The following is a 72,089-nucleotide window of genomic DNA, read 5'->3' on the forward strand; positions in this document are numbered from 1 at the left end:
CTTGGTGAATACCAGTTGATCTTCTTCTTTCAGAAATCTTAGAGGGCCATTGATTTTCATCTTTAGATAACTCATCTAGAATTGTGACTATCTCCTCTGGAGTCTTCTTCATCAACGGGCCTCCAGCTGCATTGCTCAATGTTCTGCATGAGGCCGGTGTCAATCCATGCCAAAAGTCCTGGAGTTGCATCCAGAGTTCAATCCCACTATGTTGATACTTTCGCACTATCTCCTTAAACCTCTCCCACGCTTCAAACACAGTTTCAGTCTCGTTCTGGCAAAAGTTATGGATTTCTCTTCTAAACTTACCCGTCTTAGCTGATGAGAAATATTTATCAAGAAATTTTCTGGTCATCTCATCCCATGTTCTAATCGATTTATTAGGAAAGCTTCGAAGCCAGTGCTTTGCATCATCCTTGAGTATGAAGGGGAATGCCCTTAAGTAGACTGCATCTTGTGACACACCATTGTATTGAAAGGTGTTCATAATCTCCTCGAAGTCTATCAGATGATTGTTTGGATCTTCGTTCATCTTTCCTCTAAAGACACAACTGTTTTGCAGAGTTTGAAGCAACCCCTGCTTCAACTCAAAATTGTTAGTTGCAACTGGAGGTGGTCTCACACTTGATAGCCTTCGTTGTTGACCGGTCTAGCATAATCGCCAAGTGGTCTCCCAGCACCGGGAGCTATATTTCCGAATTGGTCTACAACCAAAGGTTAATTCTGAGCCATTCTTCGAGATCTCTCTTCTTCATAGACAATTTGTGCATTTCTAAGAGCCGTTTCCTCAGCATCCCTTGCAGCTTTCTCTCGTTGTTGGGCCGCCTCTATTGTAGAAAAATCTACATTATCATCATCTCCAGCCATTATTTCTTTGGTTGAGGATTGCCTAACCTTTTTAATATCCTCGGGGTGATTTCTTTCCTTCCTCAGCTGTCGTAGTTGTTTCTCAATTTCTAGTTTGTATGGTGGCACTTCCCTTCCAGAAGATCGAGTCATGCACCAATCTAACCTGTAGCCTGCGCACAATCAAGGAACACCAAACGTAAAAAGAGAAAAATAAAATAGAAAGAAAAATTTCTGAATTAACACTACAAACTATTTCCAACACTATTGATTTCCAATCCCCGGCAACGACACCAAAATTTGACGAGCGCAAAACACACACTTAAATATGCTCGCTAGTCGAATATAGTATAATATAATATCGTATCCACATAGATTAGAGTTAAACAATATTTTCATAGTTTATAGCTTGATTGCTATCTAAGATAATCAACAATTGGGATTTATGTGATTAAAACTAAAATTAACTAAGAGTCTAACTTATTGACGAATGACACTCGAACAAAAGTAAGCAAGGAAGATATCAATGGGAGAAAATAAGGATTGATTGGATAGGTGCAAGAAAAATGTCTGGGATTTAACTCTAGTTAATTCTCTTTAAATGTTCAAGTGAGTCTCTCGAATTCACTCAATTATTAGTTCAAATGTTTAGTAGAAACTCCTCTCTCGATTAAGTCTCAACCTCACAATATGAACCAATTTGAGCTCAGTGAAGATATGCAAGAATTTGTAGTGGATTGGTCTTTTGGAGAACCTTTCTCGATTATCCTCCTAACTAGGGTTAAACAATAAATCAACAAGCCTCTTTCTATTACTAAGAAGAATTAATGAACTCAACCAACAAGATAATGCAACGATATCACAAGTTATGCCTCTCTCGATTACATGAACATGTGAATATGGATGCAATAATTAAATCATCCAAAATGATTCAATAAATAAAAACTAGAGTTATAATCCACAAACAAATATCAACACATCAAATCCATCAAACCCTACAGAGAATTACTCCATAGATATGGCGCAATTCATCACAAGTATGTTTAAAGTAAAGGAAAACATAAAACGATCCAAACTCTTGTCTTGAATGAGGATTGAATGATAAATTCCTTGTGCTTTCTCTTCTCCAACTCCTCCTTAGCCTCCTTAGGTCTTAGATGTGTCAAAAGTCCAGAAAATACCATTTTCCATGTTTATATACCAATTAGGGTCGGGCCCAAATGAATACACCTTTTCCTACGCGAAATAGGACAATTCATAGATTGGACGTGCGCGGCTGCGCACCTGGAGGTGTGCTCGCGCATATGGTTGCGCACTTTGGATAGTGTTCTGCCTGACTTGTGTGCCAAGTGCACGTCCTGTGCGCGCTCGCGCACCTGGTGGCGTCCTGCTCAATTCTTCATTTCTCTCGTTAAGTGCACTATTATCCGTTGATCCCCGAACACGATCCCAACTTAATCCTTGGGCTTTTACTCAGACTTCAAAGCTCCAGAATAGCTTGAATTCCAAAACATCTACATAGCTAGAAATCACTCGTACAAGGCATAAAATATACAATTAGTGCAAAACACTAGCGATTAAAGTTCAACTCAATCAAAGTGCAGTAAATTAGAGTGTAATAAGCGACTAAAACACAAGATTATAGCCTACCTTCACATATTTCCTGTGCGGTCGCACATCACCCTTTTCTCTGACATGCTAAACTTCAGAGAGTGGTTATTTTCAACCTTTCATTTGTGCGGTCCGCAAGATAATTGTGCGGCCGCATTGCACTTTTTCTACAACAACCATAATTGTGCGGTCTGCACAAATCAACTGCGGTCCGCAATTCTTAGAGAACTTAGCCAAATTTTTGGTCCACAATTCCTGTATGTCACACTTAGCCCTGTAGCACACTTTAAATCAAGTTAGAACAAAAATAACACCTAACGACAAAAAGAAAAAGGAAAAGAAACATGGGTTGCCTCCTAAGAAGCACCTGATTTAATGTCGCGGCACGACGGAAAATACCCTCAATTGAAATGAATGACCGCCACGATGTGGCTATCTCCAACCTTTCCCAAATAGTACTTCACCCGGTGACCATTGACTCATAATACTTCATTATTTTTGTGCTTCAAGTCTAATGCACCAAAAGGTGCCACACCCACAATTTCAAAAGGACCACTCCATTTAGACTTTATCTTCCCGGGAAACATCGTCAACCTTGAATTAAACAACAATACGAAATTGCCCACCTTGAATTCTTTTTTTCAAATGTATTTGTCATGAAGATATTTCATCTTTTCTTTGTACAAGGATGAACTTGCATAAGCATGGTACCATAACTCATCCAATTCATTTAAGTGTACAACCCTCAAGTTAGCGGCTATATCCCAATCAAGATTTAACTTCTTTAGAGACCACATGGCCTTGTGCCTTAGTTCCACCAGAAGATGACAAGCTTTTCCAAATACCAACCGGTATGGCGACATTCCGATAGGTGTTTTGTAAGCAGTTCGATAAGCCCATAATGCATCATAAACTTCTTGGACCAATCCGTCCAATTAGCATTCATTGTTTTGGACAAGATACTCTTTATCTCCTGATTGGAGACTTCCACTTGCCCACTAGCTTGTAGGTGATAACGAGTTCTGACTTTGTGAGTAACACCATACTTGCTAAGAAAAGTGTCGAAAGCCTTGTTGCAAAAATGTGACCCCCCATCACTTATAATAGCACATGGAGTATCAAACCGTGTGAAAATATTCTTCTTCAAGAAAGCCACCACACTTCTCGCCTCATTCTTGGGTAAAGCAAAGTATTCAACCCATTTGAACACATAATCAACCGCGAACAAGATGTAGGTATTTCCACAAGAACTCACAAAAGGGCCCATGAAGTCAATACCCAACACATCGAAAATGTCAATCTCCAAAATGGTTGTGAGAGGCATTTCATTCTTCTTTGAGATTCCACCGGCCCGTTGACATTCATCACATCTTTTCACTAGCTCACTTGTATCCTTGTAAAGAGTGGGCCAATAGAAGCTGCAACTAAGCACTTTGTCCACTGTTCTTACGCTACCATGATGACCACCATATGGCGACAAATGACAAGCCCCAAGAATTTCACCTTGCTCTTCTTCTGGTACACATCTTCTAATCACCCCATCCGTACAAATCCGAAAAAGGTATGGTTCATCCCAATAATAATCTTGACAATCCCGTTTGAGCTTTTTCCTTTAGTTTGAAGAGAACTCATCCAGAATGATTCCACACACAAGAAAATTTGCTAGATCCGCGAACCATGGCACCTCTTTTATTGAAATAGCCAAGAGTTACTCATCGGGAAAGAAGTCATTGATTTCAAGGCCATCATGCGGCCTCCCCTCCTCCTCCAAACAAGACAACTGGTCTGCCACTTGGTTTTCACTCCCTTTTCTATCTTGGATGTCAATATCAAACTCTTGCAACAAAAGCACCCATTGTTGATACCCAATTTTGCCCTTATATTTTTATAAATGTCATGTATACTTTCAAAATATTATTTCTTGCATTATTACCTAATTTAAAGGATTCATATAAGAATTTTCAATAATTTTCTATAATTTGTTAAGCTTACAATTGATTTTCTCGCATTTAATTATTTAAATATTTATTAAATATCCCTTCAAATTATTTTGGGATGATTTAATCATCCAAATTTATTATTTATACCCACATGCATATTTTATAACATATTACGTCATTTCATATAATTACATTTTTGCATTTTTGAGCTATTTACACTTTTTTGCAAAAATAGCCTATACTTTAGAATTAATTGCATTTTGTCATTTTATTCAAGGTCAAAATAATTTTTTATATTTTTATAACCTTCATCTATTATTTTAACATATTAAGTTGCATAAATAATATTTTTATATTTATTTAGCTATTTTATTAAAAATAATTAATTTATTATATTTAAAATCCAGCCCGATACAAGGCTAATTTCGGACCAAAGCTTAGCCCAATTCTCCCTGGCCCAAAACCAAACGACTCTTTAATAAATTCGATCGGTACCCCGCTTTAAATGACCTGCCCCGTTCATCTTTTAAATCATGCCCGTTGATCTCTCAAGATCAACGACCCTCGCTCACCCAAGCCCTTTTAATTAACCAAACCCGGAAACCCTACCTCATCTCCCACCTAACAGCCACCCCAAATCCCCTCAACCCTCCTCTTCTCTCTTCTGAAGAACCCTAGCCGCCTCTCCCTTAATTTCCTATCTTGATCCCATTAATAATGGGATTCCACCATTATTTGCTTACCATATCTATGTTTCTCCGCTACTGGTCATACATTTATGGTATTTTACTTAGGTATTTGCCCAATTTTGGCAAATACCATCCCTATATCGGACTGGAATCAACTTCAATCTTGGAGATTTGGAAATATTTCGTCCATATACATGAAGAAAGACTTGATTCTTCATACCAGTTGGCCGATTTTTTAGTATTAAAATCAAACTAGGGTTTGGAGTTTGATTTCTTTCATTTCCGATTATTTTACTAATTGCATGCGATATTTTACTCCTTTTGTTCGTGTTTACTTGATTTCTTTCCTTGTTTACTTGCTTGACTCAACACTATATAAACCCCCTCCCAATTTTCCCTGGGGACGGACTTTGAATAACTGAAAAATTACTACTACTCTCTTATTCTTATTCATCTTATACTACTTTAAAGCTCAATTTCTTGGCCTGCTGAAAGCCAAGGCCACCAGAATTCAATTATCGAACCTTTCTCAGTGTGATCACTGCCCGGGGTTCATTCGAAACCCTTGGGAACTTTGACACACTAAGATTCTTGGGTTCTACTATTCGTTCCCCTATTTAACATTGGAGTGTTGCTAAAATTATTCTTCGTATTTACTTGTTCCTTAATCTGTAACTGGTAAGTACCTATGGCCTTTGCAATTCCATTCTCTTTCATTCGAGTTCATGTTCTGCATATCTATGTCTCTGAGATTTTGTGAATCAACACGCTATTGTATACTCTGAAGTTCTTCTTGAGGCTTTATGCTTTCTAGTAATCGAATTTGCCCGTTTGTTACCCTGATTTTGTTTTCTTAAGTCTGTTTGCTCTAATGTGTATGTTTAATGGCTATTATTATTGCTTATTCTGAGTTTAGCTTCTTACTTTGTTCTGTAATCTTGTGATGAGACTAGTCATGTTCTAATTCTTGTTGAGTCATTCATGTATAACTAAATGTTTCACTATAGTTAACTCTTGATCATGTTACTAGCCTAAACCTGCTTTCCCTACTACTTGTAAACCAATGCATGGTCCCTGCTCTGTCTTATATCTTTGTAATAATCAATACATATTTGCCAAACCTTGTTAAGTCATTCCTGCCCAACCTGTTGAGTTCCTAATATTGTACTAGTTAGCTAAGGCATGTTTCCATGCTATTTAAGTTATAATGTATGCTTGGACTTATGCAATCATGTGCTCTTCAACACTGTTTCAGACCTTAGGAAACCTCATAACTAGTCTCTCCTCTCACATATGGCCGACTAGTATCAGGTTCAATACTACCTTATCTTGCTTATGAGAATCGACATGTTTCTTATATTATGATTAATGTTTAGCATGCTAGGGTCTTTCCCATGTTCCATTAAGCAATTGCTTGAACGTGAGCTTGTTCTGTTACTATGTTCCTTGGGGTTTTCATGATGAACATTTTCATGTGTTTACTGTGCTTTGTTTGCCTCTTGCTTGAATCAGTTAGACCTTCATCTAAGGTTCCCTAGGTTGACTCTGAATCATGCTTCATTATTGAAACTCTTTGGAATGGTTTACTATCCTACGTAGTCAGTTAGGTCACTCTTAAACTCTGTCGCTAGAACTACGAGCATAAACTTGCCTTGTGTGCTTCCCAATCTAGCCTGATCATGTTTATATGTCTTGGCTAGAGCTGTTGTTAGCCACAACTCTAAGAACTAAGTGTTTAAGTTGTTTAGTTAATTCTATGAAAGTTTTGTCGCATGTATGGCTGATTTGAGTAAGTAAGGTTATTCGTTAGGCCTATTGTTGGGCCATACATGTTGGGTTTGAGTATGGAACTCAGGTTGCTATGGTAAGCGGTGTATGGGTTTGCTGTTGCGCGAAGATTAAGCCCATTGAAGGCCTGGGACATCCCTGGGTTGTTAAGCATTGGGACTGTGTTTGTTCTATTGGGTTTTTGGTTGTTTCATTCTGTAATGGGGAGATTAATGAAAGGGGGCTGGGGTATTCTAATATTCGCATGAAAGGGTAGAAAACATGTCTATAGGGTTTACATGCTTTATGTGCTACTTTGTATAAACTTGCTTTATTTCTGCATATCAATAGAAATCATGGATATAGGAATCACGCACATCTCACTTGCACACTGTCCAAACACGTTAGTTCAAGTATTTACCATACTCGATTCTATGTTACTAGTGTGCATTCAGACAGCATGCCTATAGGATGTATGACATATGCTTTTTGTCAACCTAGATACCATGCCTATAGGATTTCAAATAATCAATTGGTCGATTGCTTCTATTACTTTTAGTCTATTGCCCATCTAGATGCCATGACTATAGGACACCAATCTTTTAATCAACTACTCCTATTTGTTTTCATTACACTGCCTCGCCTAGATGACATGCCTATAAGAGTACAACGTTATAAAATCAAGTCTGATTTTCAATGGTTAGAAATACTGCCTATAGGATGTTGTCACTCGCTTAAAAGATTGTTTATGATATCAACGTTGTTAATACTAGACTTTCGAGGCTGTTTCATTGCCTAAGTTGTCAACTATTAGAAATCCTGCCTACCAAAATTTGATCACGCCCAACTCTAGTCCTAAAAAGGATAAGCGGTGCCTGCAAATATAATCCGGTCTAAAAGTCCAGAGTCGAATCCCACAGAGAACTAAGGCTTAGCTACAACTGTTTACTATCACTAAGAAGACAAGTTCGAACAATTCCTAAGTTATAAATATTAAGATTCTTATATCTAATTAACTAATAAATTAAAGTAGTAGATTAACAACTACAGATAGTAAGGGTTGTAGAAAAGATTAAGGAGGTCTAGAGTTATGATTTCCCCAATTGTCGGAATCGTTCCTGCTATGTCTTCTATAATTTCGCTTAAGTTTTCTCTACCGATCATGAGTACTTTGGGTGTCATAGTTCTCTCTCGATCAACTACCATAATTTACTAGACATATTCTCTCGAACTATGCTAGCTGGCACTAATTCACCGCTCACTATGATCGCACCAAGGTTTCGTTAGCTCTAATCCCGCCTTTAAACCCTCCGTATTGATCTCTCACATACGTTAGGAGTGATGTTGTTCAACAACTACCTAAATATATACCATCTCTCAAGCAATACACACTAAATAGGCACAGTCAATTGATGTGCCATTCAACCAACAATAATAAACACATAGTTGAACAAGTAGAGAAATCTAACGGCTCAATTATATAAAAACATAACAAGAATTTATCCTACAAAAGGTTCCATCAAAACCCTAGTTAACAAATTATCTATTCATAGTCATGCTAACAATCATGATAATAATTGAAAGCATTAAAATACAGATTAAAGAAGAATGGAAGAGAAAACTCTTGTGATTCATTGCTTCCAAGTGTTCTCGTAGCCTTCTTGCCTCTCCAATAATGTCTCCCTCGTAAGAAATAGGTTTAGAACCCCTTTTATACATGTTGGGGGTGTGTAGGGTCGAAACTACCAAGTCCTAGCCGAATTAGGACGAAATTCTCCCTTAGCCGTCTCGCTTGGAACCTGGCGCAAACCTGGACACCAGATTTTTTCCACTCCTTTGCTATTCTGCCATTGGCGTTTTGGTTGGTGCCTAGCGCCAACCTGGGCACCAAAATCATACTCCCTCCAAATTCTTCTGTTTTTACTTCACTTTGCATGTAAGCTTGCCAAATCACTTCAAATTGACTCCTACACATATAAACACCACTATTAAGCTCGAGTCACAAATATTTACACCAAAGTTAACAAGATTGAGGTATAATGCAGGGCAATTTACTTGTAACCTAACTTAAGCTCTTGCTCGTCCTCGAGCAACCTAAAACCTTGCTAACCAAACAGTGCACGCAAGACATCATATAACAGAGGAACCTTTCGCAATTCAACACACTACACTTGTGACCATGGTTGATACCAACAATTAAGCCCTTGCATACGCATTCATACCTTTACCAACTTTCACATGCCGGAATATTAGTGACCAATTTAAAATACTCAAACAACCTGCCCATAACCACCCAACCTGAAAGACCGACTCGTCGCCAATAAGCACTCTTAACTCGTGCACTCACCTAACAAGAGATGTTTAATAACGTCACCTATCCATCATGGACTCATGTGCCTCTCCAAACAATAAGAGGGTATTTCGTCCATACATTCAAATATGCATTCGAATATAATTTAAGGACATCACACATATATATATATGAACAAAGAACCAGTCACTCTCACAAAGAAATTCATGTGCACTCTGTGGTTGTACCATAGGTTTGCCCGTAGTGTATATCTCCACTAATCTAAGCTCGCAAAGTCTAAGATCAACTAGGTCTTTACGGGTTGTAACGTAGGCTAAGGGACGTATAGGATATATTTTGGGTATAGTGACTAACCCTCCTAAGCACTTTAATACACTACACTTAACTTTCCAATACAAACTTTTCATGACCAATTCAAGCAATGCCACGGAACTGTATACAACTTGGCCCTTTTTCTTTAAGCACAACTCTGCATTCACTAGCCCGGATCACCATGAATAGGAGGCATATTTTCTCTATACTTTTTCTTTTCTTTTTGTATTTTCCTTTCTTGTTTTGCTTTTCTTTTTTTCTTCTCCAACACTCTCCCTAAATTTATGTTACCCGACTAATGATCTTTCAAACATACGTGTACCTTTTTGGCCTTTTCTATGGTTCCACTCAAAAGCTTCCCCAACTCTCACCTTACTCTTCTAGCGACTTACGTGCTTTCGGAGGTAAATTTTTAACAAAACTTTACTTAAAGAACAAAGTGGGACTCGGCTTGTAATGTGGGTGCCAAAGAAAAAGCTTATAGGCTCAAATGGGCTATCTAAGGATAATTTTTATTTATGGTGGCATAATAGCTCAATGGACAATCAAAGAAATGCCTAAATCATCTCCTAGACTCACAAATCTTACTTATTTCGCTTCGACTAACACACAGGGAAAGTTCTAGACAAACACATGGTAGCACCGAACATATTCAACATCTCACATCACACAATGAACATGACCCCAATCGGTACGGTTCCATTCCAACTCTCAAGTTTAGGCAAGTAATCACAAAGTCAAGAAGTATTAAGCAATAAAGCACTACATGAACAATGAGTCAGGTAACTGAGAGAAAGCGTCACAGACTTGCGATTCAATCTTTCACGGCATCAATTTTTATTAAAACATATTAGGAAGGTAATTTGCATGATATGGCCTAACAATTCTAGCATCAAATATGTAAAAAGGCACGGTAAAGCACTCAAGTTTGTTTTCACTCAATTTCCTAAAAAATAATTACCCGGTTCTAGTTACATCCCCTGGAAAAGAACCTATGCCAAAAGAAAAACCAAGGGGGATTATTATACCTACAACTAAATATAAAAAAAATATTATTGGATATTTTTTATTGGACCTTAATCCCTCAAGAAAGTTGTCCAAGAGATCCATCGTGAGGAAAAGTCCCTTTTTTTAAAACTAACACAACTAAAATATAATAGAAAATCACCCAGACAGTCTCCTCACCCCACACTTAAAATTGTGCATTGTCCCCAATGCACACCATAAATAACAAGGAGGTGAAAGAAACTCTCTAGTAGGAAAAAGGCCGAAGCATTAGCAGCTCATGAGATACTCAGACTTTCCCCTAGCCTGGTCCTTCGAGCGGGTACCTCACACTTAGTTCCAACCATCGGATTTGCTTTTTCTTCCTTCCAATGGCTTTCCTTTCCATGCTCTTACAACATAAAAAAACACACTACAAAAAATAATACAATTAAAAAAAATGAACAAATAAAATAAAAGTAATTAAAAAACAGTAAAGTTGGATTGCCTCCCAACAAGCGCCTAATTTAACATCGCGACACGACGTGAATCATTTTCTGCCTCCATTTCGAATTTATGAATTGGATCCCAAGTTTTGATTATGCTTTATGATCATGTTGTTGGGGTGGTGTAAAGCCTTGAAATCCAAAAATTAAATAATTTCTTATGCATTTTTTGGCTTTAAGCTGAGCAGTATCACCTTGCCTAGACGGCCTCGAAACTTTTAAAACATATGGCTCGTCTACCTCTTCCCTTGTCTCCTTTCTACGCTCGTAAGGATCCATTCTCATTTCACATTAGGAACACAATGTAAAGAAGTGTTTGGAATGAGGTCCAAGACGCTCCAATACCTGAACTTCGAGGTGTTCAACATCCTCTACGCCAATGACACTAGAGTCAACTAAATATGTTTCCTCAATGTCCTCAGTTGACTCTAGTAGCACACCTTCAACATCGACATCATCAAATTCTAGTTGGTTGGTTTGGTCGTATTCTACTTTCAACTCCTCCATTATAATGGCAATTTAGGCCGCTAATTCATGCTCTTCTTGTCTACTATCCACAATGTCAGCTTGTTGCGCTTTACAAGGATCAACTAGTTGACTCATTTGAGCCTCCATGTTGCGCATAGTTGCCTCTTGCCTTTGTATTGGCAGTGGTTTTTTTATGATATTATACCACAGGGCACTTTAACATATTCATGATCTCCTTTGGGTCAGGATTCCCAGGTTCTTTGTTCCAATTAACTTCACAAGAAAAAGTAAAACCATCATCATAAGGAGCTGGGGAAGGATAAGGAAGATTAAAAGTAGAATTACCAACACTGAAACTTCCATAATTCCAAGATGTAATGTTTCTCAAATCAACAAGTAAGATAAGATAAAGTTAAATAAAAAAAAACAAAATAAAAGTTCAAACTTGAAACCTAGAAATTTTTACAACTACAGCTGCACTGTTAGTTCCCCAGCAACGACGCCAAGGAGGAGTCGAACAGTCCGGAGTCGAATTCCACATAGAACTAAGGCTTAACTACAACTGTTCACTATCACTAAGAAGACAAGCTCGAACAATTCATAAGTTATAAATATTAAGATTCTTATATCTAATTAACTAATAAATTAAAGTAATAGATTGACAACTACAGATACTAAGGGTTGGAGAAATGATTAAGGAGGTCTAGAGTTATGATTTTCCCAATTGTCGGAATCCTTCCCACTATGTCTTCTATAATTTCGCCTAAGTTTTCTCTACTAAATATGAGTACTTTGGGTGTCGTAGTTCTCTCTCGAGAAACTACCATAATTTACTAAACATATTCTCTCTAACTACGCTAGCTGGCACTAATTCACCGCTCACTATGATCGCACCAAGGTTTCGTTATCTCTAATCCTGCCTTTAAACCCTACGTATTGATCTCTCACATACGTTAAGAGTGATGTTGTTCAACAACTACCTAAATATGTACCCTCTCTCAAGCAATACACACTAAATAGGCACAGTCAATTGATGGCCATTCAATCAACAATAATAAACACATAGTTGAACAAGTAGAGAAATCCAACGACTCAATTATATAAAAATATAACAAGAATTTATCCTACAAAAGGTTCCATCAAAACCCTAGTTAACAAATAGCGATTCATAGTCATGCTAACAATCATGAAAATAATTCAAAGCATTAAAATACAGATTAAGGAAGAACGGAAGAGAAAACTCTTGTGATTCGTTGCTTCCAAGTGTTCTCGTAGCCTTCTTGCCTCTTCAATAATGTCTCCCTCGTAAGAAATAGGTTTAGAACCCCTTTTATACATTTTGGGGGAGTGTAGGGTCGAAACTACCAAGTCCTAGCCGAATTAGGACAAAATCCTCCCTTAGCCGTCTCGCTTGGCTCCTGGCGCCAACCTGTACACTGAAAGTTTTTCCACTTCTGTGCTATTTTGCCATTGGCGTTTTGGTTGGTGCCTAGCGCCAAACTGGGCACCAAAATCATACTCCCCTCCAAATTCTTTTGTTTTTACTTCACTTTGCATGCAAGCTTGCCAAATTACTTCAAATTGACTCCAACACATATAAACACCATTATTAAGTTCGAGTCACAAATATTTACACCAAAGTTAACAAGATTGAGGTATAATGCATGGCAAATTACTTGCAAAAATATAGATTTTTAGCCTAACATCAGATAATGTCACCTTCTTGAGACACACGTCTATAAAATCAGTACTGATAATTCATAATTCTGGGATTGTTTCATTGCGCAAACAATTAGAAATTTTGCCTATAGGAATTACAATGAACGTAGTCTGCCTATGCATTAGTCTAAAAATTACAGTATTGCATGCATGATACCAGAAATCAGAATCATAAAGAAATCATGCCCATAGGACTTAACGACTCAAATACGTCTTAATATTGAAATTGTGTACTGTGTAGCCTGGATCTTGTTTGCGTGCTTTGTTGTTACGTGTGGAGGCTAAAATGAGCCACTTTTTGCTATTATGTGCAGTCCTACTTGTTTTGAATGCGCGATTAGTTTTATCATTTTGAGCAACCTAGGTAAAGTCTAGAACCACCCAAATAGAGGTCCAAAGCCTCCTGGACCACAGGTATGGGACGGGTAGTGCACGCATAAGGTGCGGTTTAGAATTGAATTAGAGTGCCTTTAAGTAACAACTTCAACATAGTAATTGGGTAGCAGGAGATAATAGTTTGTGCCCGCTGAATAATATGAGCAACCCCTACCTTAAGGGAGTTGCGAAGTATTATTTATGTTGCACGGGGTGTTCCTTTAGGCTAAACAACTTAGGACCCCCCTTTCTTTATATATTTGTTATTTACACTTAGTCACCTAACATAGACCAATGTAGTTGTATCCTTGTAATCATTAAAGATTTGTACCGATTCTCATATGTTATGATAAGACTCTTCGACTTCTATATTCCCCTTTGTTTATTTGATCATCTAGCCTAATCACATAATCCACATAGTTTAAAATTCGGTCGGGACCCACAGTTGTGGACCTCGAAGAGTGCCTAACACCTTCTCTTTGAGGTAATTTGAGCCCTTACCCGATCTTTGGTGACACGGACTAGTCAAACAGAGTTATTTGCAAATAGATTCTCTAACACCTTAAAAATCATTAGGTGGCGACTCTTCTCTTTTAATACCTCCCTTTAAAAGAGTTTTCACATGTCGAAGACCGCTTTCGCGAGAAAACAGGGCGCGACAGCATGGCGATTTTGCTGGGGGATATACTTAGGCTCTTACCATGACGAATTTGACTTATGTGGATTATTTACCTTATTTTCCTATATTTGTTTAAATTTATATGACATGCACACCCCTCCCCTTATTCTCCTTTATTTGTTTAAACTGCTATGACATGCACATCCCTCCCCTTATTCTTCTTTATTTGTTATGATATGTATGACCTCTCTTCATTTCCTTTATCGTGTCTAAGATTACTATATCATGATCCTCCCGTCCCTATTTCCCTACTTGCTTAATTACGTTCCCGCACATTTTCATGAGCTAAACTGACTTCTCTTTTTGTCTTTGTTTTCTTTTCTCTTCTTTTCACTTTCACCTTTTGCTATGTTATTTACTGCTTTTATGTATTCTTAACAAGAAAATACTTGGAAATGTGTTACTATTTCTACATAATGCATGCTCCACATCATACTCCACTCATACCTATTATTAACAGAGCGGTGCTTGATGAGTGTCCGCACTTTCCTGAAATCACCCTTTTAAATCGAAAAGGCTTATTTGCGGTTGACTAGTCGATCAATGATGTAGTCGACGGTCCCATGCCTTTCCCTCTCAAGTTGTCCACTTAAGAGCACCAGTCTAGACCCTTCTAGAAACTATACTCCGATTTGAAATGTACATGCATCATGCTAAACCTAGTACGGATTGAGACGTCATTGACGTAACAACCCACTTATATAAAACCTTGTCCAAAGTCTGAGGGGATTTCCACAATCCCAATGGATACTATCATATTATGTGCATCATTTGGAGAAAATGTGCCAACATGTTGATCATTACTGCGTAAGTAGTCGAATATGGAGGGGAAAAGGGATAACCTTTGTTTGTCTACATAAAATGAAGCACGAAATCCCCAGGTTCGGTATGGTCCAGAACATCCCGCCTTTGCTACTTGACTGGTGGAAAGACCTTGCACCTTGTGCTAAAAATCATGTGAGGAGAGTACTTGGTGACCTGCTATCTTTGATGAACATTTGACCAAATAGGGAACTGATCGAGGCTGCTACTATGTTCTGGGATGCGAAAAGAGCTATTTTTCGATTTGGAAATATAGAAATGACTCCTCTCCTAGAATAAATAGGGGGTTTCTCCAAGTTTCCATGGGATAATCCAGGACTACTGGTGCCAGAAAATCGCACTCCCCGCGGTTTTCTGAAAATATTCGGTTTTAAGAAGAATGATGAATTGCTCTGTCTAAAAAAGTCATACATTCCTTTTGAGTTTCTCTACGAGCGTTATGGGCATAGAAAATCATATCGCCTTCATCATGACGAACTAACCATTACTTCCTTAGTATGGGTGCATCGCCGAGTTTATGTGTTCATTGTCTGCTTCTTGGGGTTATTGATATTTCCGATGCAAGGAGGAAGGATTCATACTCTCTTAGCCATGGTCTCCAGGACCTTAATGGATGGCAACGAAGGACCAATTTACACTATGATCCCCATGATATTAGCTGAGATGTACCGTGCTCTGGATCGATACAAGTAGGGATTCAGACATTTTGAGGGTTGTAATCTATTTCTACAAGTTTGGCTGCTGGAACACTTTAAGAGGGGAGAGTACCGTCAAGAGCTTCTGCGAAGGCCATTGAATGTCTATATAGCCAACCATCACCTAAAAAAAATGACGTTTATTCCAGAAAAGTTTGCAAAGCCTGGAAATATTGTAGGTTGGGTGCATTTCTTCAGCAATCTGACAGACGAGCAGGTGCATTGGATGTTTGAATGGTTTCCTAGTAGTGATTTCATCATCCGATCAAAAGGGACTACTTGCTTGGTCCTGATCGGGCTGCGAGGCATCTATCCTTATGCCCCTATAAGGGTAATGAGGTAAGCTGGAAGAAAACAAGTCATACCTCGGGTTTCCAACATAGTCCATTACAAGGCAGATTTCAAGGGAGATTTCATCCCATTTAAGTTCAAAGCATAACACATGTGGAGCCAAAAGATCATCGTGGAAGGAGAAACCATTGAGCCAGACGGATATCATGCCGGCCATATGTACTACTATCTATCATGGTTAGAAGACGACATAGCTGGGGACGTCAAACCAGGAGTCAATATGAAGAATAGGATCATAGATGAAGTGGTTGAGGCGCAGGTAAAGTACAAGAGGCTACGCAAAAGGGTGTTCGAATCCGAAGCTAAGCATCTGGAGCAACATAAGGCAAACATGGAGGCGATAAGGGAATGGAAAGAGATTGCCACTAAGTCAATGGAGAGACTAGAATACTTGGAGCAAGGACTGATGGAGCTAGAAGGTAAGATGAGGAAGAGACATTGAGATTGTCAGGGCATGGACGACGATGAAGGAGGAAAGTTGGCAAAAGCTTACTTATTGCTGGACATGCGCGATTTGGGGAACATGATTGATGGGGTCAAGAGATCCAAGTATGGAGAAGGTCCTTCAGGGATCAAGTAGATTAGGAGATGATACTCTTTACTACTTTCTAGCTTAGATTAGATTTCGATGTAATAAGGCCTAATGCCATTAGTGACTTCATTACTATTGTTGATTTAGTGAAAGTTTGTTTTGGCTTATTATCGCATTAATGAAATGAAGCAAAGTTGGCATCAATTTTCTCCAAATCTATGTGTCACTTAGTCTTACCTCAAGCACAATGAGGTCCCCCAAATTAGGACGCGAATTATTGCATGACTTTGTGAAACATGTTTAAATATTGTGAACACTTTTTATTTCACCTTGCTGACTTGGTTACCTTTTATTTTTTCTTTCTTTTTGATTATTCCCATTCTCAAAGGTTGGTTCGTGCATAATGACATCATCAGCATACCACACGAGATCCAGAGGTCCTCCACCTCCTCCTCCACCTAGCGACCCGAAAAGCAAAAGCAAGGGCAAAGAGAAAATGGATGATTTAAGTGGTATCCGAAAAGATAATGTTGTTGTGGTGGAAAATGTTGAAACTTTAGATGGTAGAAGCACTCCGGGGTAGAATGAGTTAGTCTTATATTTGGAGCAGAAAATCCGGAACTACAGGGCGAGCTTGAGAAGGTCCAAAATCTGGCAAACCTTTCCCTTACTCTCAATATTCCCGACATCAACCAGCAAAACCCAGTTCTACCCAGAACCAAACACCGCCACAAAATAAACAAAACCAGAATCCACTACCCATAGCTCCAAATCCTCCTACACCACACCAGTATCATAATCCCGTACCTCCCCAGAACCTTAACCCACCACCAGTGCAAACCCCTCAATAACATTACTATTATCAAACTCAATACCTGCAAAGCACTACTTATCACGCTCCCCAAAATGTACTGCAACCTACTCTCGATCCACAAAATTCAACCAACGACCACCCATATATCCAAGTTCCAGGAACTTATCAAAGCAATCCGATATATATGAAAACCCTACTCCATACCCCATAGAAAACTCTATACATACCCGAACTGACTAAGAAGGACATGTTCATTAGAAACATGGCGGAGGAACTCAAGAAACTCATAGGGAGAGTCCAGAGTGTTGAAGGAGGGAAAGGCGTTGAAGGTCTGAATTATGAAGATTTGTGTATTTAGCCACATGTGGAACTGCCAGAGGGTTACAAACCTCCAAATTTTGAAATGTTCGATGGCACTGGTGATCCGAAGGTGCATCTACGAACATACTATGGCAAGCTTATAGGAATAGGTAAGAATGAACAAATCCGCATGAAGTTGTTCATGCGAAGTCTTACAGGAGATTCCTTGTCTTGGTATATCAGTTAAAACCCAAAGAAATGGGTAAATTGGGTAAGTATGGCATCAGACTTCATGGACAGATTCAGGTTCAACAAAGAAAATGCGCCATATATTTTCTATATTCAAAACCTCAAGAAGAAGCCGACAAAAACCTTTCATGAGTATGCTACTTATTGGAGATCAGAGGCCGCAAAGGTAAGGCCCGCACTCGACGAAGAACAAATGAACAAGTTCTTTGTTAGAGCTCAAGATCTGCAATATTATGAATGATTGATGGTCATCGAGAATCATAGTTCTCAGACATCATCAAGTTGGGAGAGAGAATAGAAAAAGGAATCAAGAGCGGGATGGTGACTAATTTTGAGGCGCTGCAAGCCACAAATAAAGCCTTACAATCAGGAGGTATTTCACAGAAGAAAGAAGTGGGTAATATGATGGTAGCACATGGCCCTAAGTATCCCCTCACATACCAAACACCTCCATCTACATATCAACCTTCACCCCCAAAATACCAATACCCTGCCACCACCTACCATACCTACAAACCTCAACCTGCATATTACCATTCACCTCCACCCGACCGCTAAAACTACCCAATGCCACATCCACATTTTGACCGCAGAACTCCTAGACAATATACCCCAATTGCTGAACCCATAGCCCAACTGCATCAGAGACTGAAGGTCGCTGGTTACATCACCCATATTCCTGCTATTGTTGTGGAAAATCCTTCCCAATGGATCAACCCTAACAAAACATGTGCTTATCATTCAGGCATAAAGGGTCATACCATGCTGCACATTGAAAGATAAGATTCAGGCATTGATCGACACTAAGGTTATTCAAGCAAAGGAAGTTGTACTGAATATCAACAATAACCCTCTCCCGGATCACAGATGTGTGGGAGTGAACATGATAGAAACTGACGAGTAATCGGATCAGGAGGGGTCCATCGGACTCATTCGAGATGGGGACACTCCTAAAAATTCTCCGGTCACCCTCACTCCAGTTGTGGTACAAACCCAGGCACTATTTGAAGTTGAGGTAGCTACACCATTCACTGTAATAGTAGCTCCCACACCATCGTACAAGTTTGATGCCGTCCCATGGGATTATGTTGTAAAAGCAAGAAGAAAGGGAAAAGACAAAATGGAAGAAACAGGTATCGTGCAAGGTATGACTAGAACTGGCAGAATTTACACACCTACCTAGTCTTAGAGACTAAGTGTCATCACGACGCCTGTGGCGGGATTTTGGATTGTGACACTTATATTCTTAGTATACTATACATTGGTATACTATGACTAGTGTCGTATACCAAATTGTAGGATCCGTTGATTTTATTATAAATATAAATAACAAAGAAAGGTGAAGAGTGACAAATTCTTTATTATAGAAAAAACCTAAATTTTCTTATAAAATGGAAAAAAAGTCATCTATAAATATAAAATATAAAATTCAAATAAAATAAAACAGAATGATACGGTAACTCTCGGTAATTATAATGATTAATAATAATGAAGAAAGTATCCCAATACTATTTTAAGACTCGATTATATATCTAGAAAGAAAACAAAAATAAAGTGGAAGAAACCGATAAAAGTTTTAGTGGAGAAATTTTATTGAAAATAACAGCAAAAAGCTAAGATGACAAAATAATAATAAAAAGAGAAAAAAGTGACAAATTATTTTGGACGAAGAGATTTTACTAAAAAAATAAAATTAAAAATATTAAAAACGAAAAAACTAATAAAACATTAAGACAAAAAAGTAAAAAAGAGTGAGAGATTGTTACTAAGAACAAATAAAAAATAAAAGAAAAGATAGTTAAAAAAAACTAAAGAAAAATAAAAGAGTGTAGAATATTAATACAAAGAAAAAATAAAGTGAAAAAATAAAAATAAAACAGGAAAAATAAAAGAAAGTGAAAAAAGTAACAAGTACTTTCGACGAAGAGATTTTACTAAAAAAATAAAGATAAAAAAATAAAAGACTAAATCAAAAACTTATAAAAAATATTTAAGACAAGAAAAAATAGAGTGAAATGAATGAGAGGTCATTGCTAGAAAAACAAAAAAGGGAAAAATTAATTAAAAAAGAAAATAAAAAAGAAACTGAAAAATAGTGCATTATTGTATTAGAAAGAAAAATAAAGTGCAAAAATAACAGCAAAATGGGGGAAAAGTGAAATTTTTTTAAAAAAAGGTGAGAAAACATAAAAAAAATAAGAAAAAGAAAAAAAAGGGCGAGGGCTGAGATGAAGTTTGTACATAGGAAAGGTGGAGGCATACATGTAATAAAATCTTTAAAAGAAGCCTTAATGACGTATAAATTATTTTTCGGCTATCAAATATAAATAGTTTTTGGTGCGGGGTAAAAGTAAAAAAAAAACTTTTTATTTTTCAAAATAGGGTGAAGTTAATATTTAGCCGGTCGATCAAAAATAATTTCATCGACCAGTCAAATATACATAAAGTATGCATTTATTATATATAAAATATATATTATATAGTAATATACAAAAATATATTTTTTGATTATTTTTTAGAGCGGTATACACAGAATCTGGCCCAAATCGCAAGGTGATTTTTGGCCAGTTTCAAATTAGTTGCTATTGCCTTGACACCACAGCGAAATAGTTCGTCTCAGGTATCTGTTCATCTTCCCATCTCTTGTGAATCAAAATCCTTAACCCCTTTTCAATTGAGTTTTTCACGTCAAATTCTACTGGATTTTTATTTATTTGGGTATTGTTAAACTTAAAGTTAGTAAAAAAAAACCTTTTCTTTTAGAACACTCCTGATTTGAGGCAAATCGCAAATTATTTTGGTATTGGAATGAATAGGCCCAAATAGAAATAGTGCAGAATTGTTACAACATAACTCATACGGCTGATCCCAATTGGTTTGATGATTGATTGTAAAAGGGGAATCGGTGTAAATGTGCTAACATGTGTGGGATCCGATTATGAACTTCAAGAGGAATGAATTGTCCTATCACAGAAGTATTACTCAAGTATCATTTATGAATAGATGATTAAAAGGATATTTACTTGATTCTGAGGACATGAGTGACATTCTATTGAAAAATTTAGATGGTTCAGCTCAGTGACTCTGTTTGAAAGGCTGCTCAGAGTTTGCATCTTTCTTAACTTTTTTCTTTTTGGAACACCAGGAAAACCTGCAGCCGCTACAGGCTCACCCACAGGGTGAGCACCCTGTGGCGAGCACTCTGTGCGCACTGGGTAAACCCCCTCTGTGTAATAGCCTGCAAACCACACCCGGGATGTAAACCGAACTAGGCAAGTCCTGTGTGACAGACTCAGACCCAGAAGGCATTGAGGGTGCATCTTTCTTAATTTGATAGCACCAAATTCAACACTTTGTAACCTTTTGTATGTTTGGGGGTCACGGGAACGAAGTCCTTCTGAACTTATGTTTGTTTATCCGTGTTCAAGTTTTGTTGCATTTACTCTTTATATCTTAGCACTGTGCATTCATAAGTTTTTATTGGTATATCTTTTAGTATTACATTTGGGCTTGTAAGTGTAGTTGCTTTGGAGGGCTTAACTTAACTTTGTCATGTCGTGGTGCTGTTGTCTCAATGTTTTCTACTCTTTTGTTTTCTTTTCTTTTTAATTACTAAATCTTTATACGCTTATGTCATTCAACTATTAAATAGGATATTCTTCCATTTGGTTGTATATAAAAAAGGTAGAAAAAAAGATTCAAAAATGTTCATTCAATTGATTGGTATCTTAATCTTTGCTAACTAATAATCATTTTACCCAGACAAGATCTTACATGCTAATCATTTCACATCCTTGATTTTCAAAATCCTCTTTCATCATAATAGCATATCTGATACGAAATGATATTTCAACTTTGCTAACACAGCATAATTTGTCCACAGTTGATCCATGGCTAATGAAGCTTCTTCGTCGACTTCACTTACCGTTGATGAAGAAGATGAGATACTGATGCTCTATGGGTCCGAATCTGGTTGGGTTGAGCCCCTAAGTTACTGTGATCACCTGACTTCTTTATCCTCCGATCTCACTCACATTCCAACTCCAGACACTCCTTGCAACAGGTTCATCTTCCTACAGCCCTAATCTCTTTTGAACTTATAGAATCCAGTACATGTAATAAACAATTTTAAGGCTATTAGATTTTCAATGTTTAGCTACTCAAAATTTATATCCAGATTAAAGTGCCATGAATTGAAATGTCATGTCTAAAATGTTGCTACATTTCACAGTTTCAAGTACCCCATAATATAGGTGCTGCAACAGTCTTCCTTTTCTCCTAGAACCTTAGACCATTTCTCTATTTGAGAAGCCCAAAGACGTGGACAGAGAAGAAGTATGGACTTGTTTCAAGGTTGATGAAGCATATGTGACTTTATCTTGTTTTAGAAAAATAACATTTTTTACTCCTCTAAAGTTTATTGATTAATATCCTTATGGTTCTAAAAGGTAATTTTTCCATTTTGTGTATTATTTCATACTCACTAGCTTATTAAGGAAAGTAGTGGCTAGTCACTCTCAATTCTGTTGTTTTTAACTCTATATATTGGAATTAATAGCCCATACAAGGTGTAGTTGCATGTATTTATAGACTTCCATCCATCTGTATGATAATCACGTATAGTTATTCCAATCTCAGGAAAGACTAGTTTTTATTTTCTACGGCTGACTTTACTATTAAACCTTCTATGCTGGCTTGAGTTAGCTAAATGGATATTGTTTTTAGAAGCAAAGAAATTTGGTGACAGTGTGTGAATTTGTTTTTGTAAGGTGTCAACACCCAGCAGAGAACTGGCTATGTTTGTGCTGCAAGGAGGTTCTTTGCAGTCGATTTGTTAATAAGCACATGCTCGAGCATTACAAGCAGAGCAATCACTCTATTGCACTCAGCTTTAGGTAACTTCTCTGACAACACAATACTACTTTTTGTCAATTCATTTGTCTTTGTGAATACGCACATGTTTGAGCTAAAGATGTACGTTTTTACTGGAATTTCCTTTTCCTTTTCTGGAGCAGTGATTTATCAGTATGGTGTTTCTCCTGCAATGCATATTTAGATGCTCAAGTAATAATGCCATTGCAGTCTGTTCATTTCACTGCCTACGTACTAAAGTTTAATGAACCTCCACCTTTACGAGCAGCGGAGTGTATAGAAATTGCAGGTAACAGAGCAGAGGGTTCTACGTCTGGGAACTAATCATTCCCTCTTCTCTTTAATGCTTGTGATGTTAGGTTGTTCAAAGATTTTCTTCAAACTGATTTCTCCTATAGGAAAATGGGTTAAGAGAGGATTAATTTTGGATCATGGCATCTTTATCTTAGATATTGCCATATTAGCTACTTCTTTTTATGTAAGCGAAATAGTTTGTTGAATAGACTGAGCACCAAGAAGTTACTTTCAATAAGCAAAAGTTTCAGTTAATACATCTGAACTTTACAAAAGTGATGGGTGTTGCTTTCCCTTCAAAACATTTTTTATTCCTTTCTAAACACCACCCATCGTATGCCGAAAAGATTCAGGAGCATTCACCGCATCTGAATACCTTTTTGCTTCATTGAGTTATTATCAGTTAAATTCAATAAATTGTATCACGTTTTAAAATCTAATTACAGCAAAGCTGTTGTGAGCGTAAAACTAAGGACAATTAAGTTCCCCTAAGGTTACCATCCGAACCAAATTATTATTGACAGGTAGTACAAGAAGGCTATTGGTAAAGCTAGTTTTGTAAAGTATAGCTGGAAAAATTGTCTGAGTGCTTTCGAAGTTTAAAGTCTATCACAACCAAATACGGTAGACACAACTCACTTTTTAATGTCAAAGGTTAAAACTTTGTACAATAGCCAGCAGTTATAGGCTTTCATCTTGGAAGAGTGTGATTCAACGTGTTTTACCCCATGACGCATCGATCACAGGGAAACTGTAGGCTTTGTCTCAAACAGCCAAAAGTGCCTTAAAAAAAAAAAGATATCCAGTAAAAAGAGGGAAGCACAAGTTGGAGTAAGAATGGGAACAATGTAAGATACGTCTGAAGACAAAGGATTAGAGTTAAGAAGTGTGGTTTTGCTGGTAAAATTGGGCTACTCTCTATTAATCTGGACATCTTTGTAAATTGACACAAGAAGAGGTTATCAAGTGGAGTTGCGTAAATTGGATATGATTATCATCTTCAAGAATTCAAAGAGATAAAGAACAGCATTGAAGAGCCCCGGATTCCAAATTTTTAGCCAGTATGTCAACATGGATGATACAGGGAAAGAAATTACAAAAATGATCTAAGGTGCAAAAACTTATAGTATATGCTAGAGCTATTACTAATAACTTCGTTAACAAAAAACTAATGAAATTGTTGACAACGAGAAATTGTGCGCTTCTCCCAAGGAGATCTGCAACTTTTCCAAAACTTCAATGGCATTTAGTGATTGAAATATAAAAATAACGGAGATATTGGAATATCATTCGTTCACTTTCCTGTCGCTGTATGTAAAAAGATAAAGGGATCGAGTGTAAATGTGCAATTTAAAAGTCAAGACCAGAAGCAAGTTGTGGCTCACCATTCCTGGCGAGAGAATCAAAGAACGACCCGGTCCTTTCTGCAAAGCACGTGCATGACACATATTCTCATTTTGTCAACTCTGTCCACTTCTTCCTCGCAGTGAATTCAACAAGAAAAAAAGAGAGATGATATTTTTATAAGGGAAAAGGGTCAAACTTACCCTTTTACTCTCCCATATTATTTATATTTAATTTCTATTATATTATCCGGTCAAATTTATCCGTACTATTATACTATCCGACCTGATATATCTCTATCATTTACAAATTTTTAAAAATTATCCCCCAGTCCTAACGGATTGTCCATAAAATGTAACAAACTGAAGACACCAAATAAAATGTACATCTTCACCTGCCATTGAACAAAATATGCCAGTAGTTAGAACATGTAAAATATTCCTATAAATAACATTGCTTAGTACAACCAAGACTTGTTAGAATTTAGGACAAACCTCAAAGAAGTGAAGTAAAAATAATGTACCAGTATGATATAGGAAAATATTTATTAACATGAAACTTACCATCTTGAACTTAAACTAAAGCTCTCTCTTATTCCTAACATAAACACATAATATCAAGGAAATCTTCAACTTTTTACTGCATAATTCCTTTTTATGATCATTCAAGTATTGAAAATTATCTATTAAAGTAACTTTTGTTTATTTTAGAACAACAAAATCACTCAACTCTAGAGAGTTATCCTACAAAGTGTTTTAGCCGGAAAAGTGATGTCTCCCAAGGATAAAAGTGGCGTCTCTCAAAAAAATCAAATTTGAGTGATTTTATTGTCCTAAAATAAATAAAAGTAACTTTAGTAGGTAATTCACATAATAATACTTAAGGAATTCTCTTTACACATGCTATATAGCACCCAAATACTTTCCATAGAATTAGGATCTCCAGATTCGCAATCTTGGGGTTGACTTTTTCTCCTTCCCATCTTATGTTAATCTGAGGGAATGGTGAATGATGTCAAGAACACTGCAACAATCAAGAAAAATCCAAAACTAACTTTATTGCCTCTTATTGCTCTGATTTTCTATGAAGTTTCAGGGGGGCCTTTTGGTGTAGAAGATTCAGTTAAAGCAGGGGGTGGCCCTTTGCTAGCTTTACTTGGTTTCGTGATTTTCGCTTTAATTTGGAGCATACCTGAAGCACTAATCACAGCTGAGCTAGCCACAAGTTTCCCTGAAAATGGTGGCTATGTCATTTGGATATCTTCAGCTTTTGGCCCTTTCTGGGGCTTTCAAGAAGGCTTCTGGAAATGGTTTAGTGGTGTCATGGATAATGCTCTTTACCCTGTATTGTTCCTCGATTACTTGAAGCATTCGTTGCCTCTTTTTAATCACTTGGTTGCAAGAATTCCAGCCCTGTTAGTTATTACAGTGTCTTTGACGTACTTGAATTATAGAGGCCTCCATATTGTTGGTTCTTCAGCTGTTTTGCTTGCAAGTTTTTCCCTTTTTCCGTTTGTTGTAATGGCGATTCTCTCGATTCCTCGGATCAGACCAGGACAGTGGATTGTTGTGGATTTCAACAAGGTTGAATGGAGAGGGTACTTTAATACCATGTTTTGGAATCTTAATTACTGGGATAAGGTCAGTACTTTAGCAGGGGAGGTTGAAGACCCTAGTAGAACGTTTCGAGACGCGTTGCTCGCGGCTGTAGTTTTGGTGGTTTGTTCGTATATTATTCCACTACTGGCTGCAACAGGAGCTTTAAAGTCTAATCCTAGTGAGTGGAGTGATGGTTATTTTGCAGAAGCTGGAATGTTGATTGGTGGCGTTTGGCTGAAATGGTGGATCCAGGCTGCAGCTGCAATGTCTAATTTGGGGTTGTTTGAAGCTGAAATGAGTAGTGATGCCTTCCAACTTCTTGGGATGAGCGAAATGGGAATGCTTCCTTCTATATTTGCTTCGAGGTTTGAGCAATTTCCCCATTGATTCTTTTTATGATGTTTCTAATAGTAAGCATTTGTAAATTACTACAAGATAGAGCTTTTCCTAGCATGACCTAGTGATATTAGAGCTTCAAATGCTCCGCGAAAAGAGGAAATATAAGTAAAACTACCTTCATCTTAGGCTCTTAGATATTTATTTAACTGAGATGATTAAAAGTAGGGAATCTTAGTGTGTCCCAGTTGATGGAATTCCAGTACATTGATCTGGTTAGGAAATATGCAGTATGATAAAAGATGAAAAGAACTCTTAACTTGTTATTTATGGTTTTTATAAATTAAACCGGACATTTGAGTATCAACCAAAAGAGGGAGAAGGCAAATTTACAGGTTGGCCTTTTTGGCATTGTGAGTCTATTATCACAAGATAAGTCACTATACTTCAAATCTTGCAGATCAAAATATGGGACACCCACTATCAGCATCTTATGCTCCGCAACAGGTGTGATCTTTCTGTCATGGATGAGTTTTCAAGAAATCTTGGAATTTCTTAACTTCCTCTATTCAGTAGGAATGCTTCTCGAGTTTGCAGCCTTCATAAAATTAAGGATAGTGAAGCCTGATCTTCACAGACCTTATAAGGTCCCCTTTCAAACATTTGGAGCAACGGCGATTTGCCTTCCACCAGCTTTGTTGCTTCTTTTTGTCATGTATCTGGCTTCGTTAAAGACATATATAGTAAGTGGCTCAGTCATTATTCTGGGGTTATTCTTGTATCCTGCCATAGTTCATGCAAAGGAGAAAAACTGGTGCCATTTTATTAGTACAGATGAACCATTAGGACATTCTAACGATATTCTTGAGGACCAATCAGCAGCTACTGAACTTGATCAGGTTGTTGCTGATGAGGCATCTCTTAGCCTACTCGGACACTCTAAGAAAGTACAGGATTCTGAAACCTTGTCACAAGAAATCTCAACAGTGGATTAGAACATACTTTCATATTTCATGTACATTTTATTTATACTAGAAGGAACGAGAGCCTAGGCGCAATGGTAAGAGTTGTCGTCGTGTGACCAGGAGGCCAGGGGTTTGGAAACAACCTCTTTCAGAAATACAAAGTAAGACTGTACAATAGATCTATTAAATATTGGTCTGGCCCTTTTCCGGAACCTGCGCATACCTGGAGCTTAGTACCCCAGGCTCCCCTTTTTGCGATTTGTATTTACATAGTTCAAGCTTGAAAAGATATGCTATAAATGGAATGAGACACTATGGGAGGAAAGTCTCAAAATATATGTAGACCCTTTAAATGCCTTGTTGTACCTGATGTGGAACACTATATAACTTATTAATACCAACTCCTCTCATCTTTCTTCCAACTCTTTCTTCTTCTTCTTCCAACTTGGTTTAGGAAAATTATCTGTATCGGTCAATCTTAAAGTTTTTAGCTCTGAATGCTCTTTTATATATGTGTATGTTCTCTCCATGTGTAATAGGAGTAATTGAAAAGGTTCCTGGTGATCAATGAGACTTTTGACATTCCTCCTCATCTATTATTTTTGAGGAAAAAAAAAGACTATCAAATTTACAGTTTAGAGAGAAGTAGAGCAAGTTTAGAAAAAAAGGATTTCATTTATGGTGGGCAATCCATTGGGATTTGGGAATGGACTAAGAATGAATATAGATCTATCAAACTGGTCTTGAATTCTTTGCCTTTCTTAGAGAAATACAACAAAACCAACAACTAAAATTTCAGAAACTTTGTCTGTTGATTGCTGCCAGTTGCCTATTTAATGAATTCACTACTGAAGCCGATGCTTGTATTAATAAAAAAGGCAAAAATGAAAGACATCCTTCAAGGGAACCATCAGTTCCAAATTACCACAGGAGGGAAAGGAAAGAACAAAGAAGGAAGATAATAGTGCTGCTTCCCATGAATTATTCTTGCTCTTCTTCATTTTGTAGCCACCCATGTTTCTCCTTTGATAACAGGACAACTTCCATTTTGTTGGCAAAAGTTAGAAACTTTAGTATTACCAGTAGAAAGCACAAGTTTTTAGAAATTCCTCGTCCGTAGAAAATTGAACAAGAACAAGATATATGTGGAAATGCAAAAGCTTGCATGTGAAGCGGTTCTAGTTATGTTTGAGCCGTACATCTCGTAACTACAGTATACACTATTCTCAGCGCCCTAAATTTTCTCTGTACTTGTTCTTTTAGGATTTAAATGTCTTGCCTGCGTAATCATGCATCATGGGATTGGCATTGTGCTAAAGTAAAGAAGTCTATGTCCTATCCTGATTGGAGTATAATTTAATTCTCATTGCAAGCATGTAATAGATACAATAAACGACACAATCAGGTAAACCAAACAGCATAGAAGCAGGAAATTAAGCTTATATGATGACAGGAAATCTTACCTTATTAATTGTTCCAATTGGAAATACTGAATAAATCACACAAGTCCATCTCCTTGGCGTGGCTTAACTTAATGCAAGCGGCTTAATCATAACCTATGCCCATATTCGAGCCATTTCTGCAGCAAAATACAAGTTGTCACTGTCAAGTAAATGTTAAAGATAATGAATACCTTTTTCTTTTACTTCAGCCGCTCTTCTCTTGTATTATCTCTTTAGAATTTTCCCCCTTGTGAGTTGCTTTCTTCGCTTCCTTTTGTTAACAGGTGAATCTAGAGATAATCGACATTGACAAAGAGATGATCGAACCCTAACACGTAGCTGTACAAAGAGATATTTGGGAGAAAATGTGAAGAGTATTATTTCCAAAAAAGAATTGTTCCTCTAATACATTGTAAGAGGTCTCATATGTACACCATACAATTGGGCCGTTCACTTAATGGGCCAAAATAAGAATAACATAATTACAGATGGGCTGGCCCATCTTGACTACTTAACACTACTAACTTCAGCTCCAACACCCCCCGACAAGCTGGAAGGGCTGGCCATTCCAAGCTTGGGAAGAAAAGCCTGTTGCTGCACACCAAGCAAAGATTTAGTGAATATATCAGCAAGTTGAGCAAATATAGAAATAGAATGCAACAAAACCAAACCATCAGACAAGGCATCCCGTACAAAATGGCAATCCACCTCGATATGTTTGGTCCGCTCGTGAAAGACGGGATTCTTGGCTATATTGACTGCAGCTTAATTATCACAGTACAAAGCAACAAGGCTGAGATTATCCACACCCAGCTCACCCAGCAATCGAACTACCCAAGTAACTTCAGCTACCAACAAACGAACAGCTCTATACTCTGCTTCAACAGAGGACAAAACAAGAGTAGGCTGCTTTTTGGACTTCCAAGAAACTGGGCAGCCTCCAAGAAACAACACAAAACCAGAAACACACTTTCTACTATCGGCACAACTAGCCCAGTCATAGTCACAAAAACCATGCAAAGAAAAATCAGGATTGCTAGAAAGCATAATACCCAAATCAGAGGTGCTAGCCACATATCTAAGAACATGATAAGCAGCCTCCAAATGAGGAACTCTAGGAGCAGACATATATTGACTCAGGTATGGTATGTTGCAAGTAATTAAGTTTGCCTACCAACTTTCTGTAGACAGAGGGATCAGGTAGCAAATCCCCAACTTCAGTTGACAACTTGACATGAAAGTCTAAGGGGGCTACCACAGGTGTAACTGCAGAATATTGAAAATCAGAGAGCAAATCCAAAGCAAACTTATGTTGACTGATCAGGTATCCTTGAGGCATTTTAATAACCTCAAGCCCAAGGAAATAGTGAATCTCACCAAGGTCCTTGATCTTAAACTGGGCATCTAAGAACTCTTTCAAAGAAGTCAACTCAGACACAGCATCCCCAGCCAATAGTATATCATCCACGTAAACAACTACTACAGTGAGATGAGCCCCCTTTAATTTTCTGAATAGGGAATAGTCATTCATGCTAGGTTGGAAACCCTTAGATTGAAGAGCAGGGGAAAGCTTAGCATACCATTGCCTTGAGGCTTGCCTAAGGCCATAAAGGGACTTATTTAATTTGCAAGCTAATGAATAAATAGGAACAGAGGTAGAGGTGGAAACAACCAAGCCTTGAGAGATTTTCATGAATACCTCTTCATCCAAAACTCCATGGAGGAAAGCATTGTTGACATCAAGTTGGTACACAACCCAATTCCTTTTAATGGCTACAGATAGGAGACATTTAATAGTTGTCAATTTAAGCACACGAGAGAAAGTTTCAGTGAAGTCTACTCCTTCTAACTGATTATCACCCCTAATCACCAACCTAGTTTTGTATCTTTCAACTGAACCATCAGCCCTCTGTTTTATCTTATAGACCCATTTGCAAGGGATGACTTTCTTACTAGGAGGTAGAGGAAGAATATCCCAAGTATTGTTAGCCTCCAAAGCTTAAAACTCTTTCATAATAGCCTTCGGCCAAACAGGATTGGAGGCAGCTTGATGGTAAAATTATGGTTCTTGCAAACAAAGATCAGAGGGTGAAGGAACCTTAGAACTAGAGGCAGAGAAACAAACATAGTCACCAAGGTAGGAAGGAGGATTGTGAGTTCTTAAAGACCTTCTCAGTACAGGAGGAAGAACAGGAGAAGGAGAGGAAGGACTAAGAGTACTACAAGGCAAAGAAGAGGGATCAGAAGAACCAGGAGGAGAAATAGGAGTAGAACAACTATGGCCAGGATGACTAACAGGACTAGGAGAGGAAGAAGGGACTGAAGAGGGAGAGAAAGTAGAAGGAGGAAATAAATGAGTAGAATCAGGAGAAGAGTGAAGAAAGACAGTTTCATGAAAGACAACATCTCTGGAGCGGAAAATACTGGAATTGGACAATGACAGTAGTTTATAACTCTTCTTGCCAGCACTGTAACCAAGAAAAACAGATGGAATGGATCTTGATTTGAATTTATCTCTATATGGTTTGGGGACTGCAGCAAAGCAAAGGCAACCAAATGTCCTAAAGTGAGTGACAGAAGGAGCAATACCATAGAGTAACTCAAAAGGAGCCTTGTTATTTAACAAAGGTGAGGGAAATCTATTTATGAGGTAAGTGGCAGTCAAGATACACTCACCCCAATACTTAACAGGGAGTTTGGACTGAAATAGAAGTGCCCTAGGAGTTTCAAGAAGGTGTTTATGTTTCCTCTCCACAACACCATTTTGTTGTGGTGTATGTGGACAGTAGGTTTGGTGTAGAATTCCATGGGCAGAGAAGAAGGACTGAGCTGCTGAGCTAGAACCCAGCTCAAAGGCATTATCAGACCTCACTACTTTGACCAAGGCATCAAATTGACTCTTGATCATTAGCACAAAGGACTGTAACAAGGTGAAAGCACTGCTCTTTGAAGATAGTAAAAGTGTCCAGGTAGCCCTAGAGAAATCATCCACAATAGTCATAAAGTATTTGAACCCATTATATGTTTGTGTGTGATAAGGTCCCCAAAGATCTATGTATATTAGTTGAAAAGGAGAAGTGCAGTGTATTTTACTTTCAGGAAAGGGAAGCCTTTGTTGCCTAGCCTTGGGGCAAATAGGACACAAAAATGTTTGTTTCTTTCGCAGTTTATCAAACAAGAAATGAGTAGACTTCATTTTATTAAAGGGCATGTGTCCAAGTCTCAGATGCCAAGAATGGTCAAAAGACAACACATGAAATTGAATAGCATAAGAAACATCAGCATTCACAGATACAGAAGATGCAAGATTAGAAGTAGAACTACTGCTCTTATTCAAATCATGCAAAGTGGAGGCAGTAATGGTATTTACAAATGAAGGGTGAAAAGTAGACTTAGATGCAACAAGGTTTACATGATTGAGAATATAGAGCCCATTCTGAAGACTACCAAGAGACACTGGCTTCTTCAGAGAAAGACCCTGCAAAAAAAGTGATGAGATAAGGTAAGACTAGAGGTTTAATGTCAGTTAGAAAGGAAGAGTGTGGGGTCATGTGATGGGTTGCCCCCGAATCTATGATCCAAGGGCTATCTTCTACCCTAGAAAAATTGCAAGAAAGCAAACCATAAGATTTGAAATTAGGATTACCTATCAGACCTGTAAAGTTGGCAAAACCAGCAGAGATCTCTTGTGATGTCCCAGAAGCTCGAGAATGCAGAAGACTCAATAATTGATCAAACTGTTCCTTGGTTATACTAGAGATCCCACCATTAGATTGAACTATTTTATTATCACCAGTAGAATTTTCAGGGTGCCCAATGGGTTGAGAATCTGACACTTGAGCAAATGTTGTAGTCCGTTTGAACTTAGTCTGAAAACTAGGAGGATAACCATGAAGCTTGTAGCATTTGTCAATCTGATGACCAGGCTTCTTGCAATATCGACAAATAATATTGTTCTTTCTAGAAGGGTCGAGACCAGCTCTTTGAGAGTCAAAATTAACTCTTTGAGAGAATGGCTTCTGAACACCAGTAGAGAAGGCAACAGGATTAGAATTGAGAGATGGCACATTAGCTTGAATACCAGACTGGCTCTCATCATTAATAAGCATCAAGTACATACTATCCACATCAGGTAAAGGTTTCATCATAAGTATGTTTCTCCTAATAGTGCGATATGATTCGTTCAAACCCATTAAAAATTGATGAACCTTCTGTTCTTCATCTAACCTTTAGTAGGTCTCCTTGCATCCACAAACACAATCAGGATATGATACAGAGAAAGAAAGCTCATCCCAAAGATTTTTAATTCTGTTAAAATATGATAAAATGCTTGAAGAACCTTGGGTAATCGAGGAAATTTACTTACGAATCTGAAAAATCTTAATTCCACTAGCTTGACAAATCTACGCTCAATCTCCTTCCAAAGTTTTTCAGCACTTTCAGTGTACATCACAGTCTCCCTAATTTCCCTATCTAAACTATTTAGGATCCAGGCTACAACCATATCGTTATACCTAATCCAAGGTTCGAACAAAAGAGAGGTAGAACTAGGTCGTGCAACTGTCCCATTGATCAGCCCCAGTTTATTCTTACATGAGAGGCCTAACAACATTCCTCGATGCCAACTTCCACAGCTAGTGCCATCAAAAGTCGTGGTCACCAAAATTGTACCAGGTGAATCAGACGGAAGCAGATATAATGGAGAGGAAGGTGTCACAGTAGAATTATCAGTTACACCAGAACTACTAGACATGTCTTCGACAGTCGAACCCATAGAAAAAGAAAGTATAGCAGAATTTGATAGAAATCAAAATTAGAGTTTCAAATTATGAGAAAAATCAACAAATTTGCCTCAAATCTTCCCAAACTTTCTATAGTGGGATCAACACAACCAACCAATATGTAGTGAATGAACTTGCCGGTGGGAACTTCATGACTACGCCTTACGCAAGAGGTATTGAGTGTAATAGCAGTGACCACTTTCGGTTTCTTTTTGTTTTCTAGAGGGGAATTGGGGAGGGGTTTATATAGTAGTAGAGATCAAGAAAACAAACAAGGAAACACTGTAAAATCAAACATAAATAAGGAAATAATAACATGCAAAATAAATTTAATCGGATTAGGAGAAAAATTAGGTAAACCCTAGTTCATGATGGAGAACCAAAAAATAGTCAAAAATTCACTGAATCGAACCCGTACGACCTTGCCATGATGCATATGGACGAAATATCGTCCAAATACCGAAGGGTGAAGCTGATCTCCCTTGATTCAGAGATTGATATTTGCCAAAACATTTTGCAAATACTAAGTAATACCACAATCTTGTAAGTAATATTGAGGTAACACATAAAAGGTAAGAAAATCACAGAAGGAATCCATGATTGAACCGGATTCGAAGAAGATTGAGAAAGGGCGGCTATGATTTCTGAAGGAGAGGGGAGAGCGTTTAGAGGCGGCGGATGGGTGAAATGGATTAGGGTTTTTTGGGTGAGGGGATATAAACATATGGGTAGGTTAATTATGAGTCGTTGATCATTTGAGATCAACAGCCAAGATTAAAAGGAGAAGCGGGGCGGGTTATTTTAAAGGGTACCGATCGGGTTGGGGAATTAGGGGTCGTTTGGCTGGTTTGGGGATTGGGGCAGGGATTTGGGTCTTGTTTGGTCCGAAAATTAGCTCAAAAATTGGGCCAGCTTTTAAATAAGAGATTAAAAGGGAAATAATTTAATAAACAATAGTTTAATAAATATATAAAAATGCTATTTATGCAAATTAATGCTTAAAAATAATAGTATAAGATTATAAAAATGTAAAATATTATTTTGACCTTGAATAAAATGACAAATGCAATAAAATTACTAAATATAGGCTATTATTGTAGGATTGTGCGAATAGCCTAAAAATACCAATGTAATTATATGAAATAAAGTAAAAATATTTGAAGCATGTATATAGGTTCAAATAATAGTTTGGATGATTAAGTCATCACAAGAAATAATTTAAAGAAATAATTGGTAAATATTCAATTAATTTAAATGCAAGAAAATTAATTTTAAAACTCTGAAAAATATGAAAAATTATAAAAATGTTCATATAGATCTTGTAAATTAAATAGTGATGCAGAATGACATTTTGAAAGTATACATGCTATTTGAAAAAATATAAGGAAAAAATTGGGTATCAACAATAACAATAAAGAATCGAGGCTCAAACCGACCATAATATCTCTTTAAGTTGTTTAAATTTTCATTCTTTCAAAAGATTGTCCCAAACACAATTACACACTTTGGGTAACTTTCAAACTTTGCTCACAAGTTTGCTTTATCTATATAGACTTATGCAAAGTCCCGGAACACAAATTGGAGTCCAATAACAACAAAATCACCTATTGGTCAAACTTTTAAACTTTTGAGTTCTTCAAATTGCCAACTTTCGACAAATAGTATCGAATTCTTCTAGGAACCTCCAAAACTAAACTCAAGCATACGTACATGTCCAAAATTATCATATGAACCTATCGGAAGCAACAAAATTTGATTCTGAGTCGGTTTACTAGAAAGTCAAATCTTGGTCAACTCTTCCAACTTAAAGCTTTCAAATCGAAAGTCATTCTTCCAAACTACTCCCGAATCACTCAACAACAAAATACGGTCATACACAAAAGTCATAATACATCATATGAAGCTACTCTAAGTCTCAAACCATCGAATGAAATGCTAAAACTCAAAATAACTGGTCGGGTCGTTACAAGACACCAGTCTTGGGGGATTTGTTAGTGATGTATGAGTATTTGAAATTATTTTTGTTTCATCTTATATCTTATATCTAATAGTGTCACGACCCAAAATCCAACTAGTCGTGATGGCATCTAACCCAACCCGCTAGGTAAGCCAACTTTCAATTATCCAATTCCAACAACAATTATTAAAGCAATTTAAGTAAATAAAGATCTTAATTTTTATAAATTCCCCAAGAACTGCTAGTGCAAATTATGAGCTTCTAAAAATAGAGTTTACAAAGCTGATATGAACTAGACACACTTTCTGTTTGAAAAGTACATAAACAGAGTTTTAAAATCTAAGGCTACCATGAACAAGAGTGTCATGCCCCGAACCTGGGGGGCGAGACCGGCACTCGGTGCCTCACCTATCCTTGCGTACCAACTTGCGACTAAGGGACTCTGAACATATAATGTCATACTTTGGGCATGGGCCACATTGCAAGACAATTGCGAATGCTGACTAAACATCAATATAATGCTGGGCTGACAAGGCCGTCATAACTACTACAGCTGGCAAACTAACAAAATATACATAAAAGGCCTACAAGCCCAAAATACTGCACTAACTGACCGGATATGTCTACAAGCCTCTACTGATGGATATACTGTGATCGGAACAGGGCCCCGACCTACTCATATCATATGTACATATATACACAAGATGTACATAAAGCTCTAGACCCGGCAACTCCGAAAGGCATGGAACTTACCGATCAAGCTGAACTCGGGCAACACCTAATGAGGAGGTCTACCCGTCTATCTGTCTGAACCTGCACACATGAAATGCAGCGCCCCAAGAAAAAGGACGCCAGTACGAAATAATGTACCGAGTATTTAAGTCAATATACTAAAAACTGAAACTAAACTGATAATATAATAACTTAAAGTAACTGGGAGTCAAAGGTAATATGAAGATATGCTCACCGGCTGATACTGACTCAACTCTCTTAATATAGTAAGTAAAATAGTTGTACGGCCTTATAAGGCTCGGTATATATAACTGCTCTGCCACAGTAGGCTCGCTCATAAGCGTTCGGCCATACTAGGCTCTGTATCTCGGCCATTTTGGGCTCGCTCATAGGCGCTCGGCCACAGTAGGCTCGGTATATAACTTACCATCTGATCAGAGGTTGCCCAATAGGGGCCTGCCCATCAATTATAGCTCGATGGTAATGAAAATACTATAATATTGTATATATAGGCTCTCTGCTCTCTTGACTGGAAGAAGACAATACTCAATTGAATATGAAGTCCCGATAAGGAGAATACTGTAATTTATGAGACTAGGATAAAGTATATAAATTTGGGAGTATGAACTTCTCTTTATGACTCGTTATCAAACACATGTAATTACGAGATCATGCCAAAATGAAGGAAAGGCTTAGCCTTAACATACCTGAGCTGGTTCTCTTGACAATCCCTCTAATACACGTCAATTGCGACAACATGTAATCGGCAAGATCGGAGTAGGGAAGAATCCGTATGATATTCTTGAGAAAGATTTACCGTACTCCCTTAGAATCAAAATCTCACATTGTGATAACATTATGTAGACTTCATATGAAATCTTTGAATGAATTTCGTTGCTACTGCAACATTAGCTTTGCTGAAGCTTTAAGAATGAGAATTTCATCTGTTAGCTAACTTGGCATCCAACTTTCTAGTCTAATTCTAAAGTGGCAAGCATGCCATAACTCATCATCCAAACCAAGTTATATTACCACTAAATCTCTAAGTTATGCCATAATGTGGCTGGTCTAATTTTCCAAGTTATATTACCACTAAAGAAACCAAAATCCAAGGAACATTTCACGTGTAAACAAGGCATGTTGTGTCTTATAACTTATCATTCATATTGGTGCCACTTTGGTTTAGCTTAATGCCAAGTGGCAGCAACAACAAGGATCCTTATCCACTCATTTTCTTAATTAACTATTTAATTCCCCGCTAACCTAATAATTACCCAATTATCCACATGATTATGAATTATCTCAAATTACTTAAAATACTACTCACTTTTAACACACTTTGTACACCTTACTCTTATGGTCATGTGGTACCTTGTATGGCACTAGTCCATAAATACCGGGTATTATAGCTCGGACCATATTTTATCCCAAATTGTCTAATTTCAACGAAATTTATTTTCTTCGATGAGCTTACCCTCTCACCTTTACGAATTTACTTATCCCTTATTTTGAAATATCATAGTACTTATAATGCGAAAATAATCTCATTCCCGAGCTTACGTCGATTAACTTATGACGAAACTTTAACGTATAAAAATGCGGGATGTAACATCTCATTTCCGAGCTTTCATCAATTTATTCATGGCGTACTTTCACGTACAAAAAATATGGGGTGTAACATTATTCCCCCCTTTGGAACATTCGTCCTCGAATGTTGACTGATGCACTTATCATTCTCATAACCCATAGCTCTTCCGAATACTTTAATATTCTCCTTGCCATTTAAAGGCCAGGGCATTCCCCCCTTTAGTCCTATATCTCATACCATGACTTTCCTCCAGCTCTTAGCCAATCTCTAGGCCTCACTTTGTGAACATATACAAAATTATGTCAAGTTTTCCTTCTGGGAGTCATTAGCTTTACTACATCTAAGTAGGCCATACTATACCATAACTCTTACTTCGATTTATTGTTACTGAGGTCTGTGACCAAACTCCAAGTTACTCTCGTTGCTTATCCTATATGCATAAAGCTAAGTCTTTTAATGCTTCCTCATTATTGTTCATCTTAAGAATGACGACCTAATCGCAGCTCATACTTTGTGACTTTTCTCCATCCATTATGATTCGCCTCAATATTGATCTACAATATACCACTGATAACTTGAAACTTCTTACGTAATTCATTGCCACTAAGGCTTATGTTGCATCGAGGAATATTTGAAGTGATTTTCCTGATCCACTTAGGGGCGATACTGTACTTCAATAATCGTATTTTATAGCATCCCAATGTGATTCACCTTACGTGGGTATTTTAATTCCGTATAATCCATGAAATCCTCTTCAAATCATTACTCAATCGAAGGCTCAACCATCATCCTTTATCTATCACAATTACACCTCTATTCTACTATCAGGGCAGCATTTCATCTCTTCCAAATGCTACTAGTCTTAGATTCCTTTGAGTTCATTCAGGCTATACTGAGCTTTCTATAACTTAGAGAAGCCATCAGCTATCTTGTTTTCATGGGTTTAATCCTGAGGACTCGTCCGTTTCTCATTACCTTCTCACTCACCCTTTTTTTGTCCTTACTCTTCTCTTCCTAAAACCTTGTCGCTCTATTATACTTTAGTTTGCGACCCATACATATCCATTTGTACTACTCGCAGCCTTCCTTCAACTTCCTTGCACCATAGATTTCCTTGTGTTATTATGGAACATTAAGCGAAACATCGTATCGTCTCCAACTCTTGTTTACTCTCTTGAATAGATCTCTCGGTGCCTAGAAACCATAGGCTAAAAGATATGCCACTTATGACACCGCTATCATTCTTGGATACCGAATCCCAACGCTTCTAGCCTCTATCTGAAGTATGAATTATTCACAACCTTTTGCACCTGAGTATCTCATGTGTTGTTCATCTTTACCTTACTTACCTTAAAATCTCGCATCATATCTTATATCATTTTCATAACCCCACTTCCACATAGGTATGATTTGCACCCACAACTTAAAACTTTATTATAATACTTTCACCTCTGGCGCATATGCAATCCGGTGGGAGCTTCATACTGACTTCTTATGAGGCTGGTACTTTTCTAATTGGCTTTATCTTAGAGCCGTTATAGAATATGGTTGTTGTGCTATCTCTCTTGCACCTATGATATTAATATTGATTCCGCTATGTTCTCAATCATGATTTCTATAATTCTCTAGGTCCAATAATCAGACTCCTGATTTAATTAGTTGATTAAACTCTTTAGTTTCCTCTTCCTTCTGATCAGCCTTCATGTAGGCTTAAGCTATATTCCGATCTGCGGCTCCTGGTCTTAGTTATTACTTTAGCCTTTCATGGGCGCTATGGAATATCCATGATAAAATCTTCTAACAATTCAATCCTTTGTCTATGACCTAGGCTCAATTCTTTCTTTTAACTTATACAGGAGTCTTCTACGGCTGTATGAATGTCAACATATATGCTACATGTATAATACTCTGAACTCTTAAGTGTGTTCATAACGTAACTAACTCTGGATTATTAATCGAATATTTTTTTCATTCCTTCTGAATGTTCTTTAAATGCAAGCAATTGCTTTTCCTGGTTGTTCTTCCATTTGTTGCGTGCATAATTAACTTATCTTAGTGTCCATACATATTGGAATTCCATATAACTCATATAATCTTGAATACCACTTCTGATTTTTACTTCCCGTCCATTAGCCACGGTAGGTTCCCTTTTCTTATGGAGTGCATAAAACGTCGTTGTGAGACTGTTGTTATAAGATCACTTCCTCTTTAGGTCACTGAGCTTAGGTTGAAGCCTTCCTCCTTACTTCCTCAGCTAGTCTTTCATTGTAGAACTTAAGGAGGACCCTCTGACTCTTGTAATGTTGTGAGCTTGTTATATTGTATACCCGAAGAATTTTTCGATGTTCTTACTCGTCTATAAATATCCGTAGTTACATACCTCTGTGCACTTGTGCTCGTGCGGTTGCTTCTGAACTGAAGTTTTGACTGTCTTCCCAGTGGCATTCTCTTTTATTTTCGTAATACTTATACGATATCTTTAACTACCCCAACTCCTATCTGAATATTTCTCAAGGGTTCCAATGTCATATCTGCGAGACTGAATTCCCCATGTTGGGGTTCACTATGTTCATCTTGAATGATCTGCTGATTTGTCGGTAACCTCTTGTCTAGCCATGACTACGCTCTTCCTGAGTCAACTACTAATTACTCGTTGACTCATTCTCATATCAATATCCGGCAAAATCTTTCTTGGTTTATTTCCTTTGTCTTAACTTACCTCTCGCACTAGATCCTTATTTATCAATAACATCCCAGGCAGGAACCCTTACTTTCTTTCCTTGACCTCGTGTTTGCATAATGTTCTAGAATCGTAGCGTATCTGTAGGATTTGAATAAGTGCAATTTCATCCCTTTCTCATTTTTATGTCATTCTTTCTTTACCATTCCATACTGATTTCTATTACTCTGGGGTTTAACTTTTCCATTTGGAAATCACGTTAGAGTCACGAACTTATTTCTCGAAATGAGGATATGACTTTATGGCCTATACTCTTTTGTTGTCTTAAGGCCTATCACCTCTCGTCTCTTCCTTCACCTGACTATGGACCTTGTAATACCATCATCTTTTTTATCTACCGTTGTCATCCATGTATCACATCTTACTCATAATGCTTCCTTATCTCTCTTATCATTTCCCTGCTAATATTTCTACATATCCTTTTCTTGTGAAAACTTCAACAAGACATTCTTTTGCTTTTAGCTCCCCTTGCTTCATTCATCAGCTCTTCGGGTTACTCAACTTCCTCGCTCTACTAGGAACGGGAACCACACTAAGGTAATATTTATCCCTTCCAGGCTTTTAGTGCCTATCTTCTGAATTTTTTGATCATGCTAGTATTCACATCTAATTGTAATATTCTAGAGTGCACCATCTAGGTGTCTCACAAGGAGATCTATTAGCACATTTGTAATATCCTTCAAAAATGTCAACTAACACAAATAATCCATTCACCATTTTGGATTACTCTAACCCCAGCCGGATCTTGATGTCCCGTCCTTTTCTTAAACTACACCTGTTAGCCCCTAAGGGCATAACTGAGATGGGTGTGGCCAATTATACATACCTCTGTTACAATTGAAGGTAACTCAAAATGCTTATATTTCTCTGCTTGAATTGTAAATACTGATAATCTTCATTAACTTGGTGCCTCGTACCCTTCTTCATCTTGCTTCTTTTACTTGTTCAAACTTGTACCTATCTTCTGAATCTCTCATTGCTCTTTTGTTTTTACCATAAGAGTGGATATTCTTACCTTAAGGCTCCATATCAAGAAGCTTGCACACATGTTCGGCTGAAAACTTTACATTTAGTCATCATAAGCATGATACAAAATTGAGTTCCTCTTACTCAATTCTTCCACGGATATCTCTCTTACCAACCATCTTTTTGGATGTAGGTATCGTTGTATTACGAATGAGATAGAGTTTAGGAAATTGAGTTCTTACAACTGAGCTCTACCACACGATCTAGAGTAAGAAGAAAGAGTGACAGTCCCAAATGCCCTGTAGCCTCCTGCTTATAAGTGTGGTCCATAATACACCCATAAACAAGACTCTACTAGACACGGCTTGTAGACTCCCTAGGAAAGAACTGCTATGATACCACTTTTTGTCATGCCTCGAACCTGGGGGGCGATACCGGTACCCAGTGCCTCACCTATCCTTGCATACCAACTTGCGACTAAGGGACTCTGAACATATAATGTCATACTTTTTCCATGGACCACATTGCGACACAATTGTGAATGCTGACTAAACATTAATATAATGTTGGGCCGACAAGGCCGTCATAACTACTACAGCTGGCAAACCAACAAAATATACATAAAAGGCCTACAAGCCGAAAATATTGCACTAACTGACAAGATATGTCTACAAGCCTCTACTGATGGATATACTGTGATCGGAACAAGGCCCTGACCTACTCATATCATATGTACATATATACACAAGATGTACATAAAGCTCTAGACCCGGTAACTCCAAAGTGCATGGAGCTTACCGATCAAGCTGAACTCGGGCAACACCTAATGAGGAGGTCTACCCGTCTGTTTGTCTGAACCTGCAGACATGAAATGCAACACCCCCAGAAAAGGGACGTCAGTACGAAATAATGTATCGAGTATGTAAGGTAATATACTGAAAGCTGAAACTGAACTGATAATATAAACTGGGAGTCAAAGATAATCTGAAGATATGCCCACCTGGTGATACTGACTCAACTCTCTCAATATAGTAAGTAAAATAGTTATCCGACCTTATAAGGCTCGGTATATATAACTGCTCTGCCACAATAGGCTCGCTCATAGGTGCTCGACCATACTAGGCTCTATATCTCGGCCATTCTGGGCTCGCACATAGGCGCTCGGCCACAATAGGCTCGGTATATAAATTACCATCTGATTAGAGATTGCCCAATAGGGGCCTGCCCATCGATTATAGCTCGATGGTAATGAAAATACTGTAATACTTTATATATATGCTCTCTGATCTCTTGACTGGAAGAAGACAATACTCAATTGAATATGAAGTCCCGATAAGGAGAATACTGTAATTTATGAGACTAGGATAATGTATATAAATTCGGGAGTATGAACTTCTCTTTATGCCTCGTTATCAAACACATGTAATTACGAGATCATGCCAAATTGAAGGAAGGGCTTAGCCTTAACATACCTGAATTGGTTCTCTTGACAATCCCTCTAATACACATCAATTGCGACAAAATGTAATCGGCAAGATCAGAGTAAGGAAGAATCTGTATGATATTCTTGAGAAAGATTGTATCGTAATATCTTAGAATCAAAATCTCACGTTGCGATAACATTAGGTAGACTTCATATGAAATCTTTGAATCAATTTCATTGCTATTGTAACATTAGCTTTGCTGAAGCTTTAAGAATGAGAATTCCATCTGTTAGTTAAATTGGCATCCAACTTGCTGGTCTAATTCTAAAGTGGCAAGCATGCCATAACTCATCATCCAAACCAAGTTATATTACCACTAAATCTCCAAGTTATTCCATAATATGGCTTGTCTAATTTTCCAAGTTATATTACCACTAAAGAAACCAAAATCCAATGAACATTTCACGTGTAAACAAGGCATGTTGTGTGTTATGACTCATCATTCATATTGGTTCCACTTTGGCTTAGCTTAATGCTAAGTGGCAGCCCCAACAAGGATCCTTATCCACTTATTTTCTAAATTAACTAGTTAATTCCCCACTAGTCCAATAATTACCCAATTATCCACATAATTAAGAATTATCTAAAATTACTTAAAATACTACTCACTTTTAACACACTTTGTACACCTTACTATTATGGTCATGTGGTACCTTGTATGGCACTAGTCCATAAATATCGGGTATTATAGCTCGGGCCATATTTTATCTCAAATTGTCAAATTTCAACGAAACTCATTTTCTTCGATTTGCTTACCCTCTCACGTTTACGAATTTACTTATCCCTTGTTTGAAATAGCATAGTACTTATAATTCCAAAATAATCTCATTCCCGACCTTACGTCGATTAACTTACGATGAAACTTTAACGTACAAAAATTCAGGATGTAATATCTCATTTTCGAGCTTTCATCAATTTATTTATGGCATACTATCACGTACAAAATATATGGGGTGTAACAAAGAGGAAGTTACAACAGGGACGCAGGTACATCTTCCAATCCAGCTCCCATCAAACACAACTTCGACATCTGAAATATGCATACAATGTGCAGGAAGTGTAGTATGAATACAACTGACCCCGTGTACTCAATAAGTAATAAACCTAACCTTAGGTTGAAAGTAGTGACGAGCTGGAATATGGTCGGATCCAACACCAATAGCCAATAACTATTTATAACAATGTAAAGCATATAAATAAGGAAGCAATTCAAAAATAAAATGCTCAGCTTTATCACAATTTCCCGAAAATAGTTTCGCTTCTCAATAATAACAGTGAAAACCCAAATCCTTTACCGAAATCGTCGAAACGTATGAGATAGTTTGAAAACTGTAAATTTTTCCAAAAATCTTTTCCAAAATAAGTAAGATGTTTCATTTCCTTTCCAGATAGAAAGCGAGAAATACCTCTCTATGCTCACATATCAATGTGTGTAAAAGTCATGAATGACGTGATACCGTACAGCATGAGAAAAATGTGTCTCTATGCATGTATGTCATGTGTGCATGCCAATGCCATGTATCTCAGAGATGAATCATGTACTCACACTCTCAGAGTACTCAATCTCACTGCTTCTCACTTTCCACTCATCATGCTCAACTACTCGGTACTGTATATGGCCCATACGGCCCAGGGAAATCCATCCCGGAACATATACAAACTGACAATAAGGCACCCGGTACCGAGGAAAAAGGGCAATCCAACCATGTGGAGAAATCCATCTCCAGGAAGAAAGTACTTCGGACAAATCCATGTCCAGGAAAATCCATCCCTCAATAGTATCATTCGCGCTCACTGGGGGTGTGATATAGACTCCAGAGGGGCTCGTGAAGCCCATGCGCTATCATAATCATTAATATAACCGTTGCGGCGTGCAGCCCGATCCCATAACTGTCACTCATAATCAGGCTCTCTTCCTCACTCGGTCATCAATCTCTCCAGTCTCACCCACGAGCTCACACTATCAAGAAAACTGACCCAGAACAATGATATGATGTATCAATAAGTAACAACTGAGACTGGGACATGATATGAATTCATGAATATGACTGAGTACGAAATATCAATGAAATTAGTGAGATGACAGCAAGCAACGACCTCTATGGGTCCTAATAATATCAGCATAAGGCCTAAACAAGATATCTAGCATGATTGACAGCTCAGTTACTTTATCACATGGTGAAAACAAAGATATCAACGAAAATAGGGCCACTATACAGTGCCATGGAAACAATGGAATCACAATTCATAGGGTGCACGCCTACACGCCCGTCACCTAGCATGTGCGTCACCTCAATACCAATTACACAACATGTAATTTGGGGTTTCATACCCTCAGCACTATGTTTAGAAGAGTTACTTATCTTGAACAAGCCAATTCCAACACTGAGGAAGCCAAGCGATGCTCCAAAAATGCCATCACGCACGTAGCGACCTCCGAACAGCTCAAAACTAGCCAAAGGCAACTCAGATACATCAGATAAAGCCCAAGGGAGCAATTACAAATGATAAAGATCGAATTCTACATCAAATCCCAAATCTGGCCAAAAATCACACCGGGGCCCACGCCTTGATACTCAACAAAACTCATAAAATCCGACAACCCATTCAATTACGAGTCCAATCATACTATTTTCACTCAAATCCGACTCCAAATCGGTGTTCAAAACTCAAAATTCATATTATGAAACTTTAGGCCAAAACCCCCAATTTCCTCTTTAAAATTCATTAACCAATTGCCAAAAATGAAGATAGATTCATGAAATGTAATCAAAACTGAGTAGTGAACACTTACCCCAATCTTTGTGATGAAATTTGCTTCAAATATCGCCTCAATCCGAGTCCCACATCTCAAAATATGAAGAAAGAACCAAAACCTCGATTGTTTTTATAACTCTGCCCTGCTATTCCGCATTTGCGGTTAAAATGTTGCATGTGAGACCTCTGCTTCTGCGGATGATGCCTCGCATCTGCGAAGCCCATGGGGACTGGCCCTTCCGCACCTGCGGATATCCCTCGCTTCTGCGCACGCGCAGGTGGGCCAACAACCTTCGCTTATGCGCCACTCGCCGCTACTGTGACTCCACTGTTGCTTCTGCGATCATCGTACCTGCGCAATCCAACCGCAGGTGCGGTCACACCAGAACCAACAGCAATGAACCTTAGCCAAAATTTCCAAAATGCTCCGAAATCAATTCGAAACACGCCCGAGCCCCTCGGGACCACGTCCAAATATACCAACAAGTCCCATAACATAACATGGACCTACTCGAGGCCTCAAAACATACATAACAACATCGAAACGACGAATCACATCTCAATTCGAAATCATTGAACTTTAAAACTTCAACTTCCACAACCGATGCCGAAACCTATCAAATCACGTCCGATTGACCTCATATTTTGCACATAAGTCACATTTGACATTACGGACCTGCTCCAACTTCCGGAATCAGAATCCGACACCGATATCAAAAAGTCCACTCCCAGTCAAACATTCTAAAATTTCAACTTTCGCCATTTCGAGCCAAATTCAACCACGGACCTCCAAATCCCAATCCGGACGCGCTCCTAAGTCCAAAATCACCAACGGAGCTAACGGAACCATCAAAATTCCAATCCTAGGTCAAATGCTAAAAAGTCAAATTTGGTCAACTCTTTCAAATTTAAAGCTCCCTAGTTGAGAATCATTCTTCCAAATCAATCCCGAGTAACCTGAAAACCAAAACCGATGATTCACACAAATTACAATACATCATACGGAGCTACTCATGCCCGTAAACTACCGAGCGAAGTGCAAATGCTCAAAATGACCGGTCGGGTCGTTACATCCTCCCCCACTTAAACATACGTTCGTCCTCGAACGTGCCCAGAGTTATTCCAAAAGCCATCAAATCATCGTGTAACCTTACCATGCACATACCCGGGGGTGATCCCACGTCACCCTATCCTATATAGGTCTGATAACACAACATGACTGAAATTTCTTAATCCAACCTAGCCCATAAGCCTTAGAATCCAATTTTCACATCCGAAATTTTCATTAAGATTAGAAACTCGCATCTACACATTGTATAAGTCTGAACAAGTTGAATTCAGTCATAGCCATAACTCAAGATGAAATCACATGATATACCACATAACTCAAACACTCATAGCGATAATTTCTAATCAAAGTAGCTGCTTAAAACAACCCAATGCCGGTAATAAACCTCTTATCAAACAAAGCCTCGTTCTAACACCTTCATATACTGCCAACGATGAAAGAAACATGCAGAAACTCATAACCATTTTCCAGATCAACAAGTTGTGAATCTCCCTCCCATTCGATAGAAACTATAGCAATTTTCTAACCCGATCAACGTCAATATCCTTCCAAATATACCGCAATCAGATCTGATAGCACCCATTCTAGTACGATGACCTCATCTTATCTAACATAATCACTCTAGTGACATGACACATCGATACAGCTTAAAGCCACAACCCATGCACCAAATAGCAACATTCCAAATGTACTCAGTCCTAAAAATGCCTCAAATGAGAGGACTGTCTCGCCAGCTTAACAAGTACCATCACAACACCATGCTAAGAGCCTAGCACACACCATAGAACCAAAACACGCGAATCCAACACAAAGGATCATATCTCAACATAACTTCGCTGCAATGCGTGACCCCATCCAAACGCTGGTCCATATTATATACCTTGAGCCACCTTGCTCAAAATCAATAACCACGCGAAATTCCACATTAAGTACCCCAAAGTGCATTACCATAACCACGGAGAATAAATAACACAATACCACAATCCGGAAAGAACATAGCCAATGCGCAATCAATCATGCAATACCCAAATACTCATCTCGCTCAAATTTTGCTATAAAGCTCAAATAGAACCGTACCATATGTGTGTATAACCAACGAATCACAACTCCTCGTGGCATAGAAGAGTAATTCACAATTCATTTCAAAACACGAATAAGCTCAGCAACAACCGAATGGCACATCCCTCAACAACGGCAGTATGGAGCCAACCAATCCGACTCGGTGTAGAACACACATCCATATTGGGCCTACCAATGAACCCCAAATCAACTCTTGTCACCTACAATAGATAAATAACCCTCCGAAAGTCCATAATAACTGAATCACAACACATACTATCTTCTGACTAACCTTGGCTACGTTTTCACAATCCACAACCACGAAACAATCTATTCATGAGAACTCCCAGTCTCCAGATCCATAGAACACACGAATCACCATATCTGATCTCAACACCACCGCCGGAATATCTAACACTTCTCCAATACATGATCATCCCACGAGGAATACTTCTATAATTCTTCTGTGCCATAAAGCAAAATTTAAACATCAGCAGTCGATCAAACAAGAGAGTGCCGAAATACCAATGAAGTATCCATAAATCAAAACACATTGCCCCTTCTGAAATGTATAACCTCATCAAGCCATACCAGATAGTAATATCATTTACCTAGTCGTACGAAACTGTCCATGCTGCCTAAGGACTCATGACCTTCCCTTCAAAATTGAACCGTGACCTTACACATGCAATTCTCAATCCTACACAACACACCGCACATACCATGCCATTATACAAAAAATATGAGAGCTTCGTAATCCACTCCGAGTCACAAGCAACTGCATACTTAATTAGCCAAGAACTTTCCATTTGTTCCCATCCAGGAGAAAATCACTATACATCACATGCTCCTTACGCCAGTAGGAAATATACATCTCTAACCGTGGTAGAAACCATCAAGAACTCTCTGAATCCTATTTGCACAAAACCAAATCGTTAGAACTGAACCCCTCTAACTTAACCGGGCTACGCAGGTCGTCAAAACCCAAGAGTATCGCCACAAAACACATGTAGAAACTCACTACATCATAAGCACCAAAAGAGTCAATCGCATCTGTTACCATGTTGATCCAACATGTTACTAAATTGTCCCAAATTCTCCAAGTTCCTTCTGAATTACCTTCAAATTGATACTCCTCTTTGCCATAATACTTCAATCCTCAACCCAAGACTCACCACACGAGACCCTAGCATAAAACCACACTGCCCTAAGGCTCATAAGCCATCGAATGCTCTCTTAAGCACCACAAAAGTACCACAATCGAGATACCCTGTCTGAAGATACCTTCTATGAATTTCAAGTTTTTCATCTTACCTACCTGATACTGTAATGTAGAATCCACAATGATGTAGAAATACTGCGAGTCTCGACACCATCCAGTGTAACCCTCCGATTTTAGCCATGCACAAATCCGCAAAATTCTCAACTGCCACATTTAAATCTTGCATCCATTAGAACCATTCTTGAAAGTCTTCCACTCTACTCAGGTCTCAATTAAATTGATCAAACGAACCGAACGACCTGTGCCCCATTAGCACAACAACACCCAATGAAGTAATACACTTTTCTAAGCAACCGAGTGAATCCCTACTCCATGCACGGTACATCCTTTACAAATAACAACTCAATCGTCCAATGTTTCTCATATACCCATAAAGCATAACACAACCCTTATCCAAAATTTCCTTTACTCGAGTCACCCTCGATCTCAACCTCTATAAGCCATAACTGTTTCCCCAGTATACCTCAAACTGAAACCAATACAACACATAATCGTGCAATCAACTCGTCGATAGCAGACTCCCCAACTTGGCACAAAGCCACAGAACAAAACACTCGATAACATCACAATACCCATACTCTATTACTGCCAAACTCCCGCACTGAAATTCAAATAAATCCTCTGTAAGCTCATGTAACACAAACCATATAATACCTCAAATAATCTGCAAATCTCGCATTCATCCTCGTGATAGTCAGGTCAACTATTACAACCGATCCAAACTCAAATTGCACAAATATCATTCGCTGGTAAGGAGAACTCTCTACAAAACATCATAGGGATCACACAACCTCAGGACATTCCGCAGGAGATAACCCACCTGCTTAGCCTCAAACTGACATCTTTCTGTACCCTTCCACGGTCATAACTATTATGCAACCACTTAATCTTCCTGAGTGTGAACTCATATCACGACATGAAAATCTACTCCACTCCTCAACTAAACAATATGAAAAGGATCCTTCAACACACCCATAACTCGAGACTATACGTCAAATTAATATGGAAATCAAGCACCAAATAGTTCTTTCTACACCTCAAGCAAACCCTTCTCATCACATTCAAATCATAAGAACACATCTCGCAGTCACATCATGCTAATCACGTAGCCATCCTGCCACCAATTCCACTAATAGGGACACTACCGGACATATAAATCCAAAAGCACATGCTCACGCAGTCAACACCTCAGTGCTCCAGCTACAGTCAAAACCCAGCCTCAAGTCCCCCAGACTGGTCCATCATCAACACACAAAAATCACATCTCGCCCTCATCCAGGAAATCACCAGCCATCGATGCACAGTCGATACCGAGCGCTCACGTGCGCATACGAATGGGTGGAAGGAATTTGAAGGATTACGCCTCAAGCTGAATCAATGCCGCACGATAATGAAAGAAAGATGAGAAGTTTAACCTAAATGTCTTATAGCCTCTCAAAGATAGGTATGGACGTCATCATACCGATCCGCAAGACTCTACTAGACACTTGATCATGACTTGTAGAACCTAAGAAACTAGAGCTCGGATACCAATCTGTCATGACCCAAAATCCAACTAGTCGTGATGGCATCTAACCCAACCCGCTAGGTAAGCCAACTTTCAATTATACAATTCCAATAATAATTATTAAAGCAATTAAAGTAAATAAAGATCTTAATTTTTATACATTCTCCAAGAACTTGTAGTACAAATCATGAGCTTCTAAGAATAGAATTTATAAAGCTGATATGAACTAGATACACTTTCTGTTTGAAAAGTACAAAAACAAAGTTTTAAAATCTAAGGCTACCATGAACAAGAGGAAGCTACAACATGGATGCAGGTACATCTTCCAATCCAGCTCCTATCGATGCATCCGAAATTTGCACGCAATGTGCAGTAAGTGTAGTATGAGTACAACAGACCCCATGTACTCAATAAGTAACAAACCTAACCTTAGGTTGAAAGTAGTGACAAGATGGAATATGGTCGGGTCCAACACCAATAGTTAACAACAATTTATAACAATGTAGAGCATATAAATAAGGAAGCAATTCAGAAATAAAATTCTCAGCTTTATCAAAATTTCCTCGAAAATAGTTCTGCTTCTCTAGAATAACAGTGAAAACCCAAATCCTTTTTCGAAATCGTCGAAAAGTATGAGATAGTTTGAAAACTGTAAATTTTTCCAAAAATCCTTTCAAAAATAAGTAAGATGTTTCATTTCCTTTTTAGATAGGAAGTGTGAAATACCACTCTATGCTCACATATCAATGTATGTAAAAGTCATGAATGACGTGATACCGTACAGCATGAGGAAAATGCGTCTCTATGCATGTATGTCATGTATGCATGCCAATGCCATGTATCTCAGAGATGAATCATGTACTCACACTCTCAGAGTACACAATCTCACTACTTCTCACTTTCCACTTATCATGCTCAACCACTCGGTATTGTATATGGCCCATACGGCCCAGGGAAATCCATCCCAAAACATATACAATACTGACTATAAGTCACCCAGTACCGAGGAAAAAGGGCAATACAACCCTGTTGTGAAATCCATCTCCAGGTAGTAAGTACTTCGAACAAATCCATGTCCAGGGAAATCCATTCCTCAATAGTATCATCCGCGCTCACTGGGGGTGTGTTACAGACTCCGGAGGGGCTCCTGCAACCCAAGCGCTATCATAATCATCAATATAACCGATGCGGCGTGTAGCCCGATCCCATAATTGTCACTCATAATCAGGCTCTTGGCCTCACCCAGTCATCAATCTCTCCAGTATCACCCACTGGCTCACAATATCAAAAAAACTGACCCGGAACAATGATATGATGTATCAATAAGTAACAACTGAGACTGGGATATGATATGAATGCATGAATATGACTGAGTACGAAATATCAATGAAATCAGTGAGATGACAGCAAGCAACGAACTCTATGGGTCCTAATAATATCAGCATAAAGCCTAAACATGATATCTAGCATGATTGACAGCTCAGTTACTTTATCACATGGTGAAAACACAGATATCAACGAAAATAGGGCGACTATACAATGCCATGGAAACAATGGAATCATAATTCACAGGGTGCACGCCCATCACCTAGCATGTGCGTCACCTCAATACCAATCACACAACACGTAATTTGGGGTTTCATACCCTCAGCACTAAGTTTAGAAGAGTTACATATCTTGAACAAGCCAATTCCAACACCGAGCAAGCCAAGCGATACTCCAAAAATGCCATCACGCGTGTAGCGACCTCCGAACGGCTCAAAACTAGCCAAAAGCAACTCAGATAATCAGATAAAGCCCAAGGGAGCAATTACAAATGATAAGGATCGAATTCTACATCAAATCCCAAATCTGGCCAAAAATCACACCGAGGCCCACGCCTTGAAACTCGACAAAACTCATAAAATCCGACAACCCATTCAATTATGAGTTTACCCATACTTTTCACTCAAATCCGACTACAAATCGGTGTTCAAAACTCAAAAATTCATATTATGAAACTTTAGGCCAAAACCCACAATTTTCTCTTTAAAATGCATCAACCAATTGCCAAAAATGAAGATAGATTCATGAAATGTAATCAAAACTGAGTAGAGAACACTTACCCCAATCCTTGTGATGAAATTTGCTTCAAAGATCTCCTCAATCCGAGTCCCACATCTCAAAATATGAAGAAAGAACTAAGACCTCGATTTTTTTTATAACTCTGCCTAGCTATTCCGCATTTGCGGTTAAAATGTCGCATCTGCGACCTCCGCTTCTGCTGATGATGCCTCGGATCTGCGAAGCCCATGGAGACTGGCCCTTCCGCACCTGTGGATGTCCCTCGCTTCTGCGCACGCGCAGGTGTGCCAACAACCTTTGCTTCTGCGCCACTCGCCGCTTCTGCGGTCCACTATCGCTTCTGCGATCATCGCACATGTGCAAACCAGCCGCAGGTGCGGTCACACCAAAACCAGCAGAAATGAACCTTAGCCAAAATTTCCAAAATTCTCCGAAATCAATCTGAAACACGCCCGAGCCCCTCGGGACCACGTCCAAATATACCAACAAGTCTCATAACATAACACGGACCTACTCAAGGCCTCAAAACACACATAACAACATCGAAACGACGAATCACATCTCAATTCGAAATCATTGAACTTTGAAACTTCAACTTCCATAACCGATGCCGAAACCTATCAAATCACGTCTGATTGACCTCAAATTTTGCACACAAGTCACATTTGACATTAAGGACCTGCTCCTACTTCCGAAATCGGAATTCGATATTGATATCAAAAAGTCCACTCCCGGTCAAACTTTTCAAAATTTTAACTTTCGCCATTTTGAGCCAAATTCAACCACGGACCTCCAAATCACAATCCGAACGTGCTCCTAATTCCAAAATTACCCAACAGAGCTAACGAAACCATCAAAATTCCAATCCGAGGTCAACTGCTAAAAAGTTAAACTTAGTCAACTCTTTCAAATTTAAAGCTCCCTAGTTGAGAATCATTCTTCCAAATCAGTCTCGAATAACCTGAAAACCAAAACTGACGATTCACACAAATCACAATACATCATACGAAGCTACTCATGCCCATAAACTACCGAGCGAAGTGTAAATGCTCAAAACAACAGGTCGAGTCGTTACAAATAGATAATTTTACAACTTATTTATTTTATTTATTTATGTGTGTTGGCTTGCCGAGTTAGCAGGTTAGGCGTCATCATGACTTATGGTGGCTTTGGGTCATGATATTAACCATACCATGGACTCTTTCTAACATCTTGACTCCGTGAAGTATCTGGTGTAGCATTACCGGTAGATGGTGATGTTGATGTGCTAGAGATTCTAATATTTGACCTAGATATGCTAGGTGTGGATGATGATGAAGATGCAGCTAGAGTCGATAATGACGTAGGCAGTGATGAGGAGCTACCTTATTGACTAGTATGAAAATTCGGGGAATAATTCACATTTGGTGTAGTACAAAATATAGGGTAGAAGCCAGTGTTCCTACCAACTAAAGGCATAGAAATATGGATAGGCCCGGATGGGGGCATAAAAAATGTAGGTGGAAATGAAGTCAACTGGGGAGGAGAAGGACCTATATGTGGGGCGGAGAGAGACTTGTAGTTGGAGAATTTAATTATTTCCCTTACTCTTACTCCGTCAAAGATCGCTATTTCCAGATGTCATCCATGTAATATAAGCATACTAAAAACTATAAAGTAATTCTCTAACATAGTAGATGAATAAGGAATGACATAAAAATCTAAAGAAATAATAAAATCATAAAGTAATTCTTCTCCGGTGTGTAATCTTCGTTTTTCTAGCTAGAACTCGGTCTAATAAGAATTATTTATTCCCTCTGCTGTTAACTTATTTTTCATCCATTGTATTCGCCCGTTGCTCCTTCTAAACATATGAGATAATTAAGGAAAAACTTTAAAACCAAAAGAGATAATAAAAAAAAATATAATATTATTCTTCAACATATTAGATGATTAGTGAAAAACATAAAAACCTAAAGAGATAATAAAAACACAACAAGTCAATCCTCTTTGCTTGATTCATATTCATTATTGAATTCTTCCACATTGCTTGTTTCATTTTTATCAAGTAATTCTTCCTCTCTTGTTTCATATTCATCGGGTGGGTCTTTCTCCTCGTTTTCCCTCTATGTACCTTTTCCATAATCATTTAGATTTGATCTAGGGATAATGCATAAGTACCCCTCTAACTTGTCCCATTTTCTCAACTAAAAACTTTAACTTTGCGGTGGTCCTATTACCCTCTTAAAGTAATTTAAAGTGATATCAATACCACATTTTGTGCCTACATGGCATGAAACGTGGTTACACACCAAGCCAGGCATGTGAGAAGAAATTTAAATCCCAATCAACATATTTTTAAATTTTTTCTGATGGTTGGTATTTTCTCCTCTTTTTTTTTTTAATCTTCATTCAATTTTCCCTTTTCCAACTCATTAATTGTACTATCGAAAAATATGAACTGCAAGCCAATTATCTCATTGCAACAATACTACAAATCTTACTCCTCTATTCTCTTATGGAACTTTCACTTTATACATTTCAACAAACCCAAGCTATGTCTAATTAGCTAGCCGAGATCTTGATTTACATCCCACCATTTTTATCTTTTCCACCCTTCCTCACATGTTTTCTTGAAATTCCTCATTGATAGTTTTCTTTTCCCACATAGATGTATTTTAACGATATTTATAGTAAAGACCTGATTTTAAGATTATGTTTTCCTTAATCGGAGATCAAAAATCAATAAATAACACTACTCAGCAAAGGATCCCCTTTTGATGCTTCACACATGTGCATTTGTGATTTTATGACTTGCAAGGTTGGTTAGTTTCGTTCTGGTAAGATTTTGGGTTGATTATGACGCTTTGGTTCTTGGCTTAGAAGCCTAACTTAAAAATGTCACGACCTCAATTTTTCTCTGTAGGATATTGTGATGGCACCTAGTCTCTACGACAAGGTAAGCCTAACATTTAGTAATAACTTGAGAGAAATAATTAACAAAAATACTAAGCAAGTCTAATAAACTGATATAATCTTCTGAAATTGAATCTCAATAACATACTTTCCAAAACCGGTGAAACTGAGTCATAAGCTCTAAAGAGTAATACTAGAATATCTACTACATCACTGTCTGAAAATACAATCGGAAGTAAGGATAAGGGAAGGTGACTCTGAGGCATGCGGATGCCGAGCAAGTATACTTTGAAGTCTCCAAAACATAGCTAACAGCCGATCACTAACGTCCAGCACGAGCAGACGTGCCTGGAAGCATAGTATGAGTACACCACAACGGTACTCAGTATGTATCAAGCCTTACCTTAGTAGAGTAGTGACAAGGCCAGTCAAGACACTTAGTAGAATATAAATAAACAGCATGAAAATATAATAACGATAAATAATGGAAGGAGGAGAAATAAATGATATGAAACAAGTTAATAATATGAACTAATACCGAAATTGTACGCATGGAAATAACATAAAGGATTCAGTTAAAGAGAACCACAATCATCATATACGGACAATAACTGATGGAACAAGGAAGAACAAAACGACAAAAAGTGTTCCCACCAAAACTCTTTACAACATGAGATAAACAACAAAAATCAAAATGAGGTACCGCCTCGTACACAAAAAGAATCACAACCGAGGTACCGCCTCGTATATATCAAAAAGAACGACCGAGGTACTGCCTCGTATTCACATTTCTCAATTTCAATCACAATCTTTCCTTATACAGCAGCGTGAACCTTACATTTAAATAGTTTAGAAAATAGTTTTATCGAAATAGCTACACGCATTTTAGCCCACCTTATGATGCCGTGTGGCTTCACGTAATTCCCTTACGAGCAACATGCACATAAGTCCCACCTTATGTCGCCGCATGCACATTAACCCCTATCCTTATACTGTCGCATGCGTGCCAATATCACATCACAATAACAACCTGCACCACAAGTGTCCATATGTCACAACTTTCGAATAATTAACAATATCAATATTTCCACAATAATAGCCCCTGGCTCAACCACAACGTGTACAAGAATATCAACAATAACAATGAATGTAAATTCCCAACAAGAAAGATGTCTCAACAATTAACACTTCGCCTCAACGTGATAACGGCTTTCACAACTTCAACACCAATAACTCAGAAATTAGAAAGATAATGTGTAACCACGATACTAAATAAGAAAAACTCACATAAAAGAGAAAACATATACCGATAAATTCAAATAAGGATAATCAACCATGAAAGAGATAACATGTAACAATGACTTCAAGTAATGATAATCAACAATGAAAGAGATAACATGTAAAAATAACTTCAAATAATGATAAATCGACAATGAAAAAGATAACATGTAACAATGAAAGAGGCAACAAGTTCAACTAAAGTGTAAGAGTCACATATCAAGTAAAATGTGAACAAGTGTAAACAAGACATTTAAGGCATGTAAGAATAGACTAACACAAATAAGAATAGATTGACTATGAGAATTTTAGAACATGATATGACAATTCAATTAAGTCATGGAAAGAGTCTATGTAGTCTAAACTGGTCAAATACCACATATAACCCGTGTACCCACTCGTCACCTTGCGTACACGTCTTTCACACAACACACATGACACAAATCAATCCCAAATCCTAAATGGTAATTCCCCCATACAAAGCTAAGCAAGATACTTACCTCAACTAGGCCAATCCAACCCTCGATAATAGCTTTTCCCCTAAAATTTACCTCCGCACGGTTTAAATCTAACCAAAATCGACTTAATATCATCAAACAATTCAAGGAAAATCAATTATAATAGATAAAGCTATGATCTTACACTTTTCTCAAAAAGTCAACAAAATTCAACCCGGGGCTTGCCCAGTCAAAACCCGAGTCCAATGGTAGATTATAACTACCCATGACCCCACAAGTTCATATATGTGATTAGTTTCACAATCAGAGTCCAAATCAACTCTAAAAACTTAAATTCTTATTTTTCAAAAACTTGACAAAGTTTCACAAATTTTCACTTTTATTCACATGATTTTGATGTTAAAATCTAAGATATATTGATGGAATATGATTGAAAATCACTTACCCAAAGTTTGTAGATGAAAATTCCCTCTCCAAATTATCGCCTATTGAGTCAAGGGTTCTAAAATTAGAGAATGTATTGAAAACTCCCGTCTCCCATCCCTTTGTACCAGCTACAGTTGTCGCATTTACCCGGTATCGCATTTGCGAACCCTGACAGCCTCAGTGATTATCGCAATTGCAATAGAGGCATCGCAATGGCGAAGGTGGACATATGGCAAAAGTGAACAATTGTTCGCAAATGCGAACCAAGCCAAAATCCTACTGACTTCGCAAATGCATAGGGGAAGTCGCAATTGCGACATCTCAGCCCCCACTGTCTCCTTCGCAATTGCGAGGCTAGTGCTCGCAATTGCGATAACTGAGCACCAGCAACACCAGCAATTAATTTTTAGTTCAAAACCTTCCAAAATATATCCGAAACTCATCTGAGCCCTCGGGACTCCAAACAAAACATCCACACAAGTCTAAAAATATTATATGAACTCGCTCACGAGATCAAAAAACAAAAATAATATCTAACACTATGAATCGAACACTAAAACGCATGAATTTCAAAGTAAAGTTCAAAAATCTCTAGAATTATAACTAAACGTCTGAATCCTATTAAATCAACTCCAAATGATACCAAATTTTACAAACAAGTTCTAAATAGCATAACTGACCTATTACAAGCCCCAAAATCAAATTCCGAGCTTGATAGCTAAAAGTCAACCTACGGTCAAACATTTTAACTTCAAATTGCCAAATTGCAGCAAAATAACACAAATCAACCTACGGACTTCTGAAATCAATTTCAGGCATACGCTCAAGTCCGAAATCACGATAGAAGCTATCGGAGCCATCAAAATACCGTTCCGATGTCTTTTTCATAAAAGTCAAAGTTTGATCAACATTTCTAATTTAGGCTTCTAAGTCAAGAATCAAAGGGTCTGAATCAACCCGAAAACTTTCCGAAACGAAACTAATCAACCCCGTAAGTCATAAAATCATAAACATATATGTGTGAAGCATCAAAAGGGGGTAACGGAGCATAATTACACAAAATGACCAGTCAGGTCGTTACATTCTCCCCCTCTTAAAACAAACATTCTTCCTCGAACGTGCATAAGGACATACCTGAAGTGGTGAATAGATGAGGATAATGACTATGCGTGTCATGCTCGGTGTCCCAGGTCATTTCCTCGACTGGATGACCCCACCATTGAATCCTTACTGACGCAATGTTCTTTGATCTCAACTTTCGGACCTGTCTGTCCAATATAGTCACCAACTTCTCAATATAAGTCAAATCCTTGTCCAATTGGACTGGGCTAAAATCTAAATCATGAGACGGATCACCATAATACTTTCGAAGCATATAAACATGAAACACCGGATGAATCTCATCACACCCTTCATAGGTGATACCCGGAGAAAAACTTGCTCTCCAACCATGAATACAACATCATGAATCTTCTGATCCGCATAACTCTTATGTCTAGATTGGGTTGCACGAAGCCGATCCTAGATCAACTTGGCCTTCCCCAAGGCATCGCAAATCAAATTTGTGCCCACTAACTTAGCCTCTCCTGGTTCGATCCAACCAACTAGAGAACGACACTGTCTCCCATATAGGGCCTCATAAGAAACCATTTGAATACTCGATTAGTAGTTGTTGTTGTAGGCAAACTCCGCAAGCAGTAAAACTTGATCCCAAGAACCCCTGAAATCCATAACCCAGGCACGAAGCATATCTTCCAATATCTGAATGGTGCACTCGGATTGTCCGTCCGTCTGTTGATGAAATGTTGTACTCAACGCAACCCGTGTGCCTAGCTCGCGCTGTACAGCTCTCCAAAAATGCAATGTGAACTGCGTACCCCGGTCAGAGATGATGGATATCAGCACGCCATGAAGTCGTACAATCTTATGAATATAGTTTGAGCCAGCTGCTCTGAAGAATAGGTGGTCACTACCAGAATAAAATGAGCCGACTTGGTCAACCTATCCACAATCACCCATACCCCATCAAATTTCTTCTGAGTTCATGGGAGCCCAACAACAAAGTCCATGGTAACACGCTTCCATCTTCACTCGGGAATCTCAAGTCTCTGAAATAACCCGCTCGGCCTCTAATGTTCATACTTCACCTGCTGATAATTTAGGCACCAAGCTACATACTCCACTATGTCTTTCTTCATTATTCTCCACCAATAGTGTTGCCTCAAATCTCGATACATCTTGGCGGCACCCGGATGAATAGAGTACTGCGAACTGTGGGCCTCATGAAGAATCAACTCACGCAACCCATCCACATTGGGCACACATAACCGGCCCTGCATCCGCAACACATTGTCATCTCCAATAGAAACTTCCTTGGCATTGCCGTGCTGTACCGTGTCCTTAAGGACAACCAAATTGGGGTCGTCATACTGGCACTCTTTGATGCGATTATATAAAGAAGATCGAGAAACCACGGCCTAACAAACTAATTGTCCAAGGACTAAACATCCATGGCTAGTGGCCTCTCTACTACCGGTAGATATGTTAAACTGACCAAATTCCTCCTCTTTCGACTCAAGGAATCGGCCACCATATTGGCCTTCCCGAGAATCTACCCACTAGGTAAGCCAATTAACAACAATCAGATTCAATGAGATTTACTGATAAATGTAATGATAATATAACTGAACTTCTATACAAAGAATTCTCAAGGACTGGTAGTACAAATTATGAGCTTCTAAGATTTAGAGTTTATAAAGTTGGTATGAAATATATACATCATCTGTTTGAAATATACATGAACAAATTAATAATTCTAAAGCTACCAAGAACAAGATGCAGCTATGATCGAAATGCAGGTACGGCTTCAATGCCAGCTCCTGCCATACACAGCAATATCAGCATCCAAAATCTGCACGTAAGGTACAGAAGTATAGTATGAGTACAACCGACCCTATGTACTCAATAAGTAACAAACCTAACCTTAGGTTCAAAGTAGTGATGAGCTGGGACAAAGGTCAGAGTCCAACATCAATACCCAACAATAGCTCATAACAATATAATAAAAGTAGTACACGAAATAACTCAGAGATATGATGCTCAGCTAGTTCGCAGTTACGGAAAGAAGTCATGCTTTTCAAGTATAACAGTAAAACCCAAATCCTTCACCGAAATCATCAAAATATGAGTAAGTCAGAATCTTTGATTTTTCCCAAAATCTTTCAACAACATATGAGATGATTCAATCTCAGATAGCATGAGGAAAGTACATCTATATCCCTACATGTCAATGTGAAGTCATAAATGTCATAAAACCGTGTAACATGAGGAAATGCATCTTTATGCATGTATGTCAAGTATGCATGTCAGATGCAATGCGTCACAGTGATGAACTCATGTACTCACACTCTCAGAGTACTCAATATCACAGTCTCACACTCCCACTCCTCACGCTCAATCACTCAACACACTCAGTCACTCAGCACTGTACAGTACCTGCTGCGTCGCGCAGCCCAGTCCCATCATAAAGCAACAGTAACTGTGCTCACGGTGGGTGTGCAGACTTCTGAGGGGCAGATCCAGCCCAAGCACTAATAAATCCTGCTGCAGTGCGCAACCCGATCCCATTGTGAATCAATAACGTCTGATGTGACATGAAGCCTGATCCCATCATGAGTCAATAGTGCCTGCTACGGCATGCAGCCCGATCCCATCATGAATCAATAATACATGTTGCGGCATGCAGCCCGATCCCATCATGAATCAATAACACTTATTGCGGCGTGCAACTCGATCCCATCATGAATCAATAATACTTGTTGCGGCGTGCAGCCCGATCCCATCAATATCACTCACAAAGAGGCCCTCGGCCTCACTCAGTCATCAATCTCTCCAGTCTCTCAGGCTCACAACACTCATGCTAAGCAGCCCAAATCAATGATACATGATGTGACAATGTATGATAACAGAGACTGAGATATGATATGCAATGATGAATGCGACTGAGTACATAACTACAATTAAGCAAATAACTCAATTGCAAAGAACGACCACTATGGGTCCCAATAGCACCAGTACATAGCCTAAACATAATTTCTAACATAAATCACAGCTCAAATGCTCTAACACATAAAGTATAGTAATAATATTCAGGTAAGATAACTACAGTGTTCTATGGAATCGACTGAATCACAATTACTACGAAGCACTCCCACACGTCTGTCACCTCAACAACTATCACATAGCACATAATTCAGTGGATTCATACCCTCAGCACCAAATTTAGATGTGTTACTTACCTCGAACAAGCCAAATCCAATACCGAGCAAGCCAAACGATATTCCAAAAATGCCATCCCATGCGTACCGACCTTTGTATGACTGGAAACTAGCCAAAAGCAACTCAAGAATATCAAATAATGCCAAAGAAAACAAACCCAATCGATAAAGGAGGAATATTTAATCAAAAGCCCAAAGTCAACCAAAAAGTCAAACTGGGGCCCGCACCTCGAAACCCGACAAAACTCATAAAATCCGTCAACTCATTCAATTACGAGTCCAATTATACTAGTTTCACTCAAATCCGACTTCGAATCGATGCTCAAAACTCAAAAATTCACATTATGAAACTTTAGACAAAAACCTCCAATTTTCTCTTTAAAATTCATAAATCAATTACCAAAAACGAAGATAGATTCACGAAATATAACCAAAATCGAGTAGAGAACACTTACCCCAATCCATATGGTAAAAATCGCTTCAACAATCGTCTCACTTTGAGCTCTAGAGCTCCAAATATGAATAAAATGACCAAGCCCTTGATTTTATAGCTTCTGCCCACACATTTCGCAAATGTGAACAAGTAGTCGTACTTGAGACCTCCGCTTCTGCGGTAAAAGACTCGCACTTGCAAGAAGTTACTGAAGTGCAGCCCATCACACCTGCGGAAATTTCCCTGCTTTTGCGCACACGCAAGTGCGGCAACCACGCACGCTTCTGCGTCACACTTCGCTTCTACGGCTCACAATTCCGCTTCTGCAGACGCGCAGATGCGCCCATCATTCCTCTTCTGCATGTCCCCACATCCAGCCTATTTTTGCTTCTGCGATCAAAGAGTCGCATCTGAGGGCTCGTATCTGGGATCAGCGCTCCGCAGATGCAGTCACACCAGAACAGACCTGCCTTCAGCCTTAACCAAGAATGATCCAAACGATCCGAACCTTATCCAAAACTCATCTGAGCCACTCGAGACCCCGTTCGAATTTACCAACAAGTTCTATAATATAACACATACCTACTCGAGGCCTCAAATCACGCACGACAACATCGAAACGACGAATCGCACCTCAAATCAACTATAATGAACTTTGAATCTTTCAACTTACTCGCGCTGAAACATATCAAATCAACCCGGAATAAACTCAAATTTTGCACACAAGTCCCAAATGACATAACAAAGCAATTCTGATTCCCGGAAGCACAATCATAACCCGATTTCATGAAAGTCGACTCTCGGTCAAACTTATGAACTTTTCATATCTTTAAATTTCCATCTTTCGCCAATTAGCGCCAAAACCTTCTAGAAATATCCAAATGCAAATTCGGTCATACGCCTGAGTCCAAAATCATCATCTGGACCTAACGGAACCATCAAAACTCAATCCGAGGTCAAATACTAAAAAATGTCAAACTTGGTCAACTCTTCCAACTTAAAGCTTCAAACATGAAGTTCATTCTTCCAAACTAATTCTGAAACACTTGAAAACCAAAACCGATGATACACACAAGTGATGATACATCATACGAAGCTAATCAAGACTACAAATAGCTGAACGGGTTGCTAGTGCTCAAAACGACCGGTCGGACATTACATTCTCCCCCACTGAACCATACGTTCGTCCTCGAACATGCCAAGAGTCATTCCTAAACCATCAAATCGACGCATAACCTTACCATGCACATACCCGGGGGTGATCCCACATCACCCTAATCCATATAATCTTAACAACACAATATAACTGAAGATCATTACTCCAATCTTAGTCCGTAAACCTCAAAATCCAATTTCCAACATCCGAAATTTCCTACAAGACCCTAATTTCGTATTTACACATTGTATAAATTTGAACAAGCTATATGGACCCATAATCATAGCCCAAGATGTAATCACATGATATGTCACATAACTCAAATACTCATAGCACTAACTTCCGGCCGCAATATCTGCTCAAAACACACCCGGTACCGGTAATAAACCTCATATCAAACAAAACATTATTCAAAACCTTCGTACATTGCCGATGATGAAAGAAACACGCAAAAACCCATAACCACTCATTAGGTCAACAAGTCATGGAGCTCTCTCTCCTAACCAGAACCATAGCCCAAATTCTAAGCTCGCTTTCGATATTACTCTTCCAAACCCACCGTAATCAAATTCGATAGCAATAACCTAAGGCCCAAAGACTTCATCTCATCAAATACAAGCTACTATACTGAAATGCCACACCAATACTACCCAGGGCCACAAACCGTGCAATCTGTGCACCAATAAGCAAAAATTCAAATGCACTCAAAATTGAAAATGACTCAAATGAAAGAACCATTCCACAAGCTCAACAAGTACCACCACAACCGCAATGCTACTAACCCATCATACATAGTAGAACCAAGACACACGAATCTAACACTAAGGATCATATCCTAACATAGCCTCGCTGCAATGTGTAATCCATCCAAACATCGACCCAGATGAAATACCTCAAGTCACCATGCTCAAAACCAACAACCATAAGCAATTCGACACCAATTACACAAGTGTATGACCATAACCATGGAGAAGTGAATAACACTTTATACCACAGCCCGGAAAGAACATAACCATTCAACACCCTAATAACCATCTCGCTCGAATTCCGCTATAAGACCCAAAGAGACCTGCACCATGTGTGCATATAACCAACAAATCCTAACCCCTCATAGCATGGAAAAGTAACACATAGAATACATCGGATACGCATAAGATCAATTCTAACCAAATGACACGCCTTTCTACAATAATGGTGCTGAGTCAATAAATCCGACTCGTTGTAGGACACACATCCTCATTATGCCTACCATTAAGCCCCCAAATCAACCCTGGTCATCCACAAATAGCTAAATAACCCTTTGAAAGTCCACAATGACCTAACCATAACATATATTATTATCTGGATAGCTTTGGCCACATCTTCACAGTACACAACCACGAAACAATCTGCTTATGAGAACTCCCAGTCTCCAAATCCATAGAACACATGAATCACCATAGCCGATCCTAACTCTGCCACTCGAATGACAAACACATCTATCATACATAATCATCCCAATGAGAAATACTTCTATAATTCTTCCATGCCACATAGCAAAATCTGGACATCAGTTGTCGATCAACCAAGCGAGTACTGCAATACCGATGAAGCATCTGTAAGTCAAAACACAGTGCGCCATTTGAATGTACAGTCTCCTCAGGCAATATCAAGTAGTAATATCATTCATCTAGTCATCTGGAACCGTCTATGTTGCCTACGAATTCATGACCTTCCCTCCAAAATGGAATCATGACCTTGCACATGCAAATCTTAGTCCCACACAACACACCGCATCTATCATGCCACCATATGAAAATTATGAGAATCTCATAATCAACTATGAGTCACAAGCAGAACACATACTCGGTTAGTCGTAAACCTTCCAATTGATCTCACCCAGGATAAAATCACAATATGCAATATGCCCCTCTCGCCAGTAAGAAATATCTATCTCAAACCGTGGTAGAAACCATCGAGAACACTTTGAAATCCATGTGCACATAATCAAGCTATCAGAACTGAATCCCTCTAACTCAATCAAGCCACGCAGGTCGCCAAACCCAAGAATATTACCACAAAACACCTGTAGAGACTCACCACATCAGAAGTACCCAAAGAATCGATCATATCCATTATCGTGGTGATCCAACCTACTACCAAGATGTCCTATTTCTCTGAATTCCTTTCAAATTACCCTCAAGTTAACACTTCCCCTTGCCAGAACACCGCAATCCTTACCTGATGCTGACCACAGAAGATCCTAGCATGAAACCACACCGCCCTAAGGCCCATAAGCCGTTGTATTCCCTCTTAGCACCCCAAAGTACCACAATCGAGACACCCACTCTAAAGAGACCTTATGTGAACCTAAAAATGTTTCATTTACCTTCCTGATACTGAAATGAAGAATCCATAGTGATGCAGAAATACCGCGAGTCCCGACACCATCCGACGCAAATCTTAGATTCTAGCCATATACAAATCAGAATAAATTCTCAATTGCTACACATAAATCTTGAATCCATTAGAACCGTCTCGAGAGTCACCCATTCTGCTCAAATCTCAATTGCACCGCCCAAATGGGCCAAACGACTTGTGCCCCATTAGCACGACAACACCCAAAGAAGTAACCCCGCCTTAACACCACCGAGCAAATTCCTACTCCATGCGCACTACATTCTTTACGAATAAAAACTCAATCATTCCATGATTCCCATATACCCATAAAGTGTAATACACCATGCATCTAGAAATTTCCTTGCTTACGTCATCCTCAAAACGAGCCTCTACAAATCATAACCGATCCACAAATATGCCTCAGGCTCAAACCGAAACCAGTACAACACATAACCATGCAATCAAATCGTCGACAGTAGATTCCCCCACTTGGCTCAAGGCCATAGAATAAAATATTTGATAACTCATAATGCCCATACTGTATTAATGCTATAATACCGCAGTGAGATTCAACTAAATTCGTCATAAGCTTAAGTAACACAAACCATATAATTCCTCAAATCACCTGCTAAGCTCGCATTTATCTTTATGACAGTCAAGTCAACTTTCTCTACCAATTCAAACTCAAATCGAAACACATATACCTACTGGTAGAAAAGAAAGCATTCACACAACATAATAGGGATCACACATCAATAGATTACCCCGCAGGTGATAGCCTACCTGCTTAGCCTCAACTGGCATCTCTCTATACCTTTTCACCGCCACAACTGCTACGCAATCACTTAATCTCCCTTATCTAAACTCATCAACAAGACCTGAGAATCTACTTCGCTAAACATATAAACAACATGAAAGATTCTCCAATATGATCATAACTCGAGACTATACGATAAATCAAGACAGAAAACAAGCACCTAATAGCCCCTTATCACACAAACTCTTCTCAACACATTAAAACCATCTGAACACTTCCCGCAGTCACTTTCTACTCATCATATAGCCATTCAACCACTCATCGAGCCATAAATTCCACTCGTAGGAACACCACTGGAAGTCCAAAAGAATATAATCACACAACCAAAACTACCAAGCCTAAGTTGCGGTCTAAACTTGGCCTCAAGTCCTCCAGACTGGCCCATCACCAAAACACATAAAACACATCCCACACCTCATCCATGGAATCCACAAGTCGTCGATTTACAACTGATACCGAGTGACCACATGCATATACGAGTGAGTGGAAGGAATTTAAAGAGATACTCTTCAAGCTAAATCAATGTCACACGATAGGGAAAGAAAGATGGGAAGTTTATCCTAAATGCCATGTACCCTCTCGAAGATAGGTATGGACGTCATCATACTGATCCACAAGACTCTACTAGATACTTGCTCATGCATGGTAGAACCTATGAACCTAGAGCTTTGATACCAACTTGTCACGACCCAAAATCCGACTAGTCATGATGGCACCTAACCCCAACCCGCTAGGTAAGCCAATTAACAACAATTTGATTCAATGAGATTTACTGATAAATGTAATGATAATATAACTGAACTTTTATACAAAGAATTCTCAAGGACTGGCAGTACAAATCATGAGCTTCTAAGATTTAGAGTTTACAAAGATGGTATGAAATATATACATCATCTGTTTGAAATATACATGAACAGATTAATAATTCTAAAGCTACCAAGAACAAGAGGCAGCTATGACCAGAAAGCAGGTACGCCTTCAATTCTAGCTCCCGCCATACACAGCAACATCAGCATCCAAAATCTGCTCACAAGGTGCAGAAGTATAGTATGAGTACAACCGACCTCATGTACTCAATAAGTAATAAACCTAACCTTAGGTTGAAAGTAATGATGAGCTAGGAAATAACTCAGAGATATTATGCTCAGCTAGTTCATAGTTACGGAAAGTAGTCATGCTTTTCAAGTATAACAGTAAAACCCAAATCCTTCACCGAAAACATCAAAATATGAGTAAGTTAGAAACTTTTAATTTTTCCAAAAACCTTTCAGCAACAGATAAGATGATTCAATCTCAGATAGCATGATGAAAGTACATCTCTATGCCTACAAACATGTGAAGTCATAAATGTCACAAAACTATGTAACATGAGGAAATGCATCTTTATGCATGTATGTCAAGTATGCATGTCAGATGCAATGCATCACAGTGATGAACTCATGTACCCATACTGTCAAAGTACTCAATATCACAGTCTAACACTCCCACTCCTCACGCTCAATTACTCAACACACTCAGTCACTCAGCATTGGGCGATACCTGTTGCGTCACGCAGCCCGATCCCATCATAAATCAATAGTATTTGCGCTCACTGTGGGTGTGCAAACTCTGGAGGGGCAGATCCAGCCCAAGTGCTAATAAATCATGTTGCGGTGTGCAGCCCGATCCCATCGTGAATCAAAAATATCTGTTGCGGCATGCAACCCGATCTCATCATGAGTCAATAGTTCATGCTGCAGCGTGTAGCCCGATCCCATCATGAATCAATAATACCTAATGCGGCGTGTAGCCTGATCCATCATGAATCAATAATACTTGATGCGGCGTGCGGCCCGATCCCATCATGAATCAATAACACTTGATGCGGCGTGAAGCTCGATCCCATCAATATCACTCATAAACAGGCCCTCGGCCTCACTCAATCATTAATCTCTCCAGTCTCTTTGGCTCACAACAATCATGCTAAGCAGCCCAAATCAATTATGCATGATGTGACAATGTATGATAACAGAGATTGCAATATAATATGCAATGATAAATGCGACTGAGTGCATAGTTGCAATTAAGCAAATAACTCAACAGCAAAGAACGACCACTATGGGTCCCAATAGCACCAACACATAGCCTAAACATGGTTTTAAACATAAATCACATCTCAAATGCTCTAACACATAGAGTATAATAATAATATTCAGGTAGATAACTGCATAGTTCCACGGAATCGACTACACAATTACTATGGTGCAAGCCCACACGCCCGTCACCTAGCATGCGCGTCACTTCAACACCAATCTCACAGCACGTAATTTCGTGGATTCATACCTTCAGCACCAAGTTTAGAAGTGTTACTTACCTCGAACAAGCTAAATCTAATACCGAGCAAGCCAAACAATGCTCCAAAAATTATATCTCATGCGTATCGACCTCCGTACAGCTTGAAACTAGCCAAAATCAACTCAAGAACATCAAATAATGCCAAAGAAAAAAAAACCAATCAGTAAAGGTGGAATCTTTAATCAAAAGCCCAAAGTTAACCAAAAAGTCAAACTTGGGACCGTACCTCGAAACCCGCCAAAACTCACAAAATCGGAAACCCATTCAATTATGAGTCCAACCATACTAGTTTCACTCAAATCCGACTCTGAATCGATGCTCAAAACTCAAAAATTCACTTCATGAAACTTTAGACAATAAAACCCCAATTTTCTCTTTAAAATTCATAATTCAATTACCAGAAATGAAGATATATTCATGAAATATAACCAAAACCGAGTAGAGAACACTTACCCCAATCGATATGGTAAAAATCACTTCAAAACTCGTCTCAATCCGAGCTCCAAAGCTCCAAATATGAATAAAATAACCAAGCCCTCGATTTAATAGCTTCTGCCCAGACATTTCGCAAATGCGAACAAGTAGTCGCACCTGCGACCTCTGCTTCTGTGGTAAAAGACTCGTACCTGCGAGAAATAAGTAAAGACCAGCCCATCTCACCTGCGGAATTTTCCCCGCTTCTGCGCATACGCAGGTGCGACAATCACGTACGCTTCTGTGCCACACGTCGCTTTTGCAGCTCACAATTTTGCTTTTGCGGACGTGCAAATGCGCCCATCATTCCGATTCTGTAGCTCCCCACATCCAGCCTGTTTTCACTTATACGACCAAAGAGTCGCATTTGCGGGCTCACATCTGCGATCAGCGCTCCGCAGATGCAGTCGCACCAGAACAGACCTGCCCTCAGCCTTAACCAAGAATGATCCAAACTATCTGAACCTCGTCTGAAACACATCCGAAACACATCTGAGCTACTAGGGATCCCGTCAGAATATACCAACAAGTCATATAACAAAACACGGACCTACTCGAGGCCTCAAATAACACCCAACAACATCAAAATGATGAATCGCACCTCAAATCAAATACAATAAACTTTGAATCTTTCAACTTCCAAAACTCACGCCGAAACATATCAAATCAATCCGGAATGAACTCAAATTTTGCACACAAGTCCCAAATGACATAACAAAGTCATTCCAATTCCCGGAACCATAATCTGAACCCTATATCATCAAAGTCAACTCTCAGTCAAAGTTATGAACTTTCAAAACTTTCAAATTTCAAACTTTTGCTAATTAGCGCCAAAACCTTCTAGCAATATCCAAATGCAACTCCGGGCAAACGTCAGAGTCCAAAATTACCATCCAGACCTAACGGAACCATCAGGACTTAATCTGAAGTCATATACTAAAAAAGAGTCAAACTTGGTCAACTCTTCCTACGTAAAGCTTCAAACATGAAGTTCATTCTTGGAAACTGATTCCGAAACACCTGAAAACCAAAACTGACGATACACACAAGTCATGATACATCATACAAAGCTAATCAAGACTACAAATAGCTGAAGGGAATGCTAGTGCCCAAAATGACCAGTCGGGTTGTTACATAATCTCCGCTGCCGCAAGGTAAGATATTTCTATTTAAACAAATATTGTAGAGTCTGGTTGTCACGCCCCGAACCTAGGAGCGAGACAAGCACCCCGTGCCTCACCTAACCTGGCGTACCAAATTGCGACTAAGGGACTCTGAACACATAATGTCATACTTTGGCCATGGGGCCACCTTGCAAGACAATTTGCGAAGCAAAATATAAAACTGAATGGAAACTAGCACTAACTAAATATCAATATAAAGCTAGGCCGACAAGGCCGTCATAGCTACTACAGCTGACAAACCACCAATTTATACAAACCCAACATACTGCACTAACCAACAGGATATGCCTACAAGCCTCTACTGATAGATGTACTGTGATCGGAACAGGGCCCCGACCTACCCATAACATATATACAGATATACATAAGATGTACACAAAACTCTAGTCCTGGCAACTCCGAAAGACGTGGAGCTTACCGATCAGGCGGAACTCGGAAAACACCTACTGAGGAGGTCTACCCGTCTGTCTGTCTGAACCTGCACGCATGAAATGCAGCGCCCCCAAAAAGGGACGTCAGTACGAAATAATGTACCGAGTATGTAAGGCAATAAAATAACTGAAATCTGAAACTGAACTGATAATATGATAACTGAAATTAACTGGGAGTCAAAGATGATCTGGAGATATACTTACCTGCTGATACTGACTCAACTCCTTCAATATAGTAAGTAAAATAATTGTACGGCCTTATAAGGCTCGGTATATATAACTGCTCTGCCATAGTAGGCTCGCTTATAGGCGCTCGGCCATACTAGGCTATGTATCTCGACCATGCTGGGCTCGCTCATAGGCGCTCGGCCACAGTAGGCTCGGTATATAACTTTCCATCTGATCAGAGGTTGCCCAATAGGGGCCTGCCCATCGATTATAGCTCGATGGTAATGAAAATACTGTAATACTGTATATATAGGCTTGCTGCTCTCTTGACTGAAAGAAGACAATACTAAAATTGAATATAGAGTCTCGATAAGGAATAATATTGTAACTTATGAGACTAGAATAGTGTGAATAAATTCATGAATATGAACTTCTCTTTTTGTCTCATTACTAACACATGTAGCTACGAGATCATGCCAAAATGAAGGAAGGCTTAGCCTTAACATACCTTATCACAATCTTTTCAATCACCAAGTTGAACTCACCTCTTCGCACCTTAATCTACAAGAATG

At 38.6% G+C, this 72,089-nt stretch overlaps 2 protein-coding genes and 1 long non-coding RNA gene across 5 annotated transcripts; 2 read left to right on the forward strand and 1 right to left on the reverse strand.

Moving 5' to 3' along the window:
- The first annotated feature begins 20,444 nt into the window (after positions 1–20,444).
- Positions 20,445–23,411, forward strand: LOC104109340 (uncharacterized). Of its 2 annotated transcripts, none has more exons than XM_009618601.4 (4): positions 20,445–20,590; positions 21,854–22,033; positions 22,740–22,865; positions 22,986–23,411. In XM_009618601.4, exons 2-4 carry the CDS (start codon positions 21,861–21,863, stop codon positions 23,164–23,166), a joined length of 480 nt encoding a protein of 159 aa, XP_009616896.1. In that variant the 5' UTR covers positions 20,445–20,590; positions 21,854–21,860; the 3' UTR covers positions 23,167–23,411. The 2 variants fall into 2 exon arrangements, with proteins under 2 accessions (XP_009616896.1, XP_070044113.1); XM_070188012.1 differs by lacking the exon at positions 20,445–20,590 and adding an exon at positions 20,667–21,242.
- A 1,494-nt stretch (positions 23,412–24,905) lies between these two features.
- LOC104109341 (probable polyamine transporter At3g19553) lies at positions 24,906–27,801 on the forward strand. Its single transcript, XM_009618602.4, has 2 exons — positions 24,906–26,443; positions 26,875–27,801. Exons 1-2 carry the CDS (start codon positions 25,482–25,484, stop codon positions 27,407–27,409), a joined length of 1,497 nt encoding a protein of 498 aa, XP_009616897.1. The 5' UTR covers positions 24,906–25,481; the 3' UTR covers positions 27,410–27,801.
- On the reverse strand, positions 26,718–29,248 carry LOC104109342 (uncharacterized). Of its 2 annotated transcripts, none has more exons than XR_001971821.3 (2): positions 28,843–29,248; positions 26,718–27,133 (listed from the first exon to the last, which is right to left on the reverse strand). It is a non-coding gene; the product is annotated as an uncharacterized lncRNA (long non-coding RNA). The 2 variants fall into 2 exon arrangements; XR_689213.4 differs by having other exon boundaries at positions 26,718–28,419.
- Positions 29,249–72,089: the final 42,841 nt, after the last annotated feature.

This window comes from Nicotiana tomentosiformis, chromosome 11, assembly GCF_000390325.3.
Source record: "Nicotiana tomentosiformis chromosome 11, ASM39032v3, whole genome shotgun sequence".
NCBI classification, from domain to species: domain Eukaryota; kingdom Viridiplantae; phylum Streptophyta; class Magnoliopsida; order Solanales; family Solanaceae; genus Nicotiana; species Nicotiana tomentosiformis.

Excerpts from the sequence above, each read along its gene's own strand:
- LOC104109341 (XM_009618602.4), top strand. The coding sequence starts at position 25,482 with ATGGTGAATGATGTCAAGAACACTGCAACAATCAAGAAAAATCCAAAA. Across the intron at positions 26,444-26,874 it reads CCTTCTATATTTGCTTCGAG|ATCAAAATATGGGACACCCA; the intron begins GTTTGAGCAATT and ends CAAATCTTGCAG.
- LOC104109340 (XM_009618601.4), top strand. The coding sequence starts at position 21,861 with ATGGCTAATGAAGCTTCTTCGTCGACTTCACTTACCGTTGATGAAGAA. Across the intron at positions 22,034-22,739 it reads CCAGACACTCCTTGCAACAG|GTGTCAACACCCAGCAGAGA; the intron begins GTTCATCTTCCT and ends TGTTTTTGTAAG. Across the intron at positions 22,866-22,985 it reads TCTATTGCACTCAGCTTTAG|TGATTTATCAGTATGGTGTT; the intron begins GTAACTTCTCTG and ends TTTCTGGAGCAG.